Here is a 72,089-nt window from a genome sequence, read left to right as displayed (position 1 = left end):
AAGGTGGTATCTCAGTGTGGTTTTGATTTGAATCTCCCTGATGGCTAATGATGATGAACATTTTTTCATGTGTCTGTGAGCGATTTGTATGTATTCTTTCTTCTTTCTTCTTTTGTATGTCTGTTCATGTCTTCTGCCCATTTTTTGACATGATTATCTGTTTTGTGTGTATTGAGTTTGAGGAGTTCTTTATAGATCTTGGATATCAGCCCTTTGTCTGTACTGTCATTTGTGAATATCTTTTCCCATTCTGTGGGTTGCATCTTTGTTTTGTTGACTGTTTCCTTTGCTGTGCAGAAGCTTTTGATCTTGATCTCCCAAAAGTTCATTTTCACTTTTGTTCCCTTTGCCTTTGGGGACATGTCTTGAAAGAAGTTTCTGTGGCCAATGTCAAAAAGGTTACTGCCTATGTTCTTGTCTAGGATTTTGATAGCTTCCTGCCTCACGTTGAGTTCTTTTATCCATTTTGAATTTATCTTTGTATATGGTGTAAGAGAATGGTCGAGTTTCATTCTTCTATACATACCTGTCCGATTTTCCCAGCACCATTTATTGAAGAGATGGTGTTTTTTCCACTGCATATTTTTTCCTGCTTTGTCGCCGATTATTTGACCATAGAGTTGAGGGCCCATATCTGGGCTCTCTACTCTGGTCCACTGGTCTTTGTCTCTGTTTTTGTGCCAGTACCATGTTGTCTTGATGATCACAGCTTTGTAGTAAAGTATGTGGTCTATTCTGGAGAAAGTTCTATGTGCACTCGAGAAGAATGAGTATTTTGTTGTTTTAGGATGGAATGTTCTGTATATATCTATGAGGTCCATCTGGTCCAATGTGTAATTCAATGCTCTTGTTTCTTTATTGATTTTCTGCTTGGATGATTTGTCTATTACTGAGAGTGGCATGTTAAGATCCCCTACTATTATTGTATTCATATCAATATGACTCTATCTTGATTAACAGTTGCCTTATATAGTTGGCTGCTCCCGTATTGGGGGGCATAATATTTACAATTGTTAGAAATTCTTGGTGGATAGACCCTTTAAGAATGATATAGTGTCCTTCTTTATCTCTGATTACAGTCTTTAATTTAAAATCTAATTTCTCTGATATGAGAATCGCTACTCCAGCTTTCTTTTGAGGCCCATTGTCATGAAAGATGCTTCTCCATCCCTTCACTTTCAGTTTGGATTATCTTAGGTTCCATATGGGTCTCTTGTAGACAGTATATGGTACAGGTCCTGTCGTTTTATCCACTCTGCAACCTTGTGTTGTTTTATGAGAGCATTTAGGCCATTCGCATTGAGAGTAATTTTTGAAAGATACATTTTTATGGACATCATGTTGCCTGTGAAGTCCTTGTTTCTATAGATTGTCTCTGTAAATTTCTGTTCTACATCACTCTTGGGTTCTTTCTTTTTTATAGAACACCCCTTAATATTTCTTGGAGTGCTGGCTTGGTGGTCACATGCTCTTTTAAACCTTGCCAGTCTTGGAAGCTCTTTATCTCATCATCCATTTTGAATGACAACCTTCATGTTCTTCTCATTTAGTGCCCTGAATATGTCTTGTCAGCCATTTCTGGCTTGCCAGGTTTTTGTAGATAGGGCTGATGTCATTCTGATGGACTGTCCTCTGTACATAAGGAATCTCTTTCCCCTAGCTGCCCTCAGGAGCGCCTGTCTAAAATTATGATTCATCAGTCTCACAGTCAAGTGTCTCAAGGTCTTTCTAGATTTGTTGATCTTGGAAGGTGATCTTTCTGCCTCTAGGACCCAAACACTGGTTCCATTCCCCAGATTGGGAAAAATTTCATTGAGAATCTGTTCAACTATATTTTCTAGTCTTCTTTCTTTCTCCTCCTCCTCATGGATCCCAATAATTATGACGTTGGAATGTTTCATGGTGTCATTTATTTCCCTAATTCTGTTTTCATGGTTTCTAAGCTGTTTCTTCCAGGCCTCCTCCTGATGCTTTTTCTCTATCACTTTGTCCTGTAGATCACTAATTCTATCTTCTGCCTCAGTTTCCTAACAGTTAGAGTATTTAGGTTAGACTGGATGTCATTGATAGCATTTTTAACTTCTTCCTGGGTGGCTTTCACTTCTGCCCTTAGAGATTCCATGTTGTCACTAATGATTTTCTCAAACCTAGCCATTGCCTGGATATATGTTGCCCTGAATTCCCTTTCCAACATACCGTTTACGTCCATATACAATAGTTCTGGTGGAGAGAGCACAGTCTCTGAATTTTTCCTCTGTTGGGTGTTCCTCCTCCTAGTCATTTTGGTGAGAGGTGATTGAGGGGATGTGTAGCTGAATAGATCAACCACAATCCAGGCAAGTGCACCCTGGAAGGATTCTGAGCAATTGGAATTCACCACCAAAAAGAAAGAAAGAGAGAGAGAGAGAGTGAAAAGAGAAGACCAAGTCAGAATGGGCCCCAAAGGTAAGATTTATAAGGTATACAAACAAAAATGGACCAACAAAAGGACCAACAAAAGTAAATGACAAGGAAATAAAAAAAGATACCAGCCAAAATGAACCCCAAGGATAAGATTTATATACTACCGAACAAAAACAAATACACGGAAACACTGACAGAAGAAAAAGATGGGAGGGTGGTTATAACTCCTCAATGTGGGTGAGGAAGTTTATTTTGATTTTTCCTGGGTGTATCTTGATATCTTTGCTAAAGGACTCAACTTCCCAGAGATAAAGGGAGATTAAAACTGGTTTGTATATAGGGGTAGTATGGATTAGGGAAAGAGGATTACCTTGAAGCTTATATCTGTATGTATATTTAAAAAAAATAGAAAAGCAAAAGAAAGACAGGTATATGTATGAAAAAAGTTCAAGTTAAAAGGTTATTATGGAATATGTTGTATTAAACCTCTCATAATGTAAGTAGTTAAAAAAATTAAAAAGAACAGGAATAGTGAGAATGAATTAAAAACAAAAGTTCTATCTATGAAATATACAGGTTTTAGGGTAATATTGGGAGCTTAATATCTTGTTTTCCCCTGATATTGGGGTTTTACAGTTTTATGGAGACCCTGTGGTGGTTGTCCTCTTGCTCTTTTGGCTGAATTTCTCAGGGAGGGGCCTGCCGCATTGTTTTTCAGTCAGTCTTGCTTGGGTTGAGTCCTCCTGCTCCACATCAAGTGGCTGGGTTCTGTGGAAACTGGTTTTTCAGGCTTTTGTTCCCTGGGGGGATTTATGCAGCTTTTTGAAGGTTGAAAGGAAAGCAAACTATACCCAGACCTCTGCCTCAGAGAGAAGCCTCAGTCTGCTCTCCTCTGGGTGGTCCAGAACCCACAGACTCCCCCTCTGCAAACTCCACTTAGCCATGCAAACTCCCACAGGCAGTGCACATCCCAGCCACTGTTTCAGGGGTCACCCAAAGAGCCCGCTTATCTCTGAACCCCCATGCCACTAAAACTGTGAGCAATATTGGTCCAGGGAGCCCACTTCCAGTGGCTGCCTTTGCCAGGACTGCTGTCTGGGGTACAGACCTCAGGGTTGCACAGGTCTGCAGAGAGATTCCAACCAGAGATAGAGTGCTGAGTTTTTCAAGCCTGGGCTGGGAGTGTCCGGATGACCAGCTAGTAGTACCCACACAGAGCTTTCTCAGGTGCAGATGGGGAGTGCGGTTCAGACCCTGTTCACACAGTACATGCAGAATGCAAAAGGCTGTGGTTCTAGAGAGCATGGTCTGGTGCACACATCAGACTCCCTCACGTGCCAGGGCAGGAGTGGGCCTATCCCAGGGCTGGTGCAAGCAGCAGAAAGGCCGGGAGCTCAGGGATCAGGGCCTGGAGGCTTCGCTGCACTCTCTCTGGTATGGGTGGTCATCGTTGGTGGCTGTCCTTTGTTTGTGGGCTTAGGCCCATGCCCATGACCGCCCGATTCCACAAGTTGCCCTTAAGATCTTTTGCCCTTTTTGAGTACTTTAAACCAGACTCCAAATTAATGTTGGTCCCCAATCACAGGGCACTCTCATATTGGTGTATTACTTTCCAATGGGTGGGTTCTGCTGGCTCCCTCCCCCTTCTGTTTATCCTCTGGTATCAGTCTGATCATTCCTATTCCACTTTACCTCTCCACTGGTGTCTTCTGCCCCCATAGAGATGCAGAAATGTACAATCTTACATCTCAGGCTGATTTCATGGGTGTTCAGAGTGTTCTGGTAGATAATTAGCTCACTATAGGGAACCAGTTGAAACAGAGTCTCCTACTTCTCCACCATCTTGCCCCTCCTCCTCAAATAAATAAATCTTAAAAAAAAATTTTCAAAGATAAAGAATGGGAATTTGCACTTCTTTGACTCTGAAGGAGAAAAGATCTGTGAACAGAGGATGTCTTTCTATTATTGGGGTTTTTAAAGTTTTTTTTAAATAATGTTTTGAAGTTTTCAGAGACTAAGTTTTGTATCTCTATTGGTAAATTTATTCTTAAGTATTTTATTGTATTTTTATGCTGTTGTCCATGGAACTGCTTTCTTAATTTTATTTTCAAATTGTTCATTGCTAGTGTACAGGGATACAATTGATTTTTATATGTGCATCTTGCATACTCACAGTGTAGTTCAACATGTTCCTTTATCTTCTGCAATTGTTACAAACTGGCAACTGGGTTAAAAGTCTTTTTTTATTTGATTAAAACTCTTTTTTTAAAAAATATTTTATTTATTTATTTGACAGAGAGAGAGATCACAAGTAGGCAGAGAGGCAGGCAGAGAGAGAAACAGGCAGAGAGAGAGAAACAGACTTCCCGCTCAGCAGAGAGCCCAATGCAGAGCTCAATCCCAGGACTCTGAGACCATGACCTGAGCTGAAGGCAGAGGCTTAACCCACTGAGCCACCCAGGCACCCCTATTTGATTAAAAGTCTTAATCAGACTTGTGTTCCATATCTTTGGACACACATTGTTTGGTTTTTGCTGTTTCCACTTTTTGTTGGTTTTGGTCTCAGTGGTTAACAACCATTGATGCTTAGTACCTAGATCTGTTAACCTCACTTGGGTTTAAAATAAGTGTGATATTCTAATTATATCACTTCATTTTAGTTTGTTAGCTGTATAACTTGTTAGCTGTATGTATGATTTTATAAAGAATAACTTCTTAATTTTTTCCCTTTATGTAAGTTTTTAAGATGATAAGTTCCTTCACTGTCATTCTCAGAAGGTGACTAGTTGGTTTACATTTATTTATGTATTTATGTATTATGTATTTATTTATTTGTTTATTTTAATTTTATTTCTTTAGTGTTTCAAGATTCATTGTTTATTGGAGTACACCCAGTACTCCATGCAATACCTGTCCTCCTTAATAACCACCACCAGGTTCACCCATCTCCTCATGCCCCTCCCTTCCAAAACCCTCAGTTTGTTTCTCAGAGTCCACAGTCATGGTTTGTCTCCCCCTCCAGTTTCCCCCAATTCACTTTTCCCTTCCTTCTCCTAATGTCCTCCATGTTATTCCTTAAGTTCCATGAGAAAGTGAAACCATATAATAACTGACTTTCTCTGCTTGACTTATTCCACTCAGCATAATCTCCTCCACTCCCATCCACGTTGATACAAAAGTTGGGTATTCATCCTTTCTGATGGAGGCATAACACTCAATTGTACATGGAGTTTATAAACCCATGATTTAAAATGTTATTTATATTCTTCAATGCATTACAGTTCTCCATACTAAAGCTTTAACTATTCCATATTTAGTCAGTGGGAGCCTCTTCAAACTGGCTCTTGTGTACTTTTGACATGACCCTTGCATTTGATAGCTTCCTTATTATCCAGTAAGACAAGGTACTGTTGGCTCAACTAGTACATTTCTTTCACTGAAATCAGTCATTTTCTAAGAAGTTCTGGTTTCTTTCACTTGGAAATGTTATTTCAAGATCACAGTCTGGATATTCAGATGCTTATTACTCATGGGTTGATTATTATAGATAATTTCTAAGCTTTTTTAGTAGATAAAAGTATAAAATGTTACATGTCTACATGCACACCAAATTATTTACACTTAAAGATTAAATATGTTGTGGTTTTACAATGGTATTTCCTCTTAGTATGATTTTGTAAGTGCTTCCCCCTTACACATACCCTCATCCCAGCCCCACCAAGAGTAGGACAGTTAAACACATTTTATCTCCCATGGTAATCTCTGCTCTGATCATTGGAGTATCCTCTGGTTTGCTGCTTTTATTTATGCCCCTTAAGTTCTCATATTGTTTTTCTCAAACTCCAACTGGATTAGACTGAAAGAATGAAAACATGAGGAGAGACATTTTAAGAAGTTCTCATTTGTACAACACAAAAATTGTTTTTAAATTAGAATTTAAAACACTATGAATTAATACTGTAATTGCTTAGAATCTAGATACTTTGAGATAAGCTTATTTTACTATTGAACATTTGTCTTATTCAAAGAATTGTATTTTTTAAATTTTTTTAAAAGATTTTACTTATTTATTTGACAGAGAGAGATCATAAGTAGGCAGAGAGGCAGGCAGAGAGAGTGAGAGGGAAGCAGGCTCCCCGCCGAGCAGAGAGCCCGATGCGGGACTGGATCCCAGGACCCTGAGATCATGACCTGAGCCAAAGGCAGCGGCTTAAACCACTGAGCCACCCAGGCGCCCCTTATTTATTTATTTATTTATTTATTTTTAAGATTTTACTTATTTATTTGACAGAGAGAGATCATAAGTAGGCAGAGAGGCAGGCAGAGAGAGTGAGAGGGAAGCAGGCTCCCCGCCGAGCAGAGAGCCTGATGTGGGACTGGATCCCAGGACCCTGAGATCATGACCTGAGCCGAAGGCAGCGGCTTAAACCACTGAGCCACCCAGGCGCCCCAAAACAAATGATAATGAAGACACAATGGTTCAAAATCTGTGGGACACAGCAAAGGCAGTCCTGAGAGGAAAATATATAGTGGTATAAGCCTTTCTCAAGAAACAAGAAAGGTCTCAAATACACAACCTAACCTACACCTAAAGGAGCTGGAGAAAGAACAAGAAAGAAACCCTAAACCCAGCAGGAGAAGAGAAATCATAAAGATCAGAGCAGAAAGCAATGAAATAGAAACAAACAAAAAAATAGAAGAAATCAATGAAACTAGGAGCTGGTTCTTTGAAAGAATTAATGAGATTGATAACCCCCTGGCCAGACTTATCAAAAAGAAAAGAGAAAGGACCCAAATAAATAAAATCATGAATGAAAGAGGAAAGATCACAACTAACACCAAAGAAATACAGACAATTATAAGAACATACTATGAGCAACTCTACGCTAACAAACTTGACAATCTGGAAGAAATGGATGCATTCCTAGAGACATAGAAACTACCACAACAGAACCAGGAAGAAATAGAAAACCTGAACAGGCCCATAACCAGTAAGGAGATTGAAACAGTCATCAAAAGTCTCCAAACAAACAAAAGCCCAGGACCAGATGGCTTCCCAGGGGAATTCTACCAAACATTTAAAGGAGAACTAATTCCTATTCTCCTGAAATGGTTCCAAAAAATAGAAATGGAAGGAAATCTTCCAAACTCATTTTATGAGGCAAGCATCACCTTGATCCCAAAACCAGACAAGGATCCCACCAAAAAAGAGAACTACAGACCAATATCCTTGATGAACACAGGTGCAAAAACTCTTGTCAAAATACTAGCCAATAGGATTCAACAGTACATTAAAAGGATTATTCACCAAGACCAAGTGGGATTTATTCCAGGGCTGCAAGGTTGGTTCAACATCCACAAATCAATCAATGTGATACAACACATTAATAAAAGAAAGAACAAGAACCATATGGTAGTCTCAATAGATGCTGAAAAAGCATTTGACAAAGTACAGCATCCCTTTCTGATCAAAACTCTTCAAAGTGTAGGGATAGAGGGCACATACCTCAATATTATCAAAGCCATCTATGAAAAACCCACCGCAAATATCACTCTCAATGGAGAAAAACTGACAGATTTTCTGCTAAGGTCAGGAACACAGCAGGGGTGTCCATTATCATGACTGCTACTCAACATAGTACTAGAAGTCCTAGCCACAGCAACAAAACGAAATCAAAAGCATCCAAATCGGCAAAGAAGAAGTCAAACTATCACTCTGTGCAGATGATATGATACTATATGTGGAAAACCCAAAAGACTCCACTCCAAAACTGCTAGAACTCATACAGGAATTCAGTAAAGTGTCAGGATATAAAATCAAAGCACAGAAATCAGTTGCATTTCTTTACACCAACAACAAGACAGAAGAAAGAGAAATGAAGGAGTCTATCCCATTTATAATTGCACCCAAAACTATAGGATACCTAGGAATAAGCCTAACCAAAGAGGCTAAGAATCTATGTGCAGAAAACTATAAAGTACTCATGAAAGAAATTGAGGAAGACACAAAGAAATGGAGAAATGTTCCATGCTCCTGGATTGGAAGAAGAAATATTGTGAAAATGTCTATGCTACCTAAAGCAATCTACACATTTAATGCAATCCCTATCAAAATACCATCCATTTTTTTCAAAGAAATGGAACAAAGAATCCTAAAACTTATATGGAACCAGAAAAGACTTCAAATAGACAAAGGAATATTGAAAAAGAAAGCCAAAGTTGGTGGCATCACAATTCCAGACTTCAAGCTCTATCACAAAGCTGTCTTCCTCAAGACAGCATGGTACTGGTACAAAAACAGACTCATAGATCAATGGAACAGGATAGAGAGCCCAGAAATAGACCCTCAACTCTATGGTCAACTAATCTTTGACAAAGCAGGAAAGAATGTGCAATGGAAAAAAGACAGCCTCTTCAATAAAGGATGCTGGGAAAATTGGACAGCCACATGCAGGAAAATGAAATTGGACCATTTCCTTACACTACACACGAAAATAGACTCAAAATGGATGAAGGACCTCAATGTGAGAAAGGAATCCATCAAAATCCTTGAGGAGAATGCAGGCAGCAACCTCTTCGACCTCAGCTGCAGCAACATCTTCCTAGGAACATCGCCAAAGGCAAGGGAAGCAAGGGCAAAGATGAACTATTGGGATTTCATCAAGATCAAAAGCTTTTGCACAGCAAAGGAAACAGTTAACAAAACCAAAAGACAACTGACAGAATGGGAGAAGATATTTGCAAACGACATATCAGATAAAGGGCTAGTGTCCAAAATCTATAAGGAACTTAGCAAACTCAACACCCAAAGAACAAATAATCCAATCAAGATATGGGCAGAGGACATGAACAGACATTTCTGCCAAGAAGACATCCAGATGGCCAACAGACACATGAAAAAGTGCTCCACATCACTCGGCATCAGGGAAATACAAATCAAAACCACAATGAGATATCACCTCACACCAGTCAGAATGGCTAAAATTAACAAGTCAGGAAATGACAGATGCAGGCGAGGATGCAGAGAAAGGGGAACCCTCCTCCACTGTTGGTGGGAATGCAAGGTGTTGCAACCACTCTGGAAAACAGCATGGAGGTTCCTCAAAATGTTGAAAATAGAGCTATCCTATGACCCAGCAATTGCACTACTGGGTATTTACCCTAAAGATACAAACGTAGTGATCCGAAGGGGCACGTGCACCCGAATGATTATAGCAGCAATGTCTACAATAGCTAAACTATGGAAAGAACCTAGATGTCCATCAACAGATGTATGGATAAAGAAGAGGTGGTATATATACACAATGGAGTACTATGCAGCCATCAAAAGAAATGAAATCTTGCCATTTGCGATGGCGTGGATGGAACTAGAGGGTATCATGCTTAGTGAAATAAGTCAATCAGAGAAAGACATCTATCATATGATCTCCCTGATATGAGGAAGTGGAGATGCAATGTGGGGGATTAGGGGGATAGGAGAAGAATAAATGAAACAAGATGGGATTGGGAGGGAGACACACCATAAGTGACTCTTAATCTCACAGAACAAACTGAGGGTTGCTGGGGGGAGGTGGGGTTGGGAGAGGGGGAGTGGGGTTATGCACATTGGGGAGGGTATGTGCTATCGTGAGTGCTGTGAAATTTGTAACCTTGGCGATTCACTGACCTGTATCCCTTGGGATAAAAATACATTTTATGTTTATAAAAAAATAAAAAAAATAAATAAAAATTTTAAAAAAGAGAGAGAGTCAGTTTCTAGGTTTAAAATAGCTGGCTAATTGGTGACGGTCATGGCAATCATCTTATAGGATAAATTAAAAGACCCCACTGTCAGTGACTTCACTGTCCATAATATGTTCTTATTCTCAGGGTAATCATTTACTAAATTGTTAAAAAATTAATTTGTATGAAACTTTAGTGTGGGACTTTACACTTCTCCATTCTTATTTTGTTCATTATTATAATAAAATAACCAGAGTCTTTTACTCTTATAATCTGAAAGTGCTCTCTGCTTCTTCCTTCCACTTGCCTCAAGTGCCCCACCACAAGGCTCGATGTATACAGTAGAAACATCAAAAGAATGATGACTTTAGTAAAGGACTTTACCACACACTCTTAACCATTGGTTCTATATGGCATAGCCTTAAGCATGTGGATGTTGTCATCTGGTGAGCAAAATGACTGTCAAATAAGATTTCCAACACTCCTAGTTTAGTTGCAGAGGACTTTGTGACAGTATAGTAGAAAATAACTCAGGATCAAATGGATAAGAATTAACTACATCAGACTGAAGGAGAGAGTAATTTAATTGTGTTTAATGTTTTATTTTTTAAATAAAAATATGAGAACATTTACCCTTCTTTGTGATCTATCAATTTTAATAGGTTATCCTATTACAACCTAGAATAAATTGATTCCTTAGAATTCAGTAAAAGTCCTAAAGAATAAAAACTTAATGTACAAAATAATACATATTTGGAAAAATTTAAGAAAGATTTTGTAAAAATTGTTGCACAATATTGGCTCTATTGACAGAACAGCTCAGAACAATGGTTAAATATTAGGCAAAATGCTTTTAACATATTCCATTGCTCTTTATTACATTGTAGTTATTTGCATAGTTTCAATAAAAATCATAATTAATAAGGCATGATAAATCCACGATGAAGAAAAAAACCATATTTTTCTCATATAGAAATGATGCCAAAATGTGGTTTTTGGTTACTACTTTATCATTGATGGATTCCCAGACTTACGGGTAGGAAAAAAAGTCACTTTTTGGAAGGACAGCAATCTTGGAGATCTTAGAGAAACAGAAATGATTCTACATTTGTAACTACTACAGGCAAAATTTACTAGGGGTGCACTGCATTGGTTTCTGAACCCTAGCCTTGAAATACATTGTTACAAAAGCAGTAAAAGTACTTCTGGCAATTAGTGATTACTCTGGACTTCAGAGCTTTACAAAATCTCCAGAGAGAAATCAAATTTGAAGCCCTAATTTCATATGGCTCTAGTTATGTTAACCATATTAATAAGGATATTTTAAAGAATATTTTTATTAATTATAATAAAAATCCAAATAAACAAACATCAAATCATTGATACTGAATTAGAAAATAACTAAACAAATGTATGTGACCAAAACTTCACTTATGTGGGAGTGAATTTGACCAGAAGCAGGAACTGAGAAGTAAAATGGACACCTTACCTTGCTGGCATTTTCACTCAGCACTTTACATAACAGAAAAAAAGCACTTTGTATCCTTAGATGAACTTTAAAAAGCAAAAACATGGTAAACCTGGGTGGCTCAGTTGGTTCTGAACATCTGAACATCTGGTGAGCTCAGCTCAGGTCATGATCTCAAGGTTGTCAGATCGAGCCCCATGATGGGCTCTGTGCCGGATATAGAGCCTGTTTAAGATCCTCTCTCTCCAAACCTTCTGTAGAGCACTAGTTTCTAAAGAAGTGAAGCCTTGAGTCATTTCTGTAAGTGGTAACTCCTTGTCTTTTTAAATCCTGATGACTATAAATATGTGATCGTTGACGCTTGCAAGTATGAACATCAAGTGAACAAACTGCTATTTTCCCAACTTGAACAGACTCTAACTTAGGTCATTTGTTTGTTTTTTGGCTTTTAAGTACCTTCTACATTTGTTTTTTTGGTTGTTATTTCGAAGTCATTTTTGCAAAACATTGCAGGAGAAAAAAGTTGTTATTTTTATTAATGCCTATGCCCCTGTGAGTTTTCTTTTCCCAGAAGCCTTGTGGCGAGTGGCACAGTATCACCTGCAGACACAGCAGGAACTAAACAAGTTCTCTCCTAAAACTAAAGTGTTTTATTGTGACTCCATTTGTTTAGTTTTATAAATCTCCTATTTATCTTTGAGTGGATCATTTACTCATTTCCAGGTTTTTTACTTGCTAAAAATAGGCACTTAGCTCAAATACATTCCTTAACAAATGTTAGATCCCTCACTTTTCTGTCCTCAGTGGTAATGAATATTCGCTCTGTGATCTTGCTGTGAAACCATTTTTCCTAAAGGCACACAGTTTTCAATTTTCCAAGATATGTTTCCAAAATAGCTTGTTTTTGGTTATACAGAAAGAGAGCAGGAGGAAGAGTGAGATAGCCAGATGATTTTCTCATCCCTTATAAGCCCTAAAATCTTTGAGAGTGATATTAGTATACTCTGGATTCAAAAGTAAAATTAAAACCTATCTTTTCCTGGGAAGGAAGGATAATTTTTGGTACTACACTGCCTCTCAGTGGTTCATTTAATAATTAATTCATTTACAAAATGTTTCATAAAATAAGAATAAAATCTGGGAACAGATTTTTCAATACCTTGAATTCACTGAACTCCTTAAGAAACAATAATGTAAATTATCTTGTATTATGTGTGTATATTGTCACTGATTGAACACCTAGAAGTCATGATGTGTCATAAAGAGAATTTCATGGTCTTCTTTCCCTGAAATAGGAATGAATGAGTCTATATACAAAAAAGAGATTGACATAATATGAAAAAGAGAGTCAACCTAGGCTGAGTACAAGGGCATGATTAGATTGGAATATTTCCCCTTTGAGCATTCATTGTTCTGTGTCCAGGCTTATTAAATTTTGTTTGTTTTTAATCTATATTTTGGTGCCATCACAGGAAATCCTAAAAATTAGAGAGCTAAAAGTTTATTTTAAGGCCTCTTTCTGTTAAGTTAGCTGAATTCAAATTTGATTGAAAATGTTTATGTATGTCTATGAACAGGGGACTATGCCTAGAAATTCTAGAAATACAGAGGCAAATATAGGTTGGTTTCCATTATCAAGGAATTCATCATTTATTATAACAAATGGAATATTTCATGTTTTTCCTTTTGAACATTATCTAACATTTGTTGATTTAATAATGAAATCTGTCAATGATTCTCCTTTTCATAGTGTGATTCATAATTCTCTGAAAGATGTTCTGCTAAGAATAGTGACAAAAATGTGAAAAAACAGCTTTCAAAATTCTATGGGTTTCTCTCTATTGGGTAAGGACCAAATATAGTACCTGATTGAGGTTTTTAAGAAATGTCTCTGGTTTAAATTGATTTATGATCATAGAGACATAACCAATTTATGAACTTGAAGGCATAATTTACTTAAGACTGTCAATGGTTAGGAGCTTCCAAAAAAACTTAAATGAACTGAATGCTTGCAATATTGTTGAAGGTATCATCTTATTTGAATTTTTACAATTTAACTTTTATAAAAGTGCTAGAAAAATAAGAAGTTAGCCAGAGTACCTCCTTTTAGTTGAGTTCAGTATCATTAACAGTTTTAAAATCTTAAGTTTCAAGTCCTTTGTGGGAAGAGTAATTCAGTCCTCCTAAGGATCCTATTCCCATGTGAAGCACCAACTTGCTAGTTTTTCTCTTATTTTGATAGCTGTCTATGATCAGATGGCCTCGAATGGGTCCTTGTCATGGCAGTGACAACCCATCTTTTCTCTAGAACATCTTCATGTAGATGAAATATTTTGGTCAGTAGGAGCAGCAAGCATCTTCTAATGGGTCATTCCAGGTGTTTATGACTTTGTTTCAGGCTTTCTAGAAAACAGAGATGTCTTTTTAAGTATTGGAATGATTTTTAAGAGGATTTAGTTAAATTACGCACAGGACATGGTCTCAGACCGAATCCATAGTCTTGCCAAATATGAGTTCATTGGGAGAGAATCTGTGCTTGCTTGTAGATATGGGTTGTTCTGATTTTTAATAAGGCTGATTGATGGTAGTGTTCTAGGTTCTCCTATCATAGGAGGTTGCAGAGTCTTTGCCAATGATTTGTTTTTTTTTTTAAAGATTTTATTTATTTATTTGACAGAGAGAGATCACAAGTAGATAGAGAGGGAAGCAGGCTCCCTGCTGAGCAAAGAGCCCAATACGGGACTCGATCCCAGGACCCTGAGATCATGACCTGAGCTGAAGGCAGTGGCTTAACCCACTGAGCCACCCAGGCGCCCCGCCAATGATTTGTTTTAGGGTTTGATTTATTCACTCTATTTGTCCAGAGGACTGAGATTTATAGGAATCTGCAAACATACATATAATTCCTGGACAAGAATAGAAATAAATCACTTCTTAGATCTAATATCCTCTGGTGTGCCCAAAGTGGGAATGATGTATATTAAGAGGTTTACCACTATATCTGTATATATTAAGGCTTTATCACTGCCTGAAGTATTCTGACATCAATCACACTGTAACTAGATAAAACTTTTACTTTTTTAATGAGCCTTAATTCTATAAAATCCAACTGGTTCCTGGAAAACTGGTTTAGGGAAAAGTTCCTGTGTTTACTTTGGAAGTGGCCTGTAAAGTATTCTGCTGATAAATTGTACATTTCTTTAATATTTTAAGAAATTCATCTGTTTATGAGGCTTAGTAAAAGTCTGGTATCTTTAAAGTCTCTCTTTAATTTAAATGATACAATACTAACCAAACAAATAGGGACTATGGCATGGGAATTATTTTGTTATGGAATTCCCATAATACAGTCAAATTTATTTTGGCCCTTTTTATAATCTATTTGTCCATTTTCTTTTGTGAAATGAAAGAAAATGAAGAAAATGAAGAAAAAAATCTTTATAGTATCAAAAATGGGCTTCTAAGTTTAGAGTCTGCTACAGGTTAAATAGCAGTTTTTGAAACTCTGTCAGCACAATTATTGTCTTTAGAAATTTTGTCCTTCTGTCCTATGTGAGTGCCCCAATAAATCACTGATAATTTGAGTAGGCAGTTGTAAAGCCTTTGAGAAAGCACTGTCAAAATTTTCTATGAGGTATTTACATTCCCAGCAAAATAAAAAAATTCTCTATTTAAAAGAATTTATCCTGTTGCATGACAGATACCAAACTTATATACTGCAAACTTTTGACACACAGGGAAAAGAGGTCTTTAAAATGAGTAATATCAGCTGGTGAAAAAGGCATGTGAGTAACTCTGGAGTCCTAGGTAGCTTCTTAATGACATCAGCTTTGCTGGCACTCCAAATAGGAAGGCAAAATCTATATTTACAGCACTTTCATTTCCTTCCTGTGCTGACATTCATTGGCTTACTACCTTGTTCTCTTCTCTGTTTCCCTGGTGCTGGTCCCTTTGGGCTGCTTCTAGAATTCCCTCATGACCACACCCCTTTTTAATTTAAATTTTTAAATTAATTTTTAAATTTTTTTATAAACATAACATATATTTTTACCCCCAGGGGTACAGGTCTGTGAATTGCCAGGTTTACACACTTCACAGCAACTCACACTTCACACCCACCCCCAATGTCCATAACCCCACCACCCCCTCCCGATCCCCCTCCCCCCAGCAACCCTCAGTTTTTTCTGAGAGATTAGGAGTCTCTTATGGTTTGTTTCCCTACCAATCCCATCTTGTTTCATTTAATCCTTTCCTACCCCCCAAACTCCCTATGTTGCATCTCCACTTCCTCTTATCAGGGAGATCATATGATAGTTGTCTTTTTCTGATTGGCTTATTTCGCTAAGTATGATACCCTCTAGTTCCATCCACGTTGTTGCAAATGGCAAGATTTCATTTCTTTTGATGGCTGCATAGTATTCCATTGTGTATATATACCACCTCTTCTTTATCCATTCATCTGTTGATGGACATCTAGGTTCTTTCCATAGTTTGGCTATTGTAGACATTGCTGCTATAAACATTCGGGTGCACGTGCCCCTTCGGATCACTACGTTTGTATCTTTAGGGTAAATACCCAGTAGTGCAATTGCTGGGTCATAGGATAGCTCTATTTTCAACTTTTTGAGGAACCTCCATGCTCTTTTCGAGAGTGGTTGCAACAGCTTGCATTCCCACCAACAGTGTAGGAGGGTTCCCCTTTCTCCGCATCCTTGCCTGCATCTGTCATTTCCTGATTTGTTAATTTTAGCCATTCTGACTGGTGTGAGGTGGTATCTCATTGTGGTTTTGATTTGTATTTCCCTGATGCCGAGTGATGTGGAGCACTTTTTCATGTGTCTGTTGGCCATTTGGATGTCTTCAGAAATGTCTGTTCATGTCCTCTGCCCATTTCTTGATTGGATTATTTGTTCTTTGGGTATTGAGTTTGCTAAGTTCCTTATAGATTTTGGACACTAGCCCTTTATCTGATATGTTGTTTGCAAATATCTTCTCCCATTCTGTCAGTTGTCTTTTGGTTTTGTTAACTTTCCCTTGCTGTGCAAAAGCTTTTAATCTTGATGAAATCCCAATAGTTCATCTTTGCCCTTGCTTCCCTTGCCTTTGACGATATTCCTAGGAAGAAGTTGCTGTGGCTGAGGTCGAAGAGGTTGCTGCCTGTGTTCTCCTCAAGGATTTTGATGGATTCCTTTCTGACAGTGTGGTCCTTCATCCATTTTGAGTCTATTTTCATGTGTGGTGTAAGGAAATGGTCCAATTTCCTTTTTCTGCATGTGACTGTCCAATTGAGGGTCTATTTCTGGGCTCTCTATTCTGTTCCATTGATCTATGTGTCTCTTTTTGTGCCAGTACCATGCTGTCTTGAGGAAGACAGCTTTGTAATAGAGCTTGAAGTCTGGAATTGTGATGCCACCAACGTTGGCTTTCTTTTTCAATATTCCTTTGGCTATTTGAAGTCTTTTCTGGTTCCATATAAATTTTAGGATTATTTTTTTCATTTCTTTGAAAAAAAAAGGATGGGATGTTATAGGGATTACATTAAATGTGTAGATTGCTTTAGGTAGCATAGACATTCTCACAATATTTCTTCTTCCGATCCAGGAGCATGGAACATTATTCCATTTCTTTGTGTCTTCCTCAATTTCTTTCATGAGTACTTTATAGTTTTCTGAGTATGGATTCTTTGCCTCTTTGGTTAGGTTTATTCCTAGGTATCTTATAGTTTTGGGTGCAATTGTAAATGGGATGGACTCCTTAATTTCTCTTTCTTCTGTCTTGTTGTTGGTGTACAGAAATGCAGCTGATTTCTGTGCTTTGATTTTATATCCTGACACTTTACTGAATTCCTGTACGAGTTCTAGCAGTTTTGGAGTGGAGTCTTTGAGTTTTCCACATATAGTATCATATCATCTGCACAGAGTGATAGTTTGACTTCTTCTTTGCCGATTTGGAAGCCGTTAATTTCCTTTTGTTGTCTGATTGCTGAGGCTAGGACTTCTAGTACTATGTTGAGTAGCAGTCATGATAATGGACATCCCTGCTGTGTTCCTGACCTTAGCGGAAAAGCTTTCAGTTTTTCTCCATTGACAGTGATATTTGCGGTGGGTTTTTCATAGATGGTTTTGATAATATTGAGGTATGTGCCCTCTATCCTTACACTTTGAAGAGTTTTGATCAGAAAGGGATGCTGTACTTTGTCAAATGCTTTTTCAGCATCTATTGAGACTACCATATGGTTCTTGTTCTTTCTTTTATTAATATGTTGTATCACATTGATTGATTTGCGGATGTTGAACCAACCTTGCAGTCCTGGAATAAATCCCACTTGGTCTTGGTGAATAATCCTTTTAATGTACTGTTGAATCCTATTGGCTAGTATTTTGGTGAGAATTTTTGCATCTGTGTTCATCAAGGATATTGGTCTGTAGTTCTCTTTTTTTGGTGGGATCCTTGCCTGGTTTTGGGATCAAGGTGATGCTTGCCTCATAAAATGAGTTTGGAAGATTTCCTTCCATTTCTATTTTTTTGAACCATTTCAGGAGAATAGGAATTAGTTCTCCTTTAAATGTTTGGTAGAATTCCCCTGGGAAGCCATCTGGTCCTGGGCTTTTGTTTGTTTGGAGACTTTTGATGACTGTTTCAATCTCCTTACTGGTTATGGGCCTGTTCAGGTTTTCTATTTCTTCCTGGTTCTGTTGTGGTAGTTTCTATGTCTCTAGGAATGCATCCATTTCTTCCAGATTGTCAAGTTTGTTAGCGTAGAGTTGCTCATAGTATGTTCTTATAATTGTCTGTATTTCTTTGGTGTTAGTTGTGATCTCTCCTCTTTCATTCATGATTTTATTTATTTGGGTCCTTTCTCTTTTCTTTTTGATAAGTCTGGCCAGGGGGTTATCAATCTCATTAATTCTTTCAAAGAACCAGCTCCTAGTTTCATTGATTTCTTCTATTTTTTTTGTTTGTTTCTATTTCATTGCTTTCTGCTCTGATCTTTATGATTTCTCTTCTCCTGCTGGGTTTAGGCTTTCTTTCTTGTTCTTTCTCCAGCTCCTTTAGGCATAGGGTTAGGTTGTGTATTTGAGACCTTTCTTGTTTCTTGAGAAAGGCTTGTACCGCTATATATTTTCCTCTCAGGACTGCCTTTGCTGTGTCCCACAGATTTTGAACCATTGTGTTTTCATTATCATTTGTTTCCATGAATTTTTTCAATTCTTCTTTAATTTCCTGATTGACCCATTCATTTTTTAGAAGGATGCTGTTTAGTCTCCATGTATTTGGGTTCTTTCCAAATTTCCTCTTGTGATTGAGTTCTAGCTTCAGAGCATTGTGGTCTAAAAATATGCAGGGAAGGATCCCAATCTTTTGATACCAGTTGAGACCTGATTTGTGACCCAGGATGTGATCTATTTTGGAGAATGTTCCATGTGCACTAGAGAAGAATGTGTATTCTGTTGCTTTGGGATGAAATGTTCTGAATATATTTGTGATGTCCATCTAGTCCAGTGTGTCCTTTAAGGTCTTTATTTCCTTGTTGATCTTTTGCTTGGATGATCTGTCCATTTCAGTGAGGGGAGTGTTAAAGTCCCCTACTATTATTGTATTATTGTCAATGCGTTTCTTTGATTTTGTTATTAATTGGTTTATATAGCTGGCTGCTCCCATGTTAGGGGCATAGATATTTAAAATTGTTAGATCTTCTTGTTGGACAGACCCTTTGAGTAGGATATAGTGTCCTTCCTCATCTCTTATTATAGTCTTTGGCTTAAAATCTAATTGATCTGATATAAGGATTGCCACCCCAGCTTTCTTCTGATGCCCATTAACATGGTAAATTGTTTTCCACCCCCTCACTTTAAATCTGGAGATGTCTTTGGGTCTAAAATGAGTTTCTTGTAGGCAGCATATTGATGGGTTTTGTTTTTTTATCCATTCTGATACCCTGTGTCTTTTGATCGGGGCATTTAGCCTATTAACATTCAGGGTATCTATTGAGAGATATGAATTTAGTGCCATTGTATTGCCTGTAAGGTGACTGTTAGTGTATATTGTCTCTGTACCTTTCTGATCTACTACTTTTAGGCTCTCTCTTTGCTTAGAGGACTCCTTTCAATATTTCCTGTAGAATGGTTTGGTGTTTGCAAATTCTTTCAGTTTTTGTTTGTCCTGGAAGCTTTTTATCTCTCCTTCTATTTTCAATGATAGCCTAGCTGGATAAAGTATTTTTGGCTGCATGTTTTTCTTGTTTAGTGCTCTGAATATATTATGCCAGTTCTTTCTGGCCTGCCAGGTCTCTGTGGATAAGTCTGCTGGCAATCTAATATTTTTACCATTGTATGTTATAGACTTCTTTTCCAGGCTGCTTTCAGGATTTTCTCTTTTTTGCTAAGACTTGTAAATTTTACTATTAGGTGACGGGGTGTGGACCTATTCTTATTGATTTGGTGGGGGGGCAGTTCTCTGTGCCTCCTGGATTTTGATCCTTGTTCCCTTTGCCATATTAGGGAAATTCTCTCCAATAATTCCTTCTGCTCCCCTCTCTCTTTCTTCTTCTTCTGGAATCCCAATTATTCTAATGTTCTTTTGTCTTATGGTGTCACTTATCTCTCAAATTCTACCCCCATGGTCCAGTATTTATTTGTCTTTCTTTTGCTCAGCTTCTTTATTCTCTGTCATTTGTTCTTCTATATCACTAATTCTTTCTTCTGCCTCTAGCAGAAGAGCCTCCATTTTTTATTGCACCTCACTAATAGCTTTTTTTTATTTCAACTTGGCTAGATTTTAGTTCTTGTATTTCTCCAGAAAGGGGTTTTATCTCTCCCGAGAGGTTTCTCTAATTATGCCTTCCATGCCTTTTTCAAGCCCAGCTAGAACCTTGAGAATTGTTATTCTGAACTCTAGATCTGACATATTACCAGTGTCCATATTGATTAGGTCCCTAGCCTTTGGTTCTGCCTCTTGTTCTTTTTTTGTGGTGGGTTTTTCCGCCTTGTCATTTTGTCCAGATAAGAATATATGAAGGAGCAAATAAAATACTAAAAGGGTGGTAAAGACCCCAGGAAAATGTATTTTAACCAAATCAGAAGAGACCCCAAATTGTGTGTGGGGGGGATAAAAAGAAGTTCAGTGGGGCGCCTTGGTGGCTCAGGGTTCAAAGCTTCTGCCTTCAGCTCAGGCCATGATCCCAGCGTCCTGGGATTGAGCCCCACATCCAGCTCCCTGCACAGTGGGAAGCCCGCTTCCCTCTCTCTCTCTGCCTGCCTCTCTGCCTACCTGCAATTTCTGTCTTTCAAATAAAAAATAAAAAATCTTAAAAAAAGTTCAGAAAAAAAGTTAAATAAAGAAAACAAATAAAGAAAAAAATATAAGAAAGAAAAAAAAAATATATATATTAGACTGGTGACTAGAACAGGGTCACCCACTTAATTTGGGGAGTATTTTGGTCTCTTAGAAGAAACTATCTCCCACAATTTTAAAGAATGAAAAACATATATAAGGGTAAACACAATGAAGTGATGGAATATGCCTATAAAGATGAAAAAAAATTTTTTTTTGTTTAAATTTCTACAAAAGGAGTTGATAAAGTAAGTTGGTTGGGAGACTATAGAAAAAGAAAGTGGAGAGAATTTGCTCAGGCTGGAGACTATAACAAGCCCAGAGCTAGACTTAGGGTATATTTTGATCTATTAGAAGAAGTTGTATCCCAAATTTTTTAGAAGAAAAAACTCTATATGTATACAAAAAATAAAGTTAGATACAATGAAGGATAAAATATGACCATAATAATGAAGGTTCAAAAAAGATTTTTTTTTTATGAAATGTATTGTTAAGATAAACTAGTTAAAAAACGTTAAAAGAGGAAAGGGTAAAAGTTAAAAAAAATTAGCAGAAGAAAAAAAAAGTAAAATTTAAAAAATTAATTAACTGCAAGACTAAAGAATCATGGGGAGAAAGCCATGAATTCCATGCTTTGCTTTCTCCTCCTCTGCAATTCCGCTGTTCTCCTTGGTAAGTGAACTTGGTCTTGGCTGGATTTCTTGTTGATCTTCTGGGAGAGGGGCCTGTTGTAGTGATTCTCAAGTGTCTTTGCCCGAGGCAGAATTGCACCACCCTAACCAGGGGCCAGACTAAGTAATCTGCTGGGGTTTGCTTTGGGAACTTTTGTTCCCTGAATGCTTTCTGTAGAGTTCCGGAGGACGGGAATGAAAATGGCGGCCTCCCAGTCTCTGGCCCGGAGGAGCTGAGAGCTTGGGGCCCCACTCCTCAGTGTGCCCTTGGAGAAAAGCACTAAATCACTCCTGTCTTCTTGGCCTCTGGCTGTGCTCCGAGCTCAACCAGCCGGTTCCAAGGGTCTCTGTCTCTGGCATATAGCTCTGCCTGGAGTCTCTGAACCCCACAGATCCCTGAGCTTTTCCAGGGGGCTCTCCCCGGATCTTGTGGGGACCCCACTCACAGAGCAGTGGCCTGTGCCACAGATTACAGTTCAAGGTAACCCTGAGTTGAGAGCTCACTCCTCAGCTCTGTCTCTGTAGCCAGCTTCCCCACTCTAATATCTGCAAGCTCTGTGACACTCAGACACCCCTGATCCTTCTGTGACCCCGCAGGACCTGGAGCCACACTGACCCCACGTGGGCTTCACCCCAGTTTAGCCTCTGGAGTGATATCTCTCAGTGGAGCAGACTTTTAAAAGTCCTGATTTTTGCTCTGTTGTTCTGCTGCTTGCTGGGAGCCGGCCCCTCCCACCACGGTCTATCTTCCCATCACTTTGGATTCACTTCTCCGGTCCTACCTTTCAGAAAGTGGTCAATTTTCTGTTTCTAGAATCATTGCTCTTCTTCTCTTCGATCTCCCGTTGGATTTGTAGGTGTTTGCAATGTTTAGATAAGCTATCTAGCTGATCTCCTGCTACCTGATGTAGTCTCAGTCTGCTACTTCTCTGCCATCTTGACTCCTCCCTCTGACCACACCCTTCTGGAGACAGTCAGTGCTCCCAGTTAGCTCCCCTCCTCTTGATGTAATCACAATCTTCTGTTTTCAGAGTACCCAATATTAGCACTAATTTCAAGGATATTAATAATAGCACCAATGTTTTACTATGTGTCAAATCGTGTTACTTGATTAAAGTAATTCATACTCATTCTCTATGTATCTTTTCCCATTCTTGGAAATACAACTTGAAGCAAACACTAATGGCATGATACCTGCTGTGAAAATTTTCTCTTGATTTCTTAATTTAAGTTGTTTGGACCGCATCTCTTGAAGCTTTATCATCCCGCTTATGTCTATAGAAAGCAGCCATGGCTTAATCTGCTATCCCTTGTGTATGTGTCACATGTATATATCATTTAGAATCTTCTTGACTTTTCTTCTCTTTTATTCTTGCCAATTGTCCTGGTCCTCTCTGTCACTGATCTCTGCTTGTCCTAGTTTCCACCCACTGTTACTGTTGGTAGACTTGAACCTTTGCCCTGCTTAGTCTCCTTAGACATTAATTAATTCATTAATGTTTACTGAGTGCCTAGTGCAAGCAAAGTACTGTTTATTTGAAGGGGCAGGTCTAGAAATAAATAAGCAATTTACAATTAGAATGACCAAAAATCCTGCTTTGCCCAGATCAGTCCTGTCTTATACCCATTTTCTTGGTGTGATTAACCATTTTTACCTGAAGAAATGTCCCTGTTTTGATAAAGATTATGTGGTTACAGGATTTATAAGGGTAACCAGAACATATGGTACAAATTGTTTAAATCTTGTCTGGAAGATGAAGGAAAGACTCCTCCAGAAGGCTATACTTGAGGGCAGACCATATGGTGAAGACATCTTTGCCCCACAGGTGGTGAAAGCATAGCCAAGTCCAGGGGCAGAGCAGCTGTAAAACTTAAGAATGCCTGGGGCCTCTGTAAACATGGGCTACCTCTCTTAACTTCTAATCCAGAAGGACTTCAAGTATTTTACAACTCACCTGAATCATAAACATTTTATTTCAAACAGGCACAGTATCATCATGATTTGTGATGTTTAAGATTTGCAACATTATATTGTATTTCTATTAGGCTTTTGTATTTCCCCTTCTCAGAGTTGGATTTTATTCCTGCACACAATACCTGATTGGAGAAAATTTTAGTACTGTTTCCATTCATAGTTGGAAGTGTTCTTTGGTGTCATGAGCTTGATGCATACATTGATCAACGCCGGAAATATTCGGTTCACTGTAACTGAAGTCTCCAGGTAAGGAAATCTGGGAAGAAAGTCTACTCCTGAATAGCAGGAACAAGAGTTACATTTAGACCTGTTGCTTTTGCTATCTTCTTCCAAAAATATGGATATAGGTTTGTGATAAGGATTTATCATACCCCGAGGAACAAAATTATCATGTACTCAGAAATAAGAGGTCAGAAACATACATGAAAACTTCCTAATACTATTGGCCATTAGAGAAATATAGTTAATAATGAGATAACACTATACACGTAGTAAAGTGTGTAGTTTTATTTCTTTTTTGTTTGTTTGTAAAGGGCAATATTGGTTTTGCTAGTTTCAATGGGTATGACAGAATTCTGGAATAGGAAAAGCCAGGTGGCAGCACTTTATCATCATAGAAAGACTGAATATACTTAACTCTACTGAAGAGCAATGTCGCTTGGGGGCTTTGACCTGTAGCCAATTAATAGAATGGTCAATATACCACTGAGTTCTGAAGGACAAGATTTGTGGGTAGCTCATAGGTACCTCATGAGCTACCATAGGTAGCTCAATTTCCTTGATTATGTATTTGTCTAGTTTCAGAAAAGTTAAAGATGAACAGAAGACTGATGTCAGCTGCTCCACTCCCTGATCCAATATTGTTATCTTATCTACTTTTTAGACTCAGAGCTATTTACTAAAGGGGAGACTGAGTCAATTTTGGGAAAGTCCCTGCAGTGCCGCACTTGTTTGATGTATTAAGTAAAGATTGTGGAGGCCGAGAAAATTAAGGCCATGACATTCCTCAGACACTTCTAACTGCCCTAAAAGAAAAACAAAGAGTTAACTTGCAGAGATTACAATCCTGCAAGACTGGAGTCTCCCTTGGTTTACAAATGTCCTTGAGATTTACTCCCAATTGTCATCATGTTAGTGCCTCATCAGAGGGAGAAACAGCCGTGATTTGATAATAACCAGGCCTCCAATATCCTGACAGTCTTTTCTACCCTGATAGCCCTTCTGAATATCCCCTTTGTCTTCACTTACTGCTGAGCCAGCAGTCGTGGCCCAATTATCTACTGCCAAGTCCACCCCCACTCTGCCTTTAAAAACTCTGACTGTAATCCGGTTCGGGGTCCAAGTCCCTACTCTGCTGTGTCGGGTATACTTGGGCGCAAGCTTAAGCTTGTCAAATAAACCCTCGTGTGATTGCATCGGTGCTTGACTCCTTGGTGGTCTCTCAGACGTGAAAACTCAGGCATAACATTTGGAGGTCCCACCAAGATCTGGGAGACTCCTAGGACCCCAACCCGGAGGGTCTAACGCCGGCTGGTGAGTGCACTCCTTTTTTAATCTGTTAGCACGCAGACTTTCAGGGAGCTCCAATCTGCATTTTTACCTGTAGGAATTCCAATCTGTATCTGTACGGGAGTCGACATTGGCTCAAGTGGACGAGTGGCGGGCCGTTGACTGAGGGGTCTTGGGAGACGTCCCTTTGCCCCTGCCTGGAGGCTCGGCTGCTGCTGCGGTTGGGCCCAGAGGACAAGGTCCTCATCTGTGAAGAGAGCCGGCTGCTGGTATGGCTGGATTCTCCCTTAACTTCCTTCCAGTTTTGTCTTTATGGCTGCACTGGATCGTTTGTCTTTGGGTGTATGTTCTTGTTAATTGTTGTAAGTGTATTTGTCTTATTGTGGACTGAGGATGTGATGGGACGGACGCAGACAACTCCTGTCTCTGATGATTAACCACTTCTTGGACGTTAGGGGAAGAGCTCATAACCTGAGCACAGACATATGAAAGGGAAAGTTTTGGACTTTCTGCATGTCTGAATGGCCATCCTTTAGTGTTGGATGGCCTCAGGAGGACCGCTGGGTCTGCGGTTGTCTTCAACTTGTCTTTTTATTCTCTGTTGTGTTGTTTATTGTGTTTGGAGAAATGAGGCAAGCAGAGAGTAAGGGGACTCTGACTTTCATCTCTCCGTTCCTCCTAATAGATGTGGGGCTTCTCCCTCCACTCCCTTCCTGTGTTAATGGCTATAACTGGAGCCAACTGGGGTTAGTCTAACTCAAGACAGAGACTTAAGGAATGTTCCCAAGCAGCTGCCAAAACAAATTTTGTTTCAGGGACATTCCTTGCCTTCTCTGGCCCAACGGAGACTGCCTAGCCCCTCCCCCTTGCTGGTGGGAAAGCATGATGTCTGCTCTTCTGTTGGAGTTGATAAGCTCTAAAACTGGGAAGCTTTTCTCTGCCTCCTGGCAGCGCTTTGTTTCTTCTGTCTCCCCTTCTCATGTTTCTGCAGCAACGTGCATGCAACCTGCATGACTAGCCTCTAGATCATGCACTATGGCTCCTTCTCTCTTCGCTGTCAAGGAGCAAGAAGAGCAGCCCCTGGACCTAACACCCCCCACTCCAGATCTTCCCACCCGTGTCTCAGGTAAACATCAAAAATAGAATGGGCCCAGATGGAACATAAATCAGTATTTAAACTAAGTTAAGTTTATTGGTTTAATTAGATAAACATGTCTTTAAAATTACAGTAGTAAATATGAAGCTTTTATTCTATCAAAGTTTACTGAAGATCAAATAAACTCATGTTATTTGTTAAAATCTGTTAGCAAAAGATGACTGAACTTATGGTTAATTGTCTGTCTTAAAGTTTTAATGGGTAATTGTTAAGGTAGCTTTCAAAGTCTTTGGTAACCTGAAACTTTAAAGTTTTGCTTGAATGGCAAGTAGAATTAAATTATGGACATCTAGGTATTAACCAAATGGGATAAAATGCTAAAACATTGAGTACTTGATACAGGTTTGTGCTTTTGACTTCCTATTGCAAGGAAACTAAAAATATTTTAATCTGTTGGTAAACATGTTTTGTGTTTAACTGATTCACAATTTGCCTTCTAAAAATTTCTGTTGTAACTGTTCATAATTGGTTTATATTTTGTCTTCATTAGAGATTAAGATGTTTCTAAGAGTACAAAATTCTACTAACTGTAAGGCTGATGAAAATGAAGAAAGCAACAGTGTATGTAGGAAAGTAGGAGATATATAAGAAAGATTTAAGGAATGAGAATGCATTTTGTTGAAGGTAAAAGAAGATAATTTTGTCCTAAATGAAAAGGTTGTTTAGAAGGAAATGGCTTGGGACAAAACCTGAATGCAAAGGAAAGTTGTAGAAGGTTTGTGAAGGGAAATCTTCAGAAAAGGAATTTTAGGTGCTTCTATAATGCTTCTTTTTAATGAATACAAAGGTGCTTCTATAATGCTTCTTTTTAATGAATACAAAGAAGGAAAAGAAAGCAGGCTTTCAATGAGAAATTATGTGGTGGGGAAAAAAACAGAGAAGTGACAGTAGCAAATTCTGCTCCAAACTTAGTAGGAAAACTTGGGTGCAGCACAAATTTAATGAAAAATTATAGGATAAGAGCTCCAAAACTAAGCTTAGGAAAGTAAAACTCAGAAAGATGAGTATACCAAATTCCAGGAAGGTGTGGTTCCCCCAGCTTTTGGTTGCCTTTCTAATCCCTTGCCTAATGTAGAACTTAGTACAAAATAGGCATACAACGATTATCTCTGTATAGAATAATTGATTTTCCTATGGTGAAACTCTAAGATTCATTGAATGCCCAGCATATGGTAGGCACTGAATAAATATTTCAGAATTAGACGAATGAATGATGGAGCTTGGATAAGAATGAATCCTCTATTTTCCTATCCAAAGCTCAGTTCACTGTACTAACCAATAGTTTTTGACTGTTAATGTGTCATTTTAATGGTGTTAGCCCGAAGTTGACCAGATCTTAGGAGACAGATTTTTTAAAACCCTTCTCACTAAAATTTGCAACAAACCAATAATATAGTTATACGTCTTCATTTATTCAGTACTCTATTTATATTCTCAAAAACAAAGAAGTGTTGCTGGGCTCCTGTCCCAGGGTGAAAGAACGCTGTGAAGGATACTAATTACATGGTAATGATGCATACTTGATTTGTACTTCATTTCGAAGAGTCTGCATAATGGCAGAAGCAGTCAGTACTGTCACTGTCAATCTTGGAACTGAACAGTAGGTCCAGGTTACTAAGATGATGATATTACCTAAGAGGTTCTACTTTTTTTTTTTTTTTTAAGATTTTACTTATTTATTTGACAGACAGAAATCACAAGTAGGCAGAGGCAGGCAGAGAGCGAGGAGGAAGCAGGCTCCCTGCCAAGCAGAGAGCCTGATGCGGGCCTCGATCCCAGGACCCTGGGATCATGACCTGAGCCAAAGTCAGAGGCTTTAACCCACTGAGCCACCCAGGTGACCCGCTACTCAGTGTTTATTATACATGGAGTAATATCAAACTAATCACTGTGCAGAGCGATTGGAGAAGAGAATATCACAAGTACAAAGCTGAGTGCTTTGCACTGGCTTGTATTCTCTTTGATTATAATGTTTATGCATTCATACTAGATAACATTGCAGAATGCTGGAAGGTAATAGTCATAGATCTCATTTCAATACTAGTACACTTATGGTAAGGTTCCTTCCTTGTCCCCTTAGGCATGGAAGTCCCTGTTGACTACAAATACACATATGCAGACTTTATAATGATTTGCATTTTGAAGGAGTCTCTTTAGGGATAAATCTGGCAAATTATATATGTTTACTTGATGCTGTGCGGTAGAGGGCAACAGAATCTTTGCTTCCTATGGTGAATAAATATGTGTAGAAAGACAACAGACATTGTGACATGCATAAAGGAAATGCCTAAGGGTGAAATTTGTGAATTGTTAAATATCTTCATTGTGCTTGAAGTTTCATTAATATTCTCCTATAGCCTATATGTGTAGATTACTTCTATTTTATTCTGTTTCATAATTGTTTAGGTCCTTACTATTCAATGTCATCCTCTTGTTCCTTGAGTTCATTCAAAGTAGATACTCAGAAAGGGGAAATAGAGCAAGAAATAATGTTTTTGAACTCTTTTGATGTTCCAAGTTTTTTATGTACCTCACTTCATTTTACACTATTCCCTCAATATATTCAAAAGTTTATAGAGGAAGAAGCTGAGATTCATAAGAGGTCACAAACTAGAAAGTGAACCCATGTCCTTTCTGCCAAAGCATGATAATTCCTGAGGTGTTTTGGTTTTTATGACACTTATGACAGGAAGTAGCAGTGGACGGTTGATGCCAGTTAGGGGTGGGGATTAGCACCTGCAGGTAAAGCAGGGAGTGTGTTGTGCTGGTAAACACTGAACAACTGCCTTTCCGAGAAAAGCCCTGGCTTGTAGTATTGGCTGGCTCAGTGCTGTAAATTCTACAATCCTGGCTGATTGTAAACGATCGATGTGATGTAACTGAACACAAAGTTGGGAAGAAATGTGCAGTAGCCCACCTAATTATCCACAATATAGATACTAGAGACATAAATACCCCATGTTAATAGATAATAGTAAATGTAATAATAATAAATATAATAAAAGAAATTAGAAAGTGATCAATTTTGAGTATTTATTGCCTATTTTTAATATAATTTAGTTGTAAGTTTATGTATTTTTTGTAGTGGCTGTAATTAACAGCTGGCTATATAAAGATCTGAACGTTTAACAGTCATTTCTTGACAGCCATTATGAGCTGGTTCTTTAACATACTGTTCTACTTCCTGTGATAGCTGACAATGTAACAGTCAGATTCCTTAGGCACCTCCTGCTGAAAGCCCCGTGTCTGAGTCCCTTTTTTTTTTTTTTTTTTAGTTCCATTGGTTTTTCTTTTTCTTTTTTTTTAATTTTTTTCCATTTTATTTATTTTTTCAGCGTAACAGTATTCATTCTTTTTGCACAACACCCAGTGCTCCATGCAAAACGTGCCCTCCCCATTACCCACCACCTGTTCCCCCAACCTCCCACCCTTGACCCTTCAAAACCCTCAGGTTGCCCCAACCTCCCACCCCTGACCCTTCAAAACCCTCAGGTTGCCCCAACCTCCCACCCCTGACCCTTCAAAACCCTCAGGTTGTTTTTCAGAGTCCATAGTCTCTTATGGTTCGCCTCCCCTCCCCAATGTCCATAGCCCGCTCCCCCTCTCCCAATCCCACCTCCCCCCAGCAACCCCCAGTTTGTTTTGTGAGATTAAGAGTCATTTATGGTTTGTCTCCCTCCCAATCCCATCTTGTCCCTTTTTTTCTAATCACTTTTAGTGTCTTAGCTTCTCCCTATCCATGGCTTTCACTGAGGCGGCTATACCTTGATTTAAAGGGGAATGAAGGAAGAAGTGGATAAGCAAGTGACATTCTCATGGAGAAACCATTAGGTTATCTTTCACGATTATCTTATATGCCCTTAAACTTCAAAGGGATTGATAGTTACTTTTTAAAAGAAGATGTGGTTCATATATACAATAGAATATTACTCAGCCATCAGAAAGGATGAATACCCAACTTTTGTATCAGCATGGATGGATCTGGAGGAGATTATGCTGAGTGAAGTAAGTCAAGCAGAGAAAGTCAATTACCACATGGTTTCACTTACTTGTGGAGCATAAGGAATAACACGGAGGACATTGGGAGATGGAGAGAAGTGAGTTGGGAGAAATCAAGGGGGAGACAAACCATGAGAGACTGTGGACTCTGAGAAACTAACCGAGGGTTTTAGAGGGGAGAGGGGTGGGGTGGGGTGGGGTGGGGATGGGTGAGCCTTGTAGTGGGTATTAAGGAGGGCACAAATTGCATGGAGCACTGGGTGTGGTACATAAACAATGAATCTTGGAGCACTGGAAAAAAAAAAGAGAGAGAGAGAGAGCGTGTGCACAAGCAGGGAGAGTGTCAAGAAGAGGGAGAAGTAGGCTTCTCACTGAGCAAGGAGCTTGGTGTGGGGCTCAATCCCAAGACCCAGGGATTATGACCTAAACTGAAGGCAGACGACCAACTAAGCCACCCAGGCAGCCTCACAGTTACTTTTAATTTTTTTTTAAAGATTATATGGTTGTGTGTGTGTTTGTTTGTTTGGAGCAGTTTTAGATTCATAGCAAAATTAGAAGGAAGAAAAGAGATATCTCAAATACCCCCTGCCCCCACACATGTGTAGCTTCTCCATTAACAACATCCCCTTCCAGAGTGGTACCTTTGGTATGGTTCGTGAACCTATGCTGACCCATCATTGTTGCTGAAAGTCCAGTTGATGTTAGGGTTCACTCTTGGTGTTGCACATTCTGTGGGTTTGGGCAAATTACTAAGACCTGTACCCATCACTATAATATCATACAGAGTATTTTCACTGCCTTAAAACTCTGTGCTATGCCTACTCATTTCCCCCCACCTCCACCCCAACTCCTGGCAATCATTGATATTCCCCCCCCCCCACGCACCATTTCTGAGTTGTAAAGCTAAAATAGGATGTTAATAATGTAGAGTAGTAAAGGGTATGAAATCATCCACACATTTATTGAGTAGTAAACTAGAAAGGTATGTACAACTTTGGGTTGGAATCAGAGGGAGAATCTGCTCAGGGCTAAAGGGATGTCCTTGATTTCTTAACTATAACAATTTCCTTTTAAAGGCTATACAAATAGAAGGGTCAGTTTATGGAACAACTCTGAATTGCACAAACCCCCACTAGAAAGGAGAAAAGGTCAGGAGATAAGAATGTGGGCTGGGGGGACAGCCAGTCTGCTGCAGGGATGGCTGGGCTGGGGGCTGAATCTCAGGCCAAGAACCTGTAGATAAAAGCAGGCTGGGAAGAAATCTAGAGGCAGAGGTTAGTGCATTCACTAAAAGCCCTTGCCTTCTAGCTGGTCTCTAGAATGCTGATACTTTCCTCAGACAAGGCAATCACTGACATTTTTACCGTCCCCATCTTTTTTTTCCAGAATGTTATATAGCTGGAATCATATAGTACATAGCTTTTTCAGATTGGTTTCTTTCACTTAGTAATAGGAATTCAAGTTTCCTCCATGTCTTTTCATGGTTTGATAGCTCACTTCTCTTTAGGCGCTGATTAATATTCCAATGTTTGGATGTACCACAATTTATTTAGCCATTCATCTACTAAAGTACATCTTGTTTGCTTCCAAGATTTGACTGCTTTAAAGATCTGTGTGTAGGTTTTTGTGTGTACATATGTTTTTAACTTCTTTGGGTGAATTGCCAAGGAATGTTATTACTGGATTGCATGAGAAGGATATGCTTAATTTTGCATCTGTTTATTTCTGATAGAGAGGTACTTAAGTTTCCAACTATGAGAGTAGATTTATTTACTTCTCTTTGCCATTCTAAGTTTTTGCTTCATGTCACTCTATGTTGTCCTTAGGTGCATACATGTTAAGGATTTTATGTTTTCTTGGAGAATTGGCCCCTTTACCATTATGTAATGCCTTTCTTTATCCCTGATAACTTTTCTTGCTTTGATGTCTGCTCTGTCTGAAATTAATATAACTTACTCCAGCTTAAAAAAAAAAGTTTCAATGGTGTATTTTTCTCTATCCACTTTTAATTTGTGTGTCTGTATATTTAAAGTGGTTTTCTTGTAGACAGTATATAATTGAGTCTTGTTTTTCGGATCCATTCTGACAATCTCAGTCTTTTAATTCACACAGAGCACTGATGTTCAAAGTGACTATTAATATAGTTAGATTAATGTCTGCCATATTTGGTACTGTTTTCTATTTGTTGCCCTTATTTTGTTCTTGTTTGTTTCATACTCCCTTTCTACCTTTGTGGTTTTGAAGATTTTATATGATTTCATTTTCTGTATTTTCTTAGCATATTAGTTATGCTTCTACTTTTTAACTGTTTTTTAGTGGTCACTTTAGAGTTTGTAATATACATTTACAATTAATTAATATCCACTTTCAGATAACACTGTACTTCTTCACAGGTTGTGTGAGTACCTTACAATAACTAAACAATCCTAATTGCTCCCTTTTGTCCTTTGCATCATTGCGGTCATACATTACACTTATATATAAACATTTATGAGTATATATTCATAAGATATATTTATATATAAGCATACATAATTAAATACATTGTTGTTATTATTATTTTGAACTAGTTGCAAACTGTTAGATCTATTAAGAATAAGAAAAATAACAGTTTTTATTTTACCTTTACTTATTTCTTCTTTGATGCTTTTCCTTTCTTCAGGTGGATCTGAGTTTCTGATCTATATTTTCTTCCTCCTCAAAGAACTTCTTTCATCATTTCTTGCAAATCAAGTCTATTGGCAACAAATCCAGTTTTTATTTCTCTGAGGAAGTCTTTATTTTACTACTTTTGAAAAATAATTTAACAGGGTACAAAATTTTAGGGTGGTGGTTTTTTCTTTCAAAACTAAATATTTCACATCATTCTCTTCTTACTTGCATGGTTTCTTTTTACCTAGCAAAGAGAAGTCAGAAGTAATACTCATCTTTTTTCCTCTGTAGGTAAAGTATTTTTTTCCTCTGGCTTCTTTGAGGAATTTTATTTAATGGTTGATTTTCTGTAGTTTGAAAATGACATTCTGGGAGTTAAAATTCTGGGGGTATTTTCCTGATTGGTATTTTTGAGCTTCTTAGATCTATAGTTTGATGACTGACATTAACTGGGGTGGAAATTCTCATTGTTTTAAATATTTCCCAAAATTTCATTCATTATCAATACTGGTCTCAGAATATAGAAATCTAAAATTCTCCTTTTATTTTCTTAATTTAAAAATATACTTAACTCTCTTTCTAAAATTACTTAATTTTTGTGCTTTTGTATGTGTACAGGACTTTCTAAAAGTTGAAATAAGAAAAGAAGAAAATTGATTTGAGGATTGGTCTAGTAATTGAGTGGCTTTTGCTTATAAAGTACAAAATATAGGTTTTTTGTTTGTTTGTTTGTTTTTTCTGACAGGATGGAATTATAGCAGCACCATTCTGATTCCAGGAGAGAAATTATATGTTTTTATATGTCAGAAAATAAAAAATAACCACAGTTCCTGAAAGAATATTCGTAAGGATGCAATGATAGGGGCACCTGTGTGGCTCAGATGGTTAAGGGTCTGCCTTTAGCTCAGGTCATGATCCATGGGTCTGGGATTGAGCTCTGTGTTAGGCTCGGTGCTCAGTGGGGAGTCTGCTTCTCCCTTTGCCCCTCCCCCTCATTCAAGTTCTCTCTCACTCTATCAAATGAATAAAATCTTTTAAAAAAGGGATGCAATGACACATTTCATTTATACAGTACTTCCCTCTTATCTACTGCATATACATTCCAAGATCCCTAGTGGATGCCTGAAACTATGGGTAGTACCAAGCCCTATGTATACTGTTATTTTCTATGTATACTTACCTACAAAAATTTAATTTATAATTAGCCCCAGTAAGAGATTATCAACAATAATTAATAGTAGAAAGAGAATAGTCATATACAGTAATAAAAGTTATGTGAATGTAGTTTCTCTTTCTCAAAATACTGTGCTGTACTCACTCTTCCTATGATGATGCAAGATGATGAAGTACCTATATGACGAAGTGAAGTGAGGTGAATGACATAGGCGTGTGACATAGCATTAGGCTACTACGACCTTTTGATGAACATCAGAAGGAGGATGAGTTGACCACAGGTAACTGAAACCATGGAAAGAAAAGCTGCAGATGAGGGTGACTACTGTGGACTGACTTTGTCAGAAGATACAATAGGGACTTTGGATCCAATCAATGGAAACTAATCCTTGTGTGACTTAGTTTCTTTACCGGAGAAGAAAACAGAAACGTGTTCCCACCACACATATTGATTGTATCTAGTAGATTCTATTGGTTTCAAGCAATGGAATGTGACTATGGCTAGTTTAAAGGAAAAAGTAATAGTACATCTTGGTAGGACTTTGGGAATAGCACAGAACTGAAAGGAAAGCTAATGTACCACATTTTAAAATGTGTGAGCTGGTCAAGTTCCAGAATGCTAAAGCAGTAAGTACTCAGTAGCAGTAACTAGAGTGACTTCTAGAGTATAGCTATGGGGATAAATTAGCTTCAAACATTCTTGTACTTTGTAGTTCTGTCTCAGATCCAAATCCCAGTGAATGAGCACCTGATTGAACACTTGGGTTACCTTCCCATCTACTGACTGAAGGAGGGCAGCCTCTTCATCAATAGCCTTGCCAAAGTACCCATCCAAGGGTGAGAGAGGGGGAGTGCTAGTTCCCTAAATCAAACAAGGACACTGTACTGAAAAATGTTCCCATGAGAAAATCTTTGGCTCCAAGTGCGAATGTGACACATGGCTCCTTTGAGGCCACATAACATGTTGTTCACATTCATTATACCTCATTCATTTTTTGTAATCTCAGACATTCTTCACGGTAAAAGTCAAGTTCTATTTTCTCTGAAAAGATTTTCCGATTTTTCTTCATTAATCTGTCTTTTTCATTATTTTAATGAGATCTTTCACAAAATTTACAAGTTAATTGTATGTTTTTTAAAGCACATGGAACATTGACCTAAAAAATGGTGTTAGATCCAGCTTTGCCATTTCCTAGCTGTGCAAATTTGTTCAGTCAAACTTTCTGGGCTTCAGTTTTCTTATCTCTGAAGAAGAGGGGTTACATAATTTTTAATACTCCATAAAATCCTAACAAGGTAATACACAAAAATGTAGAATAAGTGCCCACAACATTTTTTAAATTTCCTTTTTGTGGGTACTCAGTAATGATATATCACACAATGCTAAAAAGACCGGGCAGAAATAGTAAGAGGGACTTTGTATCAGTGACAAAAGTATGGGAATCATGTGCTTTTTTCTAGTTTCTTTTTTTTTTTAAGGAAAGAAATGAACACTTTTTAGTAAAAAATAGAAAAGTCAACCTTTTAATTAACACAATAGTTTTCAAAAATTTGAATGAAATTGAAGTAATAAATAATAAAACTAAATTTTTGAAAATAAGTCTACTAAGAAGATAAAGCAGAATTATAAAATCTGTTATTTTCAGGTAGCCTACAATTAAAAAATAATTAAGCCAGGTATAAAAGGAACTGCCAATATAGTGATGGTTTTTGAATGAAGTTATTCTTTTTTTTTTAAGATTTTATTTATTTATTTGACAGACAGAGATCACAAGTAGGCAGAGAGGCAGGCAGAGAGAGAGGAGGAAGCAGGCTCCCTGCGGAGCAGAGAGCCTGATGTGGGGCTTGATCCCAGCACCCTAGGATCATGACCTGAGCCGAAGGCAGAGGCTTTAACCCACTGAGCCACCCAGGCACACCAAATGAAGTTATTCTTATTCTAAAACTAATTATTTAGGATTCCTTCAAAGACAATAATTAGGCATTACTTTATACAAGGATGTTTTTACAACTTTATTTGAAGTTAATATTCATAAAGTCTATAATTATATTATATTTCATTTACTCATTACTTTCCATAGCATTTACCTTTTTTTTTTTTTTTTGGTTTGTTTGAGCTTTTCTCTGATAGGCCATTTTTTATTTGTTTGTTTTTTTTTGTTTTGTTTTGTTTTTTGAAAGCATAAGCCTTATAATTGTGCACTGGGATAGTAAGCAATATAATGGAATCAGGAAAATGAAGTAATTTTGGGAAAACAAGCTATTACATTTAGCTTCCCAAAGGAAAGTTAGAGCCAGATGTTATTCAGACAATTAAAAGTGTTAAAGGCAATGTTCTGGAACAAGTAAGGGGCTTTGCAATTAGAACTATATCCATCTATTAGGTAATTTTCTCCATGTCAATATCCTTCCCCCCGAGAGGGGATTCCTGTACTGTGGCTGCTGCTTTGCAAGCTATCCCAGGTATAGCAGCTATACCTTAATATGCCACTGGTGTAAAGGGTTGCTATTGCCTCTTTGAGCCACCTCTGGTCCTCCATCTTGGTTGCTATTGGTGGAAAAAAATTGGTGTTCTCCCTTTGCTGTCTACAAGATTTAAAGCTAATTTTAATAAAACAAATAGCCTTTGTAGACTCACCTTCGTACTGTTTTTTTCTCTCTATGTTCTGGAAAAATTGTTTTTGAGGACAGTTCAGTTGTTCCTGCTCAAAGTTCTCATTCATGGCTCTGACATCAGTTCTGGCCTGGGACAAAGCATACCCTGAATTACCAGGAGAGTTTAACTGTGGTGCCAGTTCTAAAGAACACAACTGCTTCTTTTCTGAAAGACTGTCAGATGTGAGATGTTCTAGAAATACCCTAGACTTCACTGGCAGCTGGCCATGTTTAATGCATTGGACATTGTCACCTGACTCCAGATAGGTTCTGTGCCAGCAGTCTTCTGCCTTGCCTTATGGTGGGAGCCAGCTAGTAATTTCCACCACTATTCCTCAGGTTGCCAGTGGCTCAGGTTAGGTCAGACAATTTGAAGCCTCCTTGCATAGCCCTCCCATGTGAACAATGGCCACTCATGGTTTCCCACCTATCTCTGAAGAGTTTTGGTATCCACCCTCAAATAAGTCTGAACAAGTAGGCAACACTGTTTGGAGACTAGTGTACATTCTCACATATGTCCAGAGGAAAGAAATTCTCACTGTCCCAGCAAACTAGCTTCAGTAGTTTGGCACAGGGAAGAACAACAGTGGTTCAATACATCATGATAACAAAGTTTCTTTAGCCAGTTCCTTTTTCCTTTCTAACATTTCTTTCTTATCTGCATAGTCTGATATTACTTCTAGGTTTCTTTGGCTTAAAGTTTGAAGTTTTTTTCAACCCCTACTAGAATAAAAGTTTATTCACCTTTTTCCCTCAGCATTTGCTAAGGATTAGATTAAATACCTAACTTCCATCTATATTTCAAAATGATTTGGCCAGGGAAGAAATTGAATGCATGATCTCTACATACCTTTGAAGCAGCAGAATCTGTCTGAGAAGGGGGTAAATAAAGTCTTTTTGGCCTCTCTCTGTGTATTCACTGTGAGTTCACGGTGAGTTTCTTCTCAATAGCTTCTAAAATTGAAGTTGATGGCTGACCTTTTTAGTTCAAATAATCATCTGCTTGAGGATGCCAGGGAGAGATATGGGGTCCAGGAGACCTTCTGTCAGAAGACTTTGTCTATGTGCAATTCATGTAAACTTGTGGGATCTCTGTCATGTTGGGAAAGTGTAAGGAAATTCTTTCCTTTGATTTCAGGAATGAGGCAAGATTGTCTGATATTGCCATATTATTCAACTTTTTACCAGGAGTCCAAGCTAAAAAGTGTGGTAAGTCAAGAAAACTAAATAAAAGTGATATGAATTAAGAAACAAATAACACTTTTTAAATAATATGATTATTACTTAAAAATTCAAAAGAATCTTCTGATGACATAATATACTAATTTAAAGACAGTAATAGAAATCAGTTACATTTTCTTTACTCAAACAAAAAGTCTATCATTTTAACAGTGACAGGAAATGTAATTTCTTACATGCCTTATAAGGGTATCCAAAAATAAATGTAACAACAATAAAAAATATAACACTGAACTCTATGCAAAAAATAAATATTACTGAAAGATATTAAATAATCCTAAATAAATGAAGAAGTGTACCATGTTCATGGATTAGAAGACCTAATATCATAGAGTTGTCAGTATAAATCAAAATAACTTATGATTTCAATGAAATTGCAGGAAAGATTTCAATACCTAGGATGAAACTTGACAGTCTGTTTCCAAACTTATATGGAAGACAGAGGGTTAAGACTGAACAATATTATGTTATGTAGTTAAGAATAAGATTGGGAAATTTTCTTGAGCTATTAAAACAAATGAAGCTATATTAATGATAAAAGAGTGATATTGATTCAAGGTTGGACATACAGACTCATGGAAAAGAGTTGAGAGTACAGAAAATAATAGAAAGTATGAAATATGACAGTGTAGAAATAAGAGCTAAGTGGCAAAAATATTTAATAAATGGTATAGGACTAATAACATTCCTATATTAAAAATATAGAATATAAATTTATAAAAATTTAATATAAATTTAAAAATATAAAAAAATTTTAAAAATTGGACTTATGACTCACACTATATATAAAACCCATTTTCAGATGAATTAATGGAAGTAAATAAATGGAAGCAACAACTTCAAGAAATAATTATAGAATATTTTTAGGGTATCAAGATGGATTTCTGAGATAAGACATAAAATATTTAAATAAAGGAAAATATGGAAACTTTTTTTAAAAGCAAAAGATACCATATAAAATTTAAAAAGATGAGCCACAGGGTGGGACCCTGTAATGGTAATGCATATAACTAAGAATTCACATTTTAAATATGTGAAACAAAATCACAAATCTGATATATACAAGACTCAAATTTACCCACATGTTTGAAAATTTTTCGTATTTAAAATGGTTATATTATGACTAGAGTACATTGGTATTTAATTAAGGTCGAAAATTATAAAGACTTGTATTTGCAGTCTTCTCTCTTATTGATGAAATCAATCTCATGTTAAAAACGTAGAAAATATCAGCAGTTTTAAAATTTGAACAAAATTAAAAATCAAGACGTTAGTAGAGACTTTGTTTCCATTCTAAAATGCATTATCTATCTAGGTTTTATATAGGCCTTAATGAGCACTGAACCTAAGACTACACATACTAACTACCTCTAATTATAAGTTCTTTTAACTCAAATAGAGAGATTCAATGTCCCTCTTCCCCTGCTGAATACAGAAAAACTTTCTGAGCCTGTAATTTTGATGTATTAATGAATTAAAGTGGGATTTCTACTTTTAGTAATAGTGAAGCAAGTAATAAAACTAACCTTTTTGCTGCAAACATTGGAAAAACAACATATGGTGTTAAAAAAAAAAAAACTACCTGAAGGAATCATGGAGTCAACATGGCATTGACAAAATTTCAGGGCCAATATCCAGGTAAAGAAGGAAACCAATAGTAACCTGAAAGTTGTTCTTTTCCCTTAGAACTGTCTGATCATTCTACATGAGCTCATTCTGGGAGACTAGGAGGCTGAACAGATCTTTTGCATTGCTCATGGGTATTAAAAAAACACAAAAATTGAAGTCCATATTCTGTTAGAAGGTGCAGTGCTGATAACTGTCCCAGAAGTTTGGTTTGGAACCCCTCAAGTAAATATGACCTACAATGGATTTAATAGATATTGAAACTCATATTCAATTTATTCTCAGTTGGCATACTTTGATTAAGGTGATTGAGGAATTTATCAGAATGAAAGTGAAGACAAATAGAACATGATCCTAAGTCTCAAATTATTTCATTTTTCCAGTACCATGTCAGATTCTCAAACAGAAATGAAAAGCCTGCCCGGGCACACGAGGAGGCAATATCACATGGTAAACATCCAAAGGAAACAGAAACCATAGAAACAGATCCATAGGAATCCAGATAATATCAGAGAGAGCTTTAAAATGTCTATGCTTAGTTCACAGATACAAAGGCATAATTCAGAAAAATTGGCACATAACTAGAAATTACTTAAAAAGTAGAAATTCTGAAACTGCAAATAACAAAAAACACAGAGATGCATTTGTTTATAGTGAGGAACAAATTTTGATAGAAAATAAGGAATTTGGCATTTCTTGTCCATATCACTGAGAAAATGAGATTTGTGCCTGCTGCCTAAGCAAGTAGGGTATGTACTGGAAATTTCTACTGCTATAGGAGGGAACGCAAAGGGGAAAAGTGGTCAGTCCTTCTTGTGAGTGTTCAAAAAGACAATGTAGGTAGGTAAGGTTTGAGCTGAGAAATTAAAAGGTGTTCCACAGCAGGAGAGAGAAATGTGACAAAAGTTCCAGTGGCTTTATGTGGCTGATGCCTTAGGGAACTTCTTTAGTTGAGGCTGGCCTGGATTATAGTCAAGAAAGGGACTCCATTATGGCTGGACACACATAGTGCCCTGCTCTGATATTTGTACTTATCATGGAGAAAATTGGGAGAATATTATTTATTATATACTGGTTTGAGAACCCATGTCTATCTCAAAAGCTGCCGAATCTCCGTGGATATTTAACATAGTTCCCATGTGATGAAAAGTCACAAAGAAGATATAATAAGCATATTCTGCCCTGAATGATTTTCATTTGCCCCATTAACTCACAAACCAAAAGAAAAATCTATCTATATCTTCCAGAAAATTCTTGGCCTTCTGATTTTCAGTGAGAAAAACAAGTTAATTGTTAATACTGCTGAAGAACAATGATGCTGGGAGCTCCTGAGTGAGTTGGGGAAAATGTTCACATTTTGAGGATGTGGGAGAAGCTGGGATGTGTTTAAACTTTCTATAAGTCTTGTGTGTGATTCCCCTCCCCCCTGCCCACTTCCTAACAATGTTATTTACAGAGATGTGTGTCATTGCCAGAATAAAAAATCACAGACATCAGGCCTGAATCTAAAGAATGGCGAAATAGAAAAAAGTTTGGGCATGTTGTCTGTTCTCCACCTCTATACCTCTCTTTCTAGCTCCCCAGGAGCTGATGCCCTTAGATTGTCCTCTGGCAGTCATCAGAAAATTCATAATTGAGGGACACACTTCAAAGTAACTGACCAGCACTCAAAACTGTCGAGGTCATCAAAGACAAAGTCTGAGAAACTGTCATTGCCAAGAAAGCCTAAGAAGACATAATTAGTAGATATAATCCTATGTAGGATCCTAGAACAGAAAAGAAGCATTAGGTAAAACAAAAACAAAAACAAAAACAAAAAAACAAAACCAACAACAGCAACAACAAAAACAAAGTATGAGCTTCAGGTAGTCATGTTTCAACATTGGTTCATTAATTTTTAACAAACATACCATTCTAACAGAAGATGTTAGTAAAAGGGGTTACTGGGTGTGGAATATATGAGAACTCCCTTTACTTTTTTTTTTTTTTTGCAGGTTTTCTGTAATTCTAAAGCTCTAAAATTTAAAAGATGAATTTTAAAATAAAAGAGTGATGGAGTAAGGACCTTGGCAAATACTGCCCCACAATGATAAAACCGCAAAAATCATCAAAAGGAACCATAAAACAAACAAACAAAAAAGTGACATATCAAGTGTCAGGCTTTAGAAAGTCTCATTCTCCTCTCATTTCGTGGAGCGATAACAAGGTAAGTTTAAAGCCATCCACAGAGCGCTGCTGCTCACAGTTCCTGGAAAACCGTCTGGCAGACGATGGGGTCAGTTTAACTGCTTCTTCATCTCATACAACTCATTTGTTCTCCCCTTAAACTGAACACTGATGATCCTGAGGGACATGAGTCATTGCCAGGATAAGAGAAAATCATTCCAGACACAAACCAGGGTCTAACTGCGAAGTGAAACAATCTTTGTGTATTCTCTCTTGATCCACACCCCCACTGCCCAGCTGCCTGGGCCCTTACTGCTCTCTGGAGATGTGAAGTCCCCCCACTGATTATCTACTAAGATCTGTGCCTCACGAAGGACCCTGCACTCCCTGGTTTCTTCTTTTCTTGGTGTTTTTCTTTTCTTTTTTTGAAAGATTTTATTAATTTATTTGACACACAGAGAGAGATCACAAGTAGGCAGAGACACAGGCAGAGAGAGGGTGGAGGCAGGCCCCGCTAAGCAGAGAGCCCAATGCGGGGCTCGATCCCAGGACCTGAGATCATGACCTGAACTGAAGGCAGAGACTTTAACCCACTGAGCCACCCAGGTGCCCCGGTGTTTTTCTTTTCTTGTATCTGTTAGACATGATAATATTTCTAAAATGACAATAAATTATAATCCCTGAGTTATTACTCTGTGCCAGGTGAACATGTATAGTACAATTAGGGTGATTCAGTCATCATGTCACATATATTTTACCCTCTTTCTAAATAAAACACATTTGGTTATTCTTTAACTTTCTTAGGGCAGCGATGAGAGCCTGTTATAATGATAACGTTTTACAGCTGCTGGTGAGTGCATTAGTTATAACACTAACTGCTGTTATAACTGTCAATGGGCATATTTGTAGCTGGTATAACAAATTACCACAAACTCAGTGGCTTAAAATAGCCCAGATTTGTTACATTACAGTTATGTAGAGCAGAAGACTGAAATGGGTGTCACTGGGCTGAAACCCGTGTTGGCAGACCTGCATTTTTCACTGGGGTCTCTAGAGGGGAGTCCATTCTCTTGTCTTTTCTACTTTCTGAAAGCTGACTGTGTCCTTTGGCTTCACAGTACATCACTCTGACAGTGATTCTGCTGCCTCTGTCTTCCATTCTTAGACACCCTTGTGATTACGTTGAAATTACCCAGATATTCCAGAACCGAATAGCAGCCTTAATGCCTCTTTTTGTATGATATAAGGTGTTTATAGGTAAGGCTTAGGAACATGAACATCTTTGGAGGGGCATTTTTCTGCCTACTATAGCAGAGTTTGTTCCAAATTCTATATTTATTCCAAATTTGAGAGAATGAGCCTTAATCATTTTGTGTCCATATTCTGAAAGTTTTTAGACACCTATATGTAATTTCTTTAACTATATACATTGGTCCTTTCATTTCTATATCTATCCAGCTGCAATTTAACCTCATAAAATCACTCTCTTTTCCTCTCTCTAAAATTGGTAAGCTGATTTCAAGACAGGAAATTTGTTTCCTATAACTTCTATTTCCCTTCTTGGCCCTTCTCATCAATGGCCTCTCCTAGTATTAATTCCAAATGTTAATGCAATGGGTGGATTTAATGTGGTGCATGCCTTTGTCCCTTTTGGCACTAGTGAATTAGCTGTTTTAAAATATTAAGCATATACTATATGCAAAGTACTAAACGTTTAGGAGTTACAATAAAAAAAAATCTTACAATGCCTTCCATCAATGTGTTTACTGCCCATTTGGAAAGACACACAAAACATGGTGAAAGTGTTAATGATTCCATAAATAGTATGAGTGCCAGTTAGCCAGAACTGTAAAAAATTATGAGTACTGTTACTAATAGTGCTTGTTTTACTCTCAAAAGTATTCTGGTTTATATGATAAATTATGTTGCCTAAGTCAATCTAAATTCCAAACAATAATATATGACTATACCTTATTTCCATTCTTGCAATGGTTGTTATCCAAAGTTTTATTCTTTACCAACACAACAGGTGATACATGGTTTTTATTATAAATTTAATCACATTTAAATACATTCCCCTTTTAGTTGAGTATGATCATTCTTTCATATATTTTAAAACCAGTTCTATTTTTTGATTTTCCCATTCCTTTTGTCAATTTTTAAAAATGGGTTTTTCATCTTTTTCTCACCAATTTTTGGTAGTTCAATATGTGACACATAAGTTAGAGTTCTGTTTATGATATAAGAAGCATCACATTTTTATTTTGCTTTCAGCAGGTTTTTTAAAAAGCTTTTATTTATTTGAGAGAGAGAAAGAGCGCACGTGTGCACTAGCAGGAGAGAGGGGCAGAAACAGAGGGAGAAGCAGACTTCCCACTGAGCTGGGACACTGATATGGGGCTTGATCCTAGGATCATGAGCTGAGCCAAAGGCAAACATTTAGCTGACTGAGCCATCCAGGTGTCCCATCAGTTTGTTTTTTTTTTAAGTGGTGTTTAAAAATTGTATTTATGTGCATGTATTTATGTTAGGTTTACCTGTGGTTGACAGAAAACCTATAATGTGTCTTCATGAGACCAATTTTTTTTAAGTTTCTATTTTAATTCCAGTTAACATACAGTGTCAGATTAGTTTCAGATGTACAATAGAGCAATTCAAAACTTCCATACATCACCCTGTGCTCATCATGATGAGTGCACTTGTTAATACCCCTCATATATTTCACCCATCACCCCCAGCCACCTCCCCTCTGGTAACCATCAGTTTGTTCTTTATCATTATTAGTCTGTTTCTAGGTTTGTCTCTCTCTCTCTCATTTTCCCTTTGCTCTTTGTTTTGTTTCTTAAATTCCACATATAAGTGCAACTATACAGTATTTGTCTTTCTCTGACTGACTTATTTCACTTAATATTATACTCTCTAGATCCATCCATTTTATTGCACATAGCAAGAGTTCATTCTTTTTTATGGCTGAATAGTATTCCTGTGTGTGTGTGTGTGTGTGTGTGTGTGTGTGTGTGTGTACACAAAACATCTTTTCTTAAAATTTTTTATTTAAATTTAATTTAGTAAATATATATTGCATTACTAATTTCAGGAGAAGAGTTCAGTGATTCATCAGTTGCATGTAACACCCAGTGCTCATTACATCAAGTGCCCTCCTTAATGCCCATCACTCAGTCACCCAATCCCCCCACCAACTTTCCCTCTAGCAATCTTCCATTTCTTTCCTAGAGTTAAGAGTCTCTTATGGTTTGCCTCCCTCTCTTTTCATCTTATTTTATTTTTCCTTCTCTTTCCCATATACTCATTTGTTTTATTTCTTGAATTCCATTTATAAGTGAAATTATATGGTATTTGTCTTTCTCTGACTTATTTCACTTAGCGTAATATGCTCTTGTTCAATCCACATCACTGCAAATGGCAGAATTTCATTCTTTTTTTTAAACTCTTTATCCATTTTATTTATTTTTTCAGCGTAACAGTATTCATTCTTTTTGCACAACACCCAGTGCTCCATGCAAAACGTGCCCTCCCCATTACCCACCACCTGTTCCCCCAACCTCCCACCCTTGACCCTTCAAAACCCTCAGGTTGCCCCAACCTCCCACCCCTGACCCTTCAAAACCCTCAGGTTGCCCCAACCTCCCACCCCTGACCCTTCAAAACCCTCAGGTTGTTTTTCAGAGTCCATAGTCTCTTATGGTTCGCCTCCCCTCCCCAGTGTCCATAGCCCGCTCCCCCTCTCCCAATCCCACCTCCCCCCAGCAACCCCCAGTTTGTTTTGTGAGATTAAGAGTCATTTATGGTTTGTCTCCCTCCCAATCCCATCTTGTTTCATTTACTCTTCTCCTATCCCCCTACCCCCCCCATGTTGCTTCTCCATGTCCTCATATCAGGGAGATCATATGATAGTTGTCTTTCTCCAATTGACTTATTTCATTAAGCATGATACGCTCTAGTTCCATCCACGTCGTCGCAAATGGCAAGATTTCATTTCTTTTGATGGCTGCATAGTATTCCATTGTGTATATATACCACCTCTTCTTTATCCATTCATCTGTTGATGGACATCTAGGTTCTTTCCATAGTCTGGCTATTACACGTGCCCCTTCGGATCACTATGTTTGTATCTTTAGGGTAAATACCCAGTAGTGCAATTGCTGGGTCATAGGGTAGTTCTATTTTCAACATTTTGAGGAATCTCCATGCTGTTTTCCAGAGTGGTTGCACCAGCTTGCATTCCCACCAACAGTGGAAGAGGGTTCCCCTTTCTCCACATCCTCTCCAGCATCTGTCATTTCCTGACTTGTTAATTTTAGCCATTCTGACTGGTGTGAGGTGATATCTCATTGTGGTTTTGATTTGTATTTCCCTGATGCTGAGTGATGTGGAGCACTTTTTCATGTGTCTGTTGGCCATCTGGATGTCTTCTTTGCAGAAATGTCTGTTCATGTCCTCTGCCCATTTCTTGATTGGATTGTTTGTTCTTTGGGTGTTGAGTTTGCTAAGTTCCTTATAGATTTTGGATACTAGCCCTTTATCTGATATGTCGTTTGCAAATATCTTCTCCCATTCTGTCAGTTGTCTTTTGGTTTTGTTAACTGTTTCCTTTGCTGTGCAAAAGCTTTTGATCTTGATGAAATCCCAATAGTTCATTTTTGCCCTTGCTTCCCTTGCCTTTGCCGTTGTTCCTAGGAAGATGTTGCTGTGGCTGAGGTCGAAGAGGTTGCTGCCTGCATTCTCCTCAAGGATTTTGATGGATTCCTTTCTCACATTGAGGTCCTTCATCCATTTTGAGTCTATTTTCGTGTGTAGTGTAAGGAAATGGTCCAATTTCATTTTCCTGCATGTGGCTGTCCAATTTTCCCAGCATCCTTTATTGAAGAGGCTGTCTTTTTTCCATTGCACATTCTTTCCTGCTTTGTCGAAGATTAGTTGACCATAGAATTGAGGGTCTATTTCTGGGCTCTCTATCCTGTTCCATTGATCTATGAGTCTGTTTTTGTACTAGTACCATGCTGTCTTGAGGAAGACAGCTTTGTAATAGAGCTTGAAGTCTGGAATTGTGATGCCACCAACTTTGGCTTTCTTTTTCAATATTCCTTTGTCTATTTGAAGTCTTTTCTGGTTCCATATAAGTTTTAGGATTCTTTGTTCCATTTCTTTGAAAAAAATGAATGGTATTTTGATAGGGATTGCATTAAATGTGTAGATTGCTTTAGGTAGCATAGACATTTTCACAATATTTCTTCTTCCAATCCAGGAGCATGGAACATTTCTCCATTTCTTTGTGTCTTCCTCAATTTCTTTCATGAGTACTTTATAGTTTTCTGCACATAGATTCTTAGCCTCTTTGGTTAGGCTTATTCCTAGGTATCCTATAGTTTTGGGTGCAATTATAAATGGGATAGACTCCTTCATTTCTCTTTCTTCTGTCTTGTTGTTGGTGTAAAGAAATGCAACTGATTTCTGTGCTTTGATTTTATATCCTGACACTTTACTGAATTCCTGTACGAGTTCTAGCAGTTTTGGAGTGGAGTCTTTTGGGTTTTCCACATATAGTATCATATCATCTGCACAGAGTGATAGTTTGACTTCTTCTTTGCCGATTTGGATGCCTTTGATTTCGTTTTGTTGCTGTGGCTAGGACTTCTAGTACTATGTTGAGTAGCAGTCATGATAATGGACACCCCTGCTGTGTTCCTGAGCTTAGCAGAAAATCTGTCAGTTTTTCTCCATTGAGAGTGATATTTGCGGTGGGTTTTTCATAGATGGCTTTGATAATATTGAGGTATGTGCCCTCTATCCCTACACTTTGAAGAGTTTTGATCAGGAAGGGATGCTGTACTTTGTCAAATGCTTTTTCAGCATCTATTGAGAGTATCATATGGTTCTTGTTCTTTCTTTTATTAATGTGTTCTATCACATTGATTGATTTGCGGATGTTGAACCAACCCTGCAGCCCTGGAATAAATCCCACTTGATTGTGGTGAATAATCCTTTTAATGTACTGTTGAATCCTATTGGCTAGTATTTTGGCGAGAATTTTTGCGTCTGTGTTCATCAAGGATATTGGTCTGTAGTTGTCTTTTTTGGTGGGATCCTTGTCTGGTTTTGGGATCAAGGTGATGCTGGCCTCATAAAATGAGCTTGGAAGTTTTCCTTCCATTTCTATTTTTTGGAACAGTTTCAGGAGAATAGGAATTAGTTCTTCTTTAAATGTTTGGTAGAATTCCCCTGGGAAGCCGTCTGGCCCTGGGCTTTTGTTTGTTTGGAGATTTTTGATGACTGTTTCAATCTCCTTACTGGTTATGGGCCTGTTCATGTTTTCTATTTCTTCCTGGTTCAGTTGTGGTAGTTTATATGTCTCTAGGAATGCATCCATTTCTTCCAGATTGTCCAATTTGTTGGCGTAGAGTTGCTCATAGTATGTTCTTATAATTGTCTGTATTTCTTTGGTGTTAGTTGTGATCTCTCCTCTTTCATTCATGATTTTATTTATTTGGGTCCTTTCTCTTTTCTTTTTGATGAGTCTGGCCAGGGGTTTATCAATCCTATTGATTCTTTCAAAGAACCAGCTCCTAGTTTCATTGATTTTTTCTATTGTTTTTTTGGTTTCTATTTCATTGATTTCTGCTCTGATCTTTATGATTTCTCTTCTCCTGCTGGGTTTAGGGTTTCTTTCTTGTTCTTTCTCCAGCTCCTTTACGCATAGGGTTAGGTTGTGTATTTGAGACCTTTCTTGTTTCTTGAGAAAGGCTTGTACCGCTATATATTTTCCTCTCAGGACTGCCTTTGCTGTGTCCCACAGATTTTGAACTGTTGTGAATTTTTTCAATTCTTCTTTAATTTCCTGGTTAACCCATTCATTCTTTAGAAGGATGCTGTTTAGTCTCCATGTATTTGGGTTCTTTCCAGCTTTCCTCTTGTGATTGAGTTCTAGCTTCAGAGCATTGTGGTCTGAAAATACGCAGGGAATAATCCTAATCTTTTGATACCAGTTGAGACCTGATTTGTGACCCAGGATGTGATCTATTTTGGAGAAGGTTCCATGTGCACTAGAGAAGAATGTGTATTCTGTTGCTTTGGGATGAAATGTTCTGAATATATCTGTGATGTCCATCTGGTCCAGTGTGTCATTTAAGGCCTTTATTTCCTTGTTGATCTTTTGCTTGGATGATCTGTCCATTTCAGTGAGGGGAGTGTTAAAGTCCCCTACTATTATTGTATTATTATTGATGTGTTTCTTTGATTTTGTTATTAATTGGTTGATATAGTTGGCTGCTCCCACGTTAGGGGCATAGATATTTAAAATTGTTAGATCTTCTTGTTGGACAGACCCTTTGAGTAGGATATAGTGTCCTTCCTCATCTCTTATTATAGTCTTTGGCTTAAAATCTAATTGATCTGATATAAGGATTGCCACCCCAGCTTTCTTCTGATGCCCATTAGCATGGTAAATTGTTTTCCACCCCCTCACTTTAAATCTGGAGGTGTCTTCGCGTCTAAAATGAGTTTCTTGTAGGCAACATACTGATGGGTTTTGTTTTTTTATCCATTCTGATACCCTGTGTCTTTTGATTGGGGCATTTAGCCTATTAACATTCAGGGTAACTATTGAGAGATATGAATTTAGTGCCATTATTAGCCTGTAAGGTGACTGTTACTGTATATTGTCTCTGTTCCTTTCTGATCTACTACTTTTAGGCTCTTTCTTTGCTTAGAGGACCCCTTTCAATATTTCCTGTAGAGCTGGTTTGGTGTTTGCAAATTCTTTCAGTTTTTGTTTGTTCTGGAAGCTTTTGATCTCTCCTTCTATTTTCAATGATAGCCTAGCTGGATAGAGTATTCTTGGCTGCATGTTTTTCTCATTTAGTGCTCTGAATATATCATGCCAGCTCTTTCTGGCCTGCCAGGTCTCTGTGGATAAGTCTGCCGCCAATCTAATATTTTTACCATTGTATGTTACAGACTTCTTTTCTCGGGCTGCTTTCAGGATTTTCTCTTTGTCACTAAGACTTGTAAATTTTACTATTATGTGACGGGGTGTGGACCTATTCTTGTTGACTTTGAGGGGGGTTCTCTGCATCTCCTGGATTTTGATGCTTGTTCCCTTTGCCATATTAGGGAAATTCTCTCCAATGGTTCTCTCCAATAGACCTTCTGCTCCCCTCTCTGTTTCTTCTTCTTCTGGAATCCCAATTATTCTAATGTTGTTTCGTCTTATGGTGTCACTTATCTCTCGAATTCTCCCCTCATGGTCCAGTAGCTGTTTGTCCCTCTTTTGCTCGGCTTCCTTATTCTCTGTCATTTGGTCTTCTATATCACTAATTCTTTGTTCTGCCTCATTGATCCTAGCAGTGAGAGCCTCCATTTTTGATTGCACCTCATTAATAGCTTTTTTGATTTCCACTTGGTTAGATTTTAGTTCTTTAATTTCTCCAGAAAGGGCTTTTATATCTCCAGAGAGGGTTTCTCTAATATCTTCCACGCCTTTTTCGAGCCCGGCTAGAATATTCAGAATCATCATTCTGAACTCTTGATCTGACATAGTACCAATGTCTGTGTCGTTTAGGTCCCTAGCCTTCGGTACTGTCTCTTGTTCTTTTGTTTGTGGTGATTTTTTCAGCCTTGTCCTTTTGTCCAGATAAGAGGATATGAAGGATCAAATAAAGTACTAAAAGGGTGGCAAAGACCCCAGAAAAATGCACTGTAACCAAATCAGAAGAGACCCTAAATTGGGGGGAGGGGAGAACGGGGATACAAAGAGGTTCAGAAAAAAATTTAAAAAATAAAACAAATAAAGAAAAAATATAAAAAATAAAGAAAATATATATATATTTAGATAAACTAGTCAAAAAAATCAAAAAAGAAAAGGGTAAAAGTTTTAAAAAATTTAGCAGAAGAAGAAAAAAGAAAAAGAAAAAAAATTGAAAAAAGAAAAAAAAATTGAAAAAAGAAAAAAAAATTTAAGTAGCCGCAAGACTAAAGAATCATGGGGAGAAAGCCATGAGTTCCATGCTTTGCTTTCTCCTCCTCTGGAATTGCTCTGCTGTCTTAGGAATTGAATCTGCTTTCTCCTTGATAGATGAACTTCGTCCTGGCTGGATATTTTGTTGATCTTCTGGGGGAGGGGCCTGTTGTAGTGATTCTCAAGTGTCTTTGCCCGAGGCGGGATTGCACCGCCCGTACCGGCGGCCGGACTAAGTAATCAGCTCGGATTCCCTTTTGGGAGCTTCTGTTCCCTGAACGCTTTCCGTAGAGTTCCGGAGGACGGGAATGAAAATGGCGGCCTCCCAGTCTCCGGCCCGGAGGAGCCGAGAGCCTGGGGCCCCACTCCTCAGTGCGCCCCCAGAGGATAGCACCCAATCACTCCCGTATCCCCAGCCTCTAGCCGCGCTCCGAGCTCACCCAGCCTGCGACCAGTTCAAGGTAACCCCGAGCTGAGAGTTCAGTCCTCAGCTCTGTCTCTGCAGCCGGCTTCTCCGTTCTAATACCTGCGAGCTCTCCGACACTCCGACACCCCCGATCCTTCTGTGACCCTGCGGGGCCTGGGGCCACGCTGGCCCCGCATGGGCTTCACCCTGGTTTAGCCTCTGGAGCAATGTCCCTCAGTGGAACAGACTTTTAAAAGTCCTGATTTTTTTTTTTAAAGATTTTATTTATTTATTTGACAGACAGAGATCACAAGTAGGCAGAGAGGCAGGCAGAGAGAGAGAGGAAGGGAGCAGGCTCCCCGCTGTGCAGAGAGCCCGATGCGGGGCTCGATCCCAGGACCCTGAGATCATGACCTGAGCCGAAGGCAGCGGCTTAACCCACTGAGCCACCCAGGTGCCCCTAAAAGTCCTGATTTTGTGCTCCGTTCCTCCGCCGCTTGCCGGGAGCCGGCCCCTCCCCCTGCGGTCTATCTTCCCGTCATTTTAGATTCACTTCTCCGCCAGTCCTACCTTTCAGAAAGTGGTTGATTTTCTGTTTCTAGAGTTGCTGTTCTTCTTCTCTTCGCTCTCCCGTTGGATTTGTAGGTGTTTGCAATGTTTAGATAAGCTATCGAGCTGATCTCCTGTTACCTGATGTAGTCTCAGGCTGCTACTTCTCCGCCATCTTCAAAATTTCATTCTTTTTGATGGGTGAATAATATCCCATAATACACACACACACATAGACACACACACACACACACACACACACCCCACATCTTCTTTATCCATTAATCTGTTGATGGACATATGGGCTCTTTCCATAATTTGGCTGTTGTGGATATTGCTGCTATAGACATTGGGGTGTATGTGTCCCTTTGAATCACTATGTTTGTATCCTTTGGATAAATACCTAGTAGTGCAATTGCTGGGTTATAGGGTAGTTATATTTTTAACTTTTTGAGGAACCTCCATACTGTTTTCCAAAGTGGTTGCACCAGTTTGGATTCCCACCAACAGTGTAAGGGAGTTCCCCTTTCTTCATATCCTCTCCAACATCTGTTGTTTCCTGACTTGTTCATTTTAGCCATTCTGAATGGTATGAGGTGGTGTCTCATTATGGTTTTGATTTGTATTTCCCTGACGATGAGTGATGTTGAGCATGTTTTCATGTGTCTGTTAACCATTTGTATTTCTTCTTTGGAGAAATGTCTGTTCATGTTTTCTGTCTATTTCATGACCGAATTTTTCGTTTTTTAGGGTGCTGAGTTTTATGGGTTCTTTATAGATTTTGGATACTATTCCTTTATCTCATAAGTCATTTCTGAAAATCTTCTCCTATTCTGTAGGTTGCATTTTAGTTTTGTTGACTGTTTCTATTGCTGTGCAAAAGCTTTTCATCCTGATGAAGTCCCAATAGTTCATTTTTGCTTTTGCTCCCCTTGCCTTTGGAGAAAGGTCTAGCAAGAAGTTCTTGCAGCTGAGGTTAAAGAGGTTGCTATCCATGTTCTCCTCTAGGGTTTTGATGGACTCCTGTCTCACATTTAGGTCTTTCAGCCATTTTGAGTTTATTTTTGTGTATGATGTAAGAAAGTAGTTCAGTTTCATTCTTCTGCATGTGGCTGTCCAATTTTCCCAACTCCATTTGTTGAAGAGACTGTCTTTTTTTCATTGCATATTCTTTCCTGATTTGTTGAAGATTAATTGACTATAGAACTGCAGGTCCATTTCTGAATTCTCTATTCTCTTCCATTGATCTGTATGTCTGCTTTTATGCCACTGCTATACTGTCTAAATGATTACAGCTTTGTAATACAGCTCGAAGTCTGGAATTGTGATGCTTGCAGCTTTGGTTTTCTTTTTCAACATTCCTTTGGCTCCTTGGGGTTTTTCTGGTGCCATATAAATTTTAGGATTGTTCCATCTCTGTGAAATATGGCAATGGTATTTTGATAGAGATTACACTGAGTGTGTAGATTGCTTTGGGTATTATAGACATTTTCACAAAATTTTTTTCTTCCAATCCATGAGCATGGAATGTTTTTCCATTTCTTTGTGTCTTCCTCAATTTTCATCACAAATGTTCTATAGTTTTTGTAGCACAGATTCTTTACCTCTTTGGTTAGTTTTATTCCTAGGTATCTTATGGTTTTTGGTGCAACTGTGAATGGGATGGATTCCTTGATTTCTCTTTCTTCTGCTTCATTTTTAGTGCACAGAAATGCAACTGACTTCTGTGCATTGATTTTATATCCTGCAACTTTGCTGAATTCCTGTAAAAGCTCTAGAATTTTTTTGTGGATTCTTTAGGGTTTTCTACATAGACTATCATGTCATCTATGAATAGTGAAAATTTGACTTCTTACTTGCCAATTTGGATGCTTTTTATTTCTTTTTGCTGTCTGATTGCTGAGACTAAGGCTTTTAGTACTATACTGAACACAGTGGTGAGAGTGGACATCCCTGTGGTTTTCCTGACCTGAGAGGGAAAGTTCTCAGATGATATTTGCTATAGGGCTTTCAGGTATGGCTTTTATGATATTGAGGTGTGTTTCTTCTATCCCTACATAGTCAAAGGTTTTTATCAGGAAAGGTTGCTATATTTTGTCAAATGTTTTTTCTGCATCTATGGATAAGATCATATAGTTATTGTCCTTTCTTTTGTTAATGTGGTACAACACATTGATTGATTTGTGGATGTTGAACCAACCCTGCAGCCCAGCAGTAAATCCCACTTGGTCATGATGAATAATCCTTTTAATTTACTATTGGATCCTATTAGTTAGTGTTTTGGTGAGAATTTTTGTATCCATATTCATCAGAGATATTCGTCTGTAATTTCCCCTTTTTAGTGGGGCCTTTGGTTTGGGTGGCTCAGTGGTTTGAGCCGCTGCCTTCGGCTCGGGTCATGGTCTCAGGGTCCTGGGATCGGGTCCCGCATGGGGCTCTCTGCTTGGCAGGGAGCCTGCTTCCCTCTCATTCTCTCTGCCTATCTCTCTCTGTCAAATAAATAAATAAATAAATCTTAAAAAAAAAGGTTAATGCTGGCCTCATAGAATGAGTTTAGAAGTTGTCCTTACATTTCTATTTTTTTGTAACAGTTTCAGAAGACTAGGTATTAATTTTTCTTTACATGTTTGGTAGAATTCCCCTGGGAAGCCATCTGGCCCTGGACTCTCATTTTTTGGGAGTTTGATTACTGATTTAATTTATTTCCTGGTTTTGTTCAGGTTTTCTATTACCTTCTTGTTTCAGTTTTGGTAGTTCATATATTACTGAACTTATTCATTTCTTTCAGATTGCCTAGTTTGTTGGCATATAAATGCTCATAATATTCTCTTTTAATTGTTTTTATTTCTTCAGTGTTGGTTGTGATCTCTCCTCTTTCATTCATGATTTTATTTATTTGGGTCCTCTCTTATTTTTGATAAGCCTGGTTAGGGGGTTATCAATCTTGTTAATTCTTTCATAGAACCAGCTCCTAGTTTCATGATCTGTTCTACTGTGTTTTTTTTTTTAAATTATTATTTCTATAACATTGATTTCTGTTCTAATCTTTATTATTTCTCTCCTTCTGCTGGATTTAGGCTTTATTTGCTATTCTCTTTCCATTTCCTTTTAGTGTAACATTAGGATGTATATTTGAGACTTTTCTTGCTTCTTGAGGAAGACCTGTATTACTATATACTTCCCTCCTAGGACTGCCTTTGCTGCAACCCAAAGATTTGAACTGTTGTGTTTTAAAACACAACAGTTCGAAAAAAAAAATGTGTATATATATATATATATATATATATATATATATATTTAAATTCTTCTTTGATTTCCTGGTTGACCCTTTCATTCTTTAGTAGGTTTTATTTTATTTTTTTAAATTTTTAAAAAGATTTATTTATTTATTTATTTATTTGACAGACATCACAAGTAGGCAGAGAGAAAGAGGAGGAAGCAGGCTCCCTGCTGAGCAGAGAGCCTGGTGCATGGCTTGATCCCAGGACCCGAGGTGAAGGCAGAGGCTTTAATCCACTGAGCCACCCAGGCACCCCAGCAGGTTGTATTTTAAACTCCATGTATTTGTGGTTCTTTCAAATTTCTTCTTGTGATTGACTTGATGTTTCTTATCATTGTGGTCTGAAAATATGCATGGTATGATCTCAATCTTTTTGTACCTGTTGAGACCTGATTTTTGATCCAATGTGTGATCTATTCTAAAGAATATTCCATGTGGACTCAAAAAGAATGTGCATTCTGCCACTTTAGGATGAAATGAATGCTCTGATTATTTCTGTTAAGTCCATCTGGTCCAGTGTGTCACTCAAAGCCCTTGTTTCCTTGGTGCTCTGCTTAGATGATCTTCTATTGCTATGATTGGGGTGTTTAAGTCCCCTACTATTATTGTATTATTATCAATGAATTTCTTTAATTTTATTATTAATTGGCTTATATATTTGACTGCTCCCAAGTTAAGGTCATAAATATTTACAATTATTAGACCTTCTTATTGCATAGACAGTTTTATTATTATATAGTGTCTTCTTCACCTCTTATTACACTCTGATTTAAAATCTAGTTTGTCTTATATAAGATGGCTACTTCAGCTTTCTTTTAATGTCCCTTACATGATAGAGAGTTTTCCATCCCCTCACTCTCAATCTGAAGGTGACTTTGGGTCTCAAATGAGTCTCTTATAAGCAGCAAGTTGATGGATCTTGTTTTTTATCCATTCTGATACTCTCTGTCTTTTGATTGGAGTATTTAGTCCATTTATATTCAAAGTAATTACTAAGTGATATGAATTTAGTGCCATTGTATTACCTGTAGATTATCTCTGTTCCTTTCTAGTCTTTGTTACTTTGGGGCTCTCTCTCTACTCAGAGGATCCCCTTTAATATTTCTTGCAGGACTGGTTTAGTGTTTACAAATTCCTTTATCTTTTATTTTCCTGGAAATTATTTTTTTGTGTGTAATTAATCTATGAGAGAGACAGAGCATGAGCAGGGGAGGGGAAGAGGGAGAAGCAGGTGTCCCCCTGAGAAGGGAGCCTGATGTGGGGCTCAATCCCAGGCCCCTGGGATCATGACCTGAGCTGAAGGCAGACACTTAACTGACTGAGCCACCCAGACGCCCCCGTCTGGAAGCTCTTTATCTTTCCTTCTATTCTGAATGTCAGACTTGCTGGATAAAAACTTGTTGAAGATATCATGCCAGTCCTTTCTGGCCTGCCAGGTCTCTGTGGACAGGTCTGCTGCCCATCTTCTGTATCTACCCTTGTAGGTTAAGAACTTCCTGTCCTGAGCTGCTTTCAGGATTTTCTTTTTATCTTTAATTTGCAAGCTTCACTATAAAACATCAAGGTGTTGATCTATTTTTGTGATTGTGAGGGGAGTTGTCTGTGCTTCCTGGACCTGAATGTCAGTAGGGGAAGTTTCAGCTATAATTTGTTCAAATAGAATTTCTGCTCCTTTCTCCCACTCCTTAATAATATTCATATTATTTCTATTCATGGAATCACTGAATTCCCTCAGCCTACTTTCATGATCTAATAGGTTTCTTTTTTTTTTTTTAAGATTTTATTTATTTATTTGACAGAGATCACAAGCAGACAGAGAGACAGGTAGAGAGAGAGAGGGAGGGAAGCGGGCTTCCTGCTGAGCAGAGAGCCCAATGCGGAGCTCAATCCCAGGACCCTGGAATCAAGACCTGAGTCAAAGGCAGAGGCTTTAACCCACTGAGCCACCCAGGCGCCCCTCTGATAGTTTTCTTAAGTTCTTCTTTTCAGGTTCCTTATTTTCCATCATTTTATTTTCTATATCACTGAGTCAGTCTTCTAATTCATTCATCTTCATTTTTATGGTCTCTACTTGGGACTGCATCTTGGTAATAGCATTTTTAATTTCCACCTGGCTAAAAAGATTTTAGTTCTTTTATCTCCATAGTAAAGGATTCTCTAGCATCTTCTAAACCCTTTTCAAGCCCAGCTAGTATCTTCATCATCATCATGGTTTTAAATTCTAGTTCAGCCATCTTACTTATATCCATATTGATTGAATCCCTGGCAGTGAGTACTACCTCCTGTTCTTTCTTTTGGGTGAATTTCTTTGTCTTTTCATTTTTTTTTCCAGAAAAGAAAGGAGAGAGGAAGAGAGGAAGAAAGGGAGAAAGGGAGAAAGAAAAAGAAAAACAATAACAGCAACAACTTCAGGAAATATTTCTGGTGTGTGTTATGTACACTCTGATGTTGTGTTTTGGTTGCTGTTTCCCATTGGTGCATCCTCTACAGAGTTCCTCCTGCTTTTAGTGGGGAGTGTTTGGGCCTTTAAGTAGGTGTGCTTTGATTTGTTTGTTGATAAGCTTTCGAAAGAAAGAAAAAAAAACCTAATCCAAGATAAGAGAAAAGGAAAAGGAACAAAAATACAAACAGACAAACAAAAAAAAATTAGAAGTGTGATTCCAAAGAATAAGAAATAAAGAAGGAAAAAAGAGTAAGAAAAGAAGAAAAAACAAAACAAAACAAAAAAAATAAAAAGCCTGATCTGAAAAATAAGAGAAGGAAACAAACAAACCAACAAATGCACAAAAATTATGCCTAGTGCCAAAAAAAAGAAAGAAAAAGAGAGAGAAAGGGAAAAAAGAGAAAATACATAAAAGAAAAAATTAAAAATAAGAAATAGAAAAATAAAAAATTAAAAATTTAAAAAATTTGGAAAAAAAAGAAAAAGAAAAAGAGAAGCAAGTCTGGTCCTATTTCCACCACAAGCTGTCATTTTGGAACATTCTTTAATCAGTAGACTTGGTACCTGTGGGGGTTTCTGTGTTGGTCTGAGGGAGAGGCCTGCTCACAAACTGACTTACCCTTGTAAAGACGCCCCAACCAGATGCAGAGGGGTGGGGTTTAGTGTAGGGGACTCCAGCCTCCTCCGGAGCCACTGTGTTTCTCTCTAAAGTCAACTGTTCTGAGGGGTGGGGGAGAGGGGTGGTGGAGGAGGGAGAATATGGTGTCACCCCACCCTTTTGTCCCTGGGGAGGGGAATCCTTGGCCACTGCTGTTCAGGAGACCCTCTCAGGAAAGCAAACAGTCTTCTGTGTGCTGGGGTTTCTTCACTTCCTTGCCCTTAACCTATCTATGGCTGGGCCATTAGCACGCCTGGTACCATGGACCTCCTGTGTTTTATCTCTGGCCAATGGCTGAGATTCAAAATTCCAAGTTTTTAATGGTCTGGCAAGGTGTGAACCCACTACCCTCCCCCAGCCTCCTGGCTCGCCCAGCACCACCCTTTCCCAGAAAAAGCAGTTGCACAGTTTGTGCACAGAGGCTGGAGTTTATTGCAAAGCTCAGCAAAAAGCTGCAATCAGGTTATCAGACATCTGTGCTCAATTCAGTCTCCTTCTCTATTCTGTCTCAGAAAAGCAGTGGCACAGAGGCTTGGATCTATTGTGGCAGACAGCAAAAAAGCAGTGGCTTGATTATCTGCAGTCTGCCTGTGTCTGCTCTCTGCAGTTCTGTCCCAGAAAAGCAGCTGTTTGGCGTGCAGGTGGTGGTTTAAGTCTATTGTAGCTCACAGTGAAAAGTTGCTACAAGGTTATCTGCCCTCTGAGCACACCTCTGTCCCTGCTGTTCAGTGCCACTCAATGGCTCCAGATGGCCTTTTGTCCTTGGAGAGGCAAAATACACTCTTCCAAATGTACTCTAGGAAGGGGGAGGGATCTCTCTTAGTGTAACCCAGGGGATCTCCTCAACCAGGGCTTATTGTGTAATCTCTACCTCCTATGGTCTCTCCCTCTCCAGGACTTTGCTCTGCAAAGTGGTTTCCGTCCCCTTTGCAGCTGCGGGACATTCTCCCTGGGTTCATGGCTCTGAAGTTCGCAACTGCCATGTCTTCTCCCTCCAACTGAGCAGATTGTTTTCTTAATCCTCAGATCACATTCCTAGTTGTTCAAAAGAGTTGGATGTTGATCTAGTTGAAACACAGCTAGATCAACAACCATTTAGCTAAATGCTGTGCACATGTTAAGTGATTGAGAAGAAAAATTGTGTAATTTTATGTGTCAGGAAAAAGATGTATCTTGCAGTTACATTAATTGGGGTTTGAAACTTGCACCCCGAATAGGGTGGCACAACTCTAAAAATCTGTTTTTGGTTGGTTAAAATGAGTTTTCTTGTTTATTTTTCAGTGTAAAGGCTCTCCTTACGTTCTTGGGTAGACCAGAGGGCTGGGTATATCAGCCTGGATGGTTAGATCTGGTTATAGTAAAATACTTTAGATATGGTTCAGGTTCTAAATGGAACCACTTTCTTTTTTTTTTAATTGATACATAGAAATATGGAAATGGTAAATCCTAATACTTTTATGACTTAGCTGAATGAGATGGTTGCAGGTCTACTCCAGTGCGAATCAGTAGTTGTACTTCGTGGTGACCTTGTCTTGCCTTTGTAGATGTCATGTTCTCTGTTTGGCCTGTGCTATCTGAATTTGGAGAAAGAGGCCATCAAAACCTGTTTTGATGTGTACCTTCTTTGCAGAGATCATAGACCGAGGTGTGTACTATTTCAAAAATGAGATATCATGTTTTTGAGGCTTAATGATCAGATATTTAGAAGGCTGGGAGATGTGGAAAGTGATGATTGTGTTTTCTTTCATCCAAACATGCCATTTTGCCTGATACATGTACATGTTCATTCGATTTTAACAGTGACATGTTATTGTTAGTAATTTTTCATAACACGTCAAATCAGCTTCTCTAAAGGAAAGGAGGTTGTGATTAGAAGGAGGGAATTCGAGGTGAGTTAGGTGAGTTAGGTAGCATGTGAGCTCTGCAGGAAAGGGAATATCTGAGAAGGGGTGGCCACAGTGGGGATTCAGACCTTTGAAGGTGACTAGGGAAGAGGCTGCAGAAAGTGGGATGGGAGACACCTAAAGAGTTCAACCATCTTTGTAGCTCTCCATGGCTCAGCCTATGGAGCGCCTGGGCACTATTCTGGTCTCTCAGGCAGTCTATGCCAGTTGTAGAGAAAGACATAGAGCAGACCTCTCCTCATTCCAGACCCAGTGGGTAGGAGCATTTTTCCTATTGGCACAAACTGTTGCCACTCTTGCTTTCTGATGGGCTTTAGTTTTTATTGTTTCTCCTTCTTGTGAAATATCAGGATATGACTCTAAATACAAAATCAGGCTTTTATGACTCTGGGAGTCTAGTCTGTGAATCTCTGCCTTCTGACTTTAAGCTTATGAAGCAACAGCAGGACAATTGTTGCACTCTATCCCAGGGTTTGGGTTACACACAATTCAGTGTTATCAGATCTTCTGTGGGTGCTTGGGTGTTTGTTTTTTCTTTTTCAGTACATATCCCCCATCAGCCTAGCTGCATGACGTCAGACACATGGTTATTCTAAAGACCTCTATAGATGAATGACCAAATAATTTATTGTACAAGCCAACGTAAGAAGAAGAGTTGATATGAACATGGACGCAAGCACTGCAGGAAGAAACTGTGATGACCTCAAACAAAGAGAGACATAATGTCACCCTGTGTAGCATGCACCATTCCCCCAGTTCCCTCAAGATAAAGCGTAAACTCCTATGTAATGACTTAGACAGCTGCTGTGCGGCAGGCCAGTTTATCTATCTCTGCATCCAGAATTACCTTTGTAATTGCCTAAAGTTGGGCAATCAAATTCATTTGTTTGGGTTTTTCCTTCTATGTAGAAGGTGTTACTTCTTGCCCTCTCCCCCACAAATACATGTGACAACTTAACTCAGCTTTCATTTCGTATCCTAAGATGTACTTACCAACTCTGTGATGCATTTTTGTGATATTTTCTGGGTAGAATTAGCCACTTCCTTCTTTTGTTCTACCACTATCATAAAAGGGGAAAGAACACAAATGCACAAACTTACATATTTATCAGCACAGACTGTTTCTTTATAACTGGGGTTTCATTAAATTTTTCAATGCTAGTGGCAGAGAGGGAGGGTGAGTGTTCCATGTATTCCTTTTTATCTCTTTTTATATCTCAAATTGTATTGCATGTGAATTAACATCTGCAGATGAGTGTTTTGAAAACATTTGAATCATGCTCAAGATATTTCCAAGGGGCCTTAAAATTTTTGTGGATTTAACCAGCTAGTAAAACATCATGATCAAGATCCAATGATTTTGTGTATTTTACATACATCTTGGTTTGATTGCCAACAATTTAACATTTTTGCATCTATGTTCACGAGTGATAATTTTCTATAATATTCTTTGGAATATTATTGTCGGGATTTCATATTAAGTTTATACTGATCTCATAAAATGAATTTTTCTCATATCACGTGGAAGAATCAGTGTAGCATTATTGTTCTTTCTTACTGAAATGTTGGTTGTTGGCACATGTGTCATAAGTACTGTTGTCCAGAAGAAGAACCACAGACAAAGGGACATGTCCCAATAATTTCTTAAGGAAGTGTTTTCAGAGAAATCTGTAAGATATGGTAGGAAGTAGGAAAAAGAAGGTGATGAAGCCATGTAAGTATATGGTATCTGGCTAGGACCCTCAGAATGTAGCTTCGGTCTGATTCTACACAAAAATTTGGAGTGCAGGTTGCACAGCAGAGCTGTCTGGACCCTAGGAAGTAGAGTTGGGGCTTCCAAATCACTTTACTTGACACCGTACAGCTAAAGCATGAATGGTGGTTGTTGTGGTATGAAATTCAAGGTACTGTAATTGTTTGGATTTGATATTTGTCAGTGTGTACCGGTTTAGCATCCCAGGGAAGGTCTTCAAAATGAGACAGGTGGATGTCTGTTCAGACATAACAGAGTACAGGATGCACGACCCAGGAGACACAAAATAGTTTAAAAGGTATCTAAGAAGTTCTGAGCAGCTCACCTACATGATCCATTACTGCACACATATTGCACTGAACAGATTACTTGAATCTCATGTTAAATTTATTCTCTTCAGTTATGTATTATATAACATAGTAGAATATTTTGCATGATCCCTATTCTTTCAAGTGTGTAAGGTGTTTTATGGTCACTATTGAGGTCTGTTTCATTCCATGTGAGCTTGAGGAGAATTTATTTTGCTGCTGTTGGATGAAATATTCTATAAATATCAATTAGATTAATTTGTCTAATGGGGCTGTTCACTTCAACTGTATCTTAGCTGATTTTCTGCTGGCTAGATCTGTCAATTACTAAGAGAGATGCTGAAGGTTTCATTTATAATAGTTGATTTGTGTATTTTACCTTATTTTCCTATCATTTTTTGCATCACATATTTTGACCATTTTTTAATTTTTTTTTCAAGATTTATTTAATTACTTATTTAGCAGAGAAAGAGAGAGTGTACAAGTAGGGAGAGAAACAGGCAGAGGGAGGAGCAGACTCTCTGTTGAGTAGGGAGCCTGATGTGAGTCTCTATCACAGAACCCTGGGATCATGACCTGAGCCGAAGGCAGATGCTTAACTGACTGAGCCACCCAGGCATCCCATATTTTGACTGTTTATTGTTAGGTCTGTGCATGTTCAGGATTCTGATTTTTTTTTTTTTTTTTGGAACTGACCCCTTTATTATTACATAATGCTTCTTATCCTTGATAACTTTCTTTGGTCTGAAATCTGCTTTGTCTAAAATTATTGTACTAAGTCCATGTTTCCTTTGATTCAGTGTTAGCATGGTGTAACTCTGTCTCTTTACTTTGAATCTATCTGTGTCTTTATAATTAAAGTGGGTTCTTGTAGACAACAAAGACCTAGTCTTGTTTTTTAGCCACTCTGACAGCTCTTTTGTTAGTTATTTAGACTATTGATATTTAAAATGATCACTGGCATAGTTGTATTACTGTCTACCATGTTTGCAATCCTTTGCTATTCATGACACTTGTTCTTTGTTTCTTCATGTCTTTCCCTCTTTCCTCCCTTCTCTGATTTAACTGAACATGTTGTCTTTCCCTTTCCTCTCTTCTCTCAGTAAATCAATCCCACTTCTTCCACAAAATTTTTTAGTGGTTGCTTAGAATATATATTGACACCTATTTATATGTTTTCAAATAACATGATGGCATTTCACTCTTAGTATAGGCACTTTATAACAGTGTTCTCCATTATTCGCTCCTATCCCTCATAACATTAATGTCATTCATTTCACTTATCCAAATGTTATTATGATATAATACATTGTTGCTCTTATTAATTTGGGCAGTCATTTATTGATCAACTAAGAATAAGAAGAAAAATGTTTGGCGTTAACTTTGGTTATTCTTTCTCTGATACTCTTCCTTTCTTTACGTAAATCTGCATTCCTCACCTATATAATTTTTCTTATCTTTGGAGAACTTTGAACATTTTTTTCAACGAAGGTCTACAGATGATAAATACACCCAGTTTTTTCTTGATGAATTCTTAAATTATCTAAAGATAATTTTTCTTTACTTTTGAAGGTACATTTGCTAAATACAATATTCTAGTTTCTTGGTTTTGTCTTTCAATGCTTTATATATTTCACACAACTTTCTTGGTTTGTGAAGAAAAGTCCAATGGAATTCTTAACATTCTTCCTCTTTGTATGATGTTTTCTTCCTCTGGCTTCTTTCAAAACTTATTCTTTAAATAGATTTTTAAAAATATTTTCCTCCTTGGTGTTTGCTGAGCCTCTGGATATCTGGTTTTGTGTCTCCTATTAATTTTGGAAAATTGTCAGCCATTATTACTTCAAACATTTTATTTATTTATTTATTTTTGCTCTTTTTTCTGTTCTCCTCTTTGTATTCCCATTAGGTATATATTCCACCTTTTATAATTGTCCTACAGAGCTGAGGTATTCTCTTTCATTTTTGTTATTTATTTATTTATTTATTAAGATTTTATTTATTTATTTGACAGAGAGAGAGCACAAGTAGGCAGAGCAGCAGGCAGAGGGAGACGGAGAAGAAGACTTCCTGCTGAGCAGGGATTCCAATACAAAGCTTGGTCCCAGGACCCTGGAATCATGACCTGACCTGAAGGCAGATGCTTAACTGACTGAGTCACCCAGATGTCTGTCTCCCATTTTTTGTAATTCCTTGGTTGTATTTACATTTTAGTTTAAGAACTTTCTATTACCAGGCCTACTGATTCTTTCTTTGGCCTTGTGCAGTCTACCAATGAGCCTTCAATGCATTCTGTATTTTTTTTTTAATTTTTAAAAAAGATTTTACTTACTTATTTGACAGAGAGAGATAGAGAAAGAGAGCTCATAAGCAGGAGGAGTCATAGACAGAGGGAAGAGGAAGAAGCAGGCTTCCTGAAGAGCAGGGAGCCTGACGTGAGGCTCGATCCCAAGACTCTGGGATCCTCACCTGAGCTGAAGGCAATGCTTAACCAACTGAGCCACCCAGGAGCCCCATGTTTTTTATTTCTTTTATATGGTTTTTTATTTCTTGAATTTCCTTTTAATTCTCTCTTAGTGCTACCATTTCTCTGTTAATATTACCCATCCTTTTTTCTGTATTGCCTACTTTTCCTTTAGAGTCCTAAATATACTGATCATATTTATTTCAAATTCCCTGATAATTCTAAAATCAGTGTTATAGTGTTATATCTGAATCAGGTTCTGATGCTTGCTTTTTCTCTTATAGACTGTTGTGTTGGAGTTTTTTGTTTGTTTGTTTTTGTTTTAGTGGCTCTGAGTCTTTAAGCTATGACATTTTAAAATACTTCTTACCCTTTTCTTTTTTCTCCCTTTATACTTAACGTGAGATAGGAAGATTAGAGGGGGCTAGAGTTGGCTAATTACTCTTCCCCAAGTGAGAGATGTCTTTTTCACTAAGAGCAGGTCTTTCTTATAAAGAATAATCTAAGAAAATTTCAAAAATTTTTTTTCCTCTCTCTCCACTCAAGATAGGAAGGCTTTTTGTCCATTCTTCACCATGACAACCTACTGAGTGGAGGTCCTGGATGTAACACCAATGAAAGTGTGGTGAACCCCTTATGTCTGGGTCCCCAGAAGGTTTTAACTCCCCAGGTTGTCCACACTCAGCATCCAACCATTTGTCAAAATTATCATTTAAGTCTTTCTACCACTTCTGACTGTTGGCTTCTGCTTCAGATAATCTGATCTTGCCTGTGATTCTTAGTAATTGCATGTCTGTTCAGATCTTGGGAGGTGTTTTTGCCCTGTGACCTCAATTCTCTGATGGATCTTAGAAAAAAGTTATTGGTTTTATGATTGTTTGGCTTTTGTCTTTTTGTGAAGATTGTATAATGACTTACAAGTTCTTTACATGTTGGAGTTACTCTAAATTTTTTTTTAAGATTCCATCTTGATAAATTGATAAAGTTTTTGAATGTATCTTCCAGGTTTCTCTGGAAGAGTTTGAAGATGTGGGTTTTGATCAGTTCCAGCAGAACTGCTTGAAACAGGACAGAGAAAAAGTGCGCCATGAATGAATGGAACCTGCAGAGGCATAGACCAACCTGTATCCTCGCCTTGCTGGGTGACCTGGGACTTCCCTCCTCTGGGACCTGGATTGAGGATCCATTTCATATATGGGGAAATCCACACAACACCCAAAGCACAGCTGGGAAGACTGAGGCCCAATTCCAGGAAACTCAACTTCCTCTACATTTATAAAAATGTATTTTTAGATGCTTTTCAGAGTCATAGAAGTATTCCTTACAGATAAGAAGGAAGAAAGGAGGGAAGGAAGGAAGGAAAAGAGAAAAGGCAGGAGGGGACAGACTGTTTATAATGTGTATTGCTTGAGCTGGGGTTGGAATGAAACTACCTGCATCACCTTGTTGCCATGCTGCTGTGTTTTCTATCCAGTTTTGCCCCATGAATCCTCAGATTTTCCAATATGACTCTTACAACAGCCATGATTCCTGCCCCTCTGTGAGTACTAATCACTGTTCACTGTAATTTTTTCAAGTGCTTCTTTCCTCTGCCCCAGGTATTTTTCCCATATGCGTGAGTCAGTTAGTACTCGAGGAGGACCTGCTGCAGACCTCAGAAATTCTTTCTGAGGAATTCTTTCAGCAGCTCTTTGCTACGGTCTTCTGTCATAATGAACTACAGCCACAGTGGTGTCTAAGGACACCTAGTTTTATTTCTTCATCTTAGGGAATCACCAGGCTTCTCCTGGTTTCCCTTCTGTATGACACAGAAAGTTCTCCCAAGACAGTAAGCTAGGGCAATAATTGGACTCATTTGGTTAATTTTTCACCTTTCAGCAATTATACTCTTTCTTTTCCTGATGTTCAGTGTCTTGAAAACTATTGCTTCATATATTTTCAATTGCTTTGTGTGTATTGGGTTTTTTGTCTGTATGTGTTAGGGAGGGTAGATCTGCCTATTATTGTATTTTGGCCAGAGAACTAAGAGATTTTAAAATGTTTACTTTTAAAATGTATATTTGAATTCTTTGTTACTAGCATGTGAACATGTATTGGATTTGTAATATTTACATTTTATTCATTGATGTTGCTAAATTTACATTTCAGTTCTAATGGGTTGTTTAACGTATAGTCTTCAGGATTTTCTGTGTGTATTAGTGTATCACCTGAGAGCAAAGAAAGATTTATTGTTTTCTGTCCTTATGCCTCATATTACTTCTTCTTGATTTATTTCACTGGATTAAGTGAATAAATAACCAATAAAAGGTACAATAGAAGTAGTGGGAATGGATATACCTATCATGTTTCAAACCCATTTTGGTTTCTTCTTGCCAGCTGGTATTATTCTCTGGTATTATTTTTGGATTTTCTAGTATTATTTTGGTTTTTCTTTTATCAGTATTTCTTGCAATGTGAATCTGCTGGTGGCAAATAGCTTTGTTTACCTTTATTTTTTCTCCATGGAAAGATATTTTTTAGATATATAGAATTTTATGTTGGCAGCTATTTTTTTTTCTTCAGTATTCTAAAGATATCATTTTTTCTTTTTTTGGTCTTCTGGTATCTGTTGCTTGGTATGTAATATCATCTATCTTTCTTACTATTGTTTTCTTTAATAAAATGGTGTCCCCTCTGCCTTAGTTTCTTTTAACATTTGTAGGAAGGAAGGCATACAAAATGAAGTTGATATTTTAAAATGTTGACTTTTTCATTATGCATATGTTGGATTGTTCATTTTTAGCCTCTTTATTATTTTTTATTGTGTTATGTTAGTCACCATACAATACACCATTAGTTTTTGATGTAGTGTTCCAAGATTCATTGTTTATGTATAATACCCAGTGCTCCATACCATACATGCCTCCTTTTAGCCTATCTTCAAACTTTTCTTCCTTTTCCACCCATGTGGTTTTTATTGCTCAAATGTTTTAGAATGACCTTTATTCCTGTCAGTATGGTGCTTAGACATATGATAGAGCAGGGTTGCAGTAAGAAATTATGACGTAAGGATAATACAGCAACTACAGTAACAATAACAACTTCAGTTGCAACATGTGTGGAGAAACAGAAAGGGTCCCAAATAAGCTATTCTGTGATAAAATTTTCAAAAATTATCTCAGGAAATGGAAATCAGAAAGATAGAGAAAGCTCCACAAAGGAATGGACAAATACCGGGTTTGCTCAACTTTATATCCATTTTGTCTAATACTGAATCTAGTATTTATAAGCCATGCAATAAATATTTGTATAATGAATAACTTTCTCATGATTATATAATAGTACAGATTGAAGTTTTTCATATGTAACATTGGGTAAACACTCCATAAATGTTTCTCTGCTGGCTGAATTAATTTTGGAACTTGGACAAGAATACTAGGCTCTTCTTATGTAAACTCAGTTGGTTCACCTTGGATTTTGACTTTGCTAATGAACTACGCCACAGGCATTAACCATAAGGTTGACTAAATATTACTTAACACTTCTTTTTTTTAAAGCTTCTTCTTACTAATCCTTGCAAAAAACAAATGGGAGAAATGGACTTCATAGCTTATTTTTGCTCTCCTGAGTCTCAGTAAAATTTATTGTGCTGGGATGATTATGGTGTCACAAGGTTAGAGAACTTCAGCCAGAATTTTAAATTATTTACTATTCTGTCAGGATAGTTGATGGGATATATTGTGAATTGTGTTTCAGTTACAGTGTGTAATTGTTAAAACAATTGCTATCGTCATTGTTAATGTTGAAACCGGATGTTGCTAAAATGATTAGATCACTTGAGAGAGCCATCTCCTTTTGTCCTACTACTCAGCATTTAGTATGTAGAGTGGCATTAAGTTATTTGTATATGAGATTGTGAAAAGAATATCATGGGGTACAGAACTCAGTGCTTTGGACTGACTGGTATTCTTTTTGCTTATTATACTTATACACCAATACCAGAAAACACTGAAGAACCTAGGCAGGTGGGGGTTGTGCATGTTTTCATAAAAATTTCATGTATGGGAATTTTTTTCCACGGGGAACTGGGCTGTCTTGTTATAAGTACAAGTAAACTTTCTTTCAATTAGTATTTTGAAAGAGACTTTGGTTCTCTTTTAGGAAAAATCAGTCAAATAATGTTAATTAAATTAAATTAATTATTAACCAATTTAATCTCTAATACAAAGCAAAGGGAGATAAAATTCTTGCTGATAAAGGTCTATATCTAAAGATAAATGTGCTGTAGGTCATGATAAGAATAAAATATGGTATTGTCTAAGTGGAAAATTGGGGGGATTGTCAAGTAACTTGATTATATTTGACATTTCTGAGGGAACCTGGTATCATATATTCTCTTAAAATTTACATGTATACCTTGACTATGTTTATATCTTGATGCAATGTAGTACCTTTTCTGTTTTAATGTCTTTCTCTTTCTCAGTGGTTATCAAACTTTTTGATTGCAGGAACTGTATATATTATTGTGGACCCTAAAGAGATTTTCTGTATCCCTAATATTTGTCAATATTTACTTCATTAAAAACTGACCTCATTAAAGATTCACTTAATGATGATAGTGATAATAATTTCATTAAACATTAACATAGATTATAGTTTTATTAAAATTAAGTACATTTTAAGATACGAAAAATTAGTTTTGATAGTGACATTATTTTCCATTTTTGCAAATCTTTTTAAATGTCTCACTTTATGAAATATAGCTGGATTCTCATATCTGCTTTTGCATTTAGTCAGTTGCAATATCATATATCTTATAGCCTCTGGAAAACCCCACCACTTACTTGTGAGGGAATCAAATTGAAAAGAAAAGGCAGGAAGTATCAGTATTATGCACACTCCCTGAACAGGTTTTAGAGAACCTCAGGGATTCCAAGACCACATCTTGAAAGCCACTTTTTTTTTTAAGATTTTGTTTATCTATTTGAGAGAGAAAGAGAGAGCAAGCACAAGAGGAGGGGAGGTCAGAAGGAGAAGCAGACTCCCGCTAAGTGGGGAACCTGATGTGGGGCTTGCTCTGAGACTCCAGAATCATGACCTGAGTCTAAGGCAGACCCTTAACTGACAGCCACCCAGATACCCCACTGAAAACCACTTCTTTCATCTGTCTTGAATCCTAATTGCTGGATTTTGGATTTTTGTGTGTGTGTGTGTGACAATGACAGAATTTGAACTCAGATCTATTTCATTAAAAACATTTGCTCTTCCAACGGAGCACAAAATCAGGACTTTTAAAAGTCTGCTCCACTGAGGGACATTGCTCCAGAGGCTAAACCGGGGTGAAGCCCATGCGGGGTCAGCATGGCCCCAGGTCCCGCAGGGTCACAGAAGGATCGGGGGTGTCGGAGTGTCACAGAGCTCGCAGGTATTAGAACAGAGAAGCTGGCTACAGAGACAGAGCCAAGGACTGAACTCTCAGCTCGGGGTTACCTTGAACTGGTCGCGGGCTGGCTGAGCTCAGAGCGCAGCTAGAGGCTGGGGATACAGGAGTGATTGGGTGCTGTCCTCTGGGGGTTCACTGAGGAGTGGGGCCCCAGGCTCTGGGCCAGAGACTGGGAGGCCGCCATTTTCATTCCCGTCCTCCGGAACTCTACGGAAAGCGTTCAGGGAACAGAAGCTCCCAAAAGTGAACCCGAGCGGATTACTTAGTCCGGCCCCCGGTAAGGGCAGTGCAATCCCGCCTCGGGCAAAGACACTTGAGAATCACTACAACAGGCCCCTCCCCCAGAAGATCAACAAAAATCCAGCCAGGATGAAGTTCATATATCAAGGAAAGCAGATTTAATTCCTAAGACAGCAGCAGAATTCCAGAGGAGGAGAAAACAAAGCACGGAACTCATGGCTTTCTCCCCATGATTCTTTAGTCTTGCGGTTAATTCAATTTTTTTTTCTTTTTTCAATTTTTTTTTCTTTCTTTTTTCTTCTTCTGCTAAATTTTTTAAAACTTTTACCCTTTTCTTTTTTGATTTTTTTGACTAGTTTATCTAAATATATATATATTTTCTTTATTTTTTATATTTTTTCTTTATTTGTTTTATTTTTTAAATTTTTTTCTTTTTTTTCTGAACCTCTTTGTATCCCCGTTCTCCCCCCCCCCCCCAATTTAGGGTCTCTTCTGATTTGGTTACAGTGCATTTTTCTGGGGTCTTTGCCACCCTTTTAGTACTTTATTTGATCCTTCATATCCTCTTATCTGGACAAAATGACAAGGCGGAAAAAATCATCACAAACAAAAGAACAAGAGACAGTACCGAAGGCTAGGGACCTAATTGACACAGACATTGGTACTATGTCAGATCAAGAGTTCAGAATGATGATTCTGAATATTCTAGCCGGGCTCGAAAAAGGCGTGGAAGATATTAGAGAAACCCTCTCTGGAGATATAAAAGCCCTTTCTGGAGAAATTAAAGAACTAAAATCTAACCAAGTGGAAATCAAAAAAGCTATTAATGAGGTTCAATCAAAAATGGAGGCTCTCACTGCTAGGATCAATGAGGCAGAACAAAGAATTAGTGATATAGAAGACCAAATGACAGAGAATAAGGAAGCCGAGCAAAAGAGGGACAAACAGCTACTGGACCATGAGGGGAGAACTCGAGAGATAAGTGACACCATAAGACGAAACAACATTAGAATAATTGGGATTCCAGAAGAAGAAGAAACAGAGAGGGGAGCAGAAGGTCTATTGGAGAGAACCATTGGAGAGAATTTCCCTAATATGGCAAAGGAAACAAGCATCAAAATCCAGGAGATGCAGAGAACCCCCCTCAAAGTCAACAAGAATAGATCCACACCCCGTCACCTAATAGTAAAATTTACAAGTCTTAGTGACAGAGAGAAAATCCTGAAAGCAGCCCGAGAAAAGAAGTCTGTAACATACAATGGCAAAAATATTAGATTGGCGGCAGACTTATCCACAGAGACCTGGCAGGCCAGAAAGAGCTGGCATGATATATTCAGAGCACTAAATGAGAAAAACATGCAGCCAAGAATACTCTATCCAGCTAGGCTATCATTGAAAATAGAAGGAGAGATCAAAAGCTTCCAGAACAAACAAAAACTGGAAGAATTTGCAAACACCAAACCAGCTCTACAGGAAATATTGAAAGGGGTCCTCTAAGCAAAGAAAGAGCCTAAAAGTAGTAGATCAGAAAGGAACAGAGACAATATACAGTAACAGTCACCTTACAGGCTAATAATGGCACTAAATTCATATCTCTCAATAGTTACCCTGAATGTTAATGGGCTAAATGCCCCAATCAAAAGACACAGGGTATCAGAATGGATAAAAAAACAAAACCCATCAGTATGTTGCCTACAAGAAACTCATTTTAGACGCGAAGACACCTCCAAATTTAAAGTGCGGGGGTGGAAAACAATTTACCATGCTAATGGGCATCAGAAGAAAGCTGGGGTGGCAATCCTTATATCAGATCAATTAGATTTTAAGCCAAAGACTATAATAAGAGATGAGGAAGGACACTATATCCTACTCAAAGGGTCTGTCCAACAAGAAGATCTAACAATTTTAAATATCTATGCCCCTAACGTGGGAGCAGCCAAC

General features: G+C 38.0%; 1 long non-coding RNA gene across 2 annotated transcripts; it reads left to right on the top strand.

Annotated features, from left to right (window-relative positions):
* The first annotated feature begins 24,946 nt into the window (after positions 1–24,946).
* LOC123940952 lies at positions 24,947–69,078 on the top strand. 2 transcript variants are annotated; one of them, XR_006818118.1, is made up of 6 exons: positions 24,947–25,105; positions 26,073–26,207; positions 37,855–37,925; positions 40,829–40,913; positions 41,576–41,787; positions 65,492–69,078. It is a non-coding gene; the product is annotated as an uncharacterized LOC123940952 (long non-coding RNA). The 2 variants fall into 2 exon arrangements; XR_006818119.1 differs by lacking the exon at positions 40,829–40,913.
* Positions 69,079–72,089: the final 3,011 nt, after the last annotated feature.

The sequence above is a fragment of the Meles meles genome, chromosome 4 (assembly GCF_922984935.1).
Source record: "Meles meles chromosome 4, mMelMel3.1 paternal haplotype, whole genome shotgun sequence".
Classification (NCBI taxonomy): domain Eukaryota; kingdom Metazoa; phylum Chordata; class Mammalia; order Carnivora; family Mustelidae; genus Meles; species Meles meles.
The sequence above is the reverse complement of the archived record's forward strand: the minus strand, read 5'-3'. Positions and strand labels throughout refer to the sequence as shown.